Below are 72089 nucleotides of genomic sequence, written 5' to 3' on the forward strand. Positions count from 1 at the left end.
CGATGCCATAGCTTTTGCACTAATCTTCAAGCAATTTTCCTGTGAACTACCGTCCGTTGTCGGAAATCAGTCGGCGAGGGATGCCGAACCGACAGATGATGTGCTGTCATATGAACTTTTTGACCATTTGTTCAGTGATCCTAGCTAGCGACTCGGCCTCCACCCACTTGGAAAAATAATCGACCGCCACTAGTAGAAATTTCCGCTGTCCGGTCGCCATAGGAAATAGACCAACTATATCCATTCCCCACTGGTCGAACGGACATGAGACTGTTGATGCCTTCATTTCCTCTGCCGGTCGGTGATAGAAGTTGTGGTATTTCTGGCACGAAAGACACGTCGACACGGTCCGAGCGGCGTCTGCTTGTAAGGTTGGCCAGAAGTACCCGGCCAACAGGATCTTCTCCTTGATGTACTTCTTGGAGGATGTAAGCCGAGTCCTCCAAGCTCACACACTTCAACAGCGGTCGTGAGAAAGCCTTCTTGTAAAGCTGATCGCCGATGAGTGGGAACCGACCGGCTCTCCTCCTTAGCAGCTGAGCTTCATTCTGATCGGACGGTGTGGCGCCCGAGCGCAGAAACTCCGTGATGGGTGTCCTCCAGTCGCTCGGAAACATAAGGCCTTCCATACGGTCGACGTGCGCTACCAACAATACTTGTTCAATCGGCTGCTGAATGGCGACCGGCTTTATTGAGCTTGCAAGTTTGGCCAACTCATCGGCCGCTTGGTTCTCCGATCAGGGTATCTTCCGAACAATGACTTCTCTAAAATTGGCTTTGAGCTTCTCAAAGGCTTCAGCGTAAACCTTGAGCCGAGTGCTGTTGATTTCAAAGGTGCTAGAGAGCTGCTGAGCAGCCAACTGGGAATCCGAATGAAGCGTTACCCGACCGGCACCCACATGCCGTGCTGCCTGCAAGCCGGCTATGAGGGCCTCATACTCTGCTTCGTTGTTTGTAGCTTTATAATCCAGCCGGACGGATAAGTGCATCTTTTCTTCTTGTGGGGAGAGCAACAATATTCCAATCCCGCTTCCGAGCCGAGTGGATGATCCGTCCACAAATATTTTCCACATAGCTTCTGGCTCTGAATTCTGCACCTCAGTCACAAAATCTGCCAAGGACTGCGCTTTGATTGCCTAGCGGGGCTGGTACTGGATGTCAAATTCGCTTAACTCCGTCGTCCATTTGATGAGCCGCCCGGACGCTTCTGGATTCAATAATACACGACCGAGCGAGCTATTGGTTTTGACAATGATGGTATGCGCCAGGAAGTAGGGGCGGAGGCGCCGAGCGGCGAGGACCAGAGCGAAAGCCAACTTCTCGAGCTCAGTGTAGCGAGATTCAGCATCTTTTAAAATATGACTAAGAAAATACACAGGTTCCTCTCCGCTCGCCCTCACCAGTGCCGAGCCGATTGCTTGCTCGGTTGAAGACAAGTAAATATAAAGTGGCTCACCTGCAGTCGGCTTGGCTAATACCGGGAGAGAGCTCAGATATGCCTTCAAATCTTCGAACGCCCGATCGCATTCTTAGTCCCAATGAAACTTATTGGCCTTGCGCAAGATTTTGAAAAAAGGAAGGCTCCGGTCGGCGGTTTTGGAGATGAATATGGACAGAGCAGTTATCCGACCGGTCAAACGCTGCACTTCCCTTGTATTTCTTGGAGGCGGCATGTCTTGTAGAGCTTTCACCTTGCTGGGATTTGCTTCGATGCCCCGCTCGGTCACTATGTACCCCAAGAAACGCCCTCCTTTCGCTCCGAACAGGCAATTCTGGGGATTTAGCTTGACTCCATATTTGCATAGCGTTCGGAAGGTTTCCTCCATGTCTTTGAAGAGATCGGCCGCTCGGACGGACTTGATGAGAATGTCGTCCACATAAACTTCCAGATTCCGCCCGATCTGCTCTTTGAACACTTTGTTCATCAAGCGTTGATAAGTGGCTCCCGCGTTCTTCAATCCGAACAGCATCACATTATAGCAGTAGGTGCCGTCGACCGTCACGAAGCTGACTTTTTCTTGATCTTCACGGGCGAGCGACACTTGATGATAGCCTTGGTAAGTGTCGAGCATACATATTAATTCGCAGCCGGCCGTAGAGTCCACTAGCTGATCTATCCGGGGTAGAGGATAAAAATCTTTCGGGCAAGCTTTGTTGAGATTCCGAAAATCTATGCATACTCTCCACTTGTTGCCCGGCTTGGAGACTAATACTACATTCGCCAGCCAGCTCGGGAACTGCACCTCGCGGATATGGCCGGCCTCCAAGAGTTTTTCCACCTCCGCTCGGATGATGGAATTCTGCTCGGCGCTGAAGTCCCTTTTTCGTTGCTTTACTGGCCGTGCGTCCGGTCGGACGTGTAGCTCATGCTGCGCTATACTTGGTGAAATTCCGGGCAGGTCATGTGTCGACCAGACGAAGACATCATGGTTTCTCCGGAGGCATTGGATCACCTCCTCCTTCTGATTCACCTCTAGGTCGGATGCGATGAATGTCGTGGCCTCCGATCGGGTCGGGTGTATCTGTACTTCCTCTTTTTCTTCATAAACTAGAGAGGGAGGTTTTTCAGTTATAGCATTCACCTCGATCCGTGGCGACTTCCGAGCGGAATTTGCTTCGGCTCGGACCATTTCGACATAGCATCGCCGAGCTGCCAGTTGATCTCCCTGTACTTCTCCCACTTTATCTTCGACGGGGAACTTGATCTTCTGGTGGAAGGTAGAGACGGCCGCTCGGAACTCACTGAGCGTCGGTCGTCCCAGAATGACGTTGTATGATAAGGGAGAGTCGACCACCACGAAGTTTGTTGTACGCGTCCTTCTGAGCGGCTCTTCTCCCAATGAGATAACCAGTCGGATCTGTCCGACCGGCAGGACTTCATTGCCCGTAAACCCGTAGAGGGGGTTGTCATGGGCAGCAGCTCGGCTCGGTCAATTTGTAGTTGATCAAACGCTTTTTTGAACATGATGTTGACCGAGCTTCCTGTGTCAATAAAGACGCGGTGAATAGTGTAATTGGCTATTACCGCTTTGATGAGCAGAGCGTCGTCATGGGGTACTTCAACTCCTTCCAAGTCCCCAGGCCCAAAACTGATTTCGGGTCCACTCGCCCGCTCTCGGCTACAGCCGATTGCATGGATCTGGAGCTGCCGGACGCTCGCTTGTTGGAGTCTCCTCCGGTCGGCCCGCCAGCGATAATGTTGATCTCGCCTCGGGAAGTATTACTTCTATTTTCTTCCTCCCGAGCGGATGGTCGAGACCGTTCTCTTGATGTTCGGCGATTCTCCTGCCTTGGAGAGCGAGGCCGATCGGGAGTCTGTTGCTGGCGCCTATCAGCTCGCGTCCGGTCGGCTTCATGAGTTCTTTGTCGCCTGTCGACTGAGGGAGACCGTCGGCCGCCATTCTGGGGAACAGGATGAGCCACGAAGGGAAGACTTCGACAATCCCTTGTGTTGTGCGTATCCGTCCGGTGGAAGGACAAGAACATCGGGGTCCATTTCTTCTTTGGCTTGGGCCGGGCGGCAGCTACCTCTTGCACGTGAGATCTGGCATGGGGGGAGCGGATTACGTGGCTGATGAGCGGCGTGCTGTTTCCGCTCGGCAGGAGGAGCCCGCTCGGTTGGAGTTTCATTTTTCCTGGCCGCTTGCGCTTCCTCCTCGTTGATGTATTCGTTGGCCCAGTGTAGCATGTGATCATAGTCTCGGGGTGGCTTCCGAATGAGCGATCGGAAGAAATCCCCATCCACGAGGCCTTGTGTGAAGGCATTCATCATGGTCTCCGAGGTGGCCATTGGAATATCCATGGCCACTTTGTTGAACCGCTGGATGTAAGCTCGGAGCGATTCACGGGCTTCTTGTTTGATGGCGAACAGACTAACGCTGGTTTTTTGATAGCGCCGACTGCTTGCAAAATGATGGAGGAAGGTCATTCGGAAGTCCTTGAAGCTTGTGATGGATCCGTCCGGCAGCCTCCGAAACCATCGTTGAGCCGATCCGGAAAGGGTGGTGAGGAAAACTCGGCACTTCACCCCATCTGTGTATTGATGCAGAGTTGCAGTGTTATCTAATTTACCTAAATGATCATCCGGGTCGCTGGTTCCATTGTATTCGCCGATCGTCGGAGGCACGTAGTGCTTGGGCAGAGGGTCTCGTAGAATAGCCTCTGAAAATTGGCGATTAATCCGCTCGGGCGATGAGTCCGCTCGAGGGGCTTTTCCTTTTCTGTCATCTCGTCTCGACATTTCATCCGAAGAAGATCCCCGATCTCTATGAGTGGGTGCGGCTTCGGGGGTGCGGAATAGGGCCCGGTGGAATGCAACGGTGGCTTGAGGTGCTTCCGCTCGGCCACCAGAGGCTGAGGTTGCTTGCTGCTCTGGCCGCTCGGCTGTTGCCTTCTGTTTTTGCTCCACAAGCTTGGCGGCCCTCAACTCGATCAGAGCATCGAGTTCCTCAGTGGAGAGCGTTACCGTGTGTTGTCGTCCAGTCTCGTCCATTGTTTCCGTTCGGATACAGGAGCGTTCCTACAGACGGCGCCAATTTGATCCTGTCCGAATGCTGAACCAACGGACGCTGGGCAGGTGGCGCTCCCCGGCTGCTGGTGTGGATCTTCGACTGGCTGCACGAAGCTCCAGCGAACCTACACAGAAGTCGGGCCGGGAAGGGGTTCCCGGCGGCGAGCCTCCGACGCTCAAGTCAGGCAAGCAAGCAGTGAAATGTGGCTCTCGAAATATTAGAACGCGTACCTCCGGCGAAGGATGAGGGCCTTTATATAGGGCAGCGGAGAAGCGAGTGCACACATATCGAGGTGTACACGTGTCCGTGGCCCATACCCCAGTAAGGGCTTGTCAGTGAGCTTACTTGACCCATATTGCTACAGTCCAAGCATATCCTCGATGGGACAGCGGAACCCCACGTCGCGTGATTTGGAGTATGCCCATATCACGAAGCATGCCAGCTGTCAGAAGATGTCCCTTGCCAGCTGTCAGAAGATGTCCCTTGTCTTTTTCCCCGAACTCCTGCCGTGCGTCCGACCGGCCCACGTCCGCCTTCGGTCCGACCGGTTATGTATGATGGTCCACTTGGGAAATTATCGGTAATGTGTTTTGTGGCGACTGTTAGCAGTATGCTTTATGTCTTCGGCCGAGCGTGCTGTCCGCTCGGCCTTACGATCTTGCCCAATGAGCGCCGGAACCCCGACTTCCATAGGGGTGCCTTTTGCCCTCGGCTAAACACCGGGCGGCCGCCCGGTCGGTCAGCCCCCTTTCTCCGGTCGGCCTAGCTGGTCCGACCTTCTTCGATGGACCGCCCGGCTCTTTGACTTCCACGTGGCGTTGACCCCTTACAACGAGGGTCCCCTGTTCTTATCGCCGGATCAATGTGCTTGTTATTATATTAGGATTAAGAGCACACACTTCCATAATAACTGAGGTATTTGTTCCTTTATAAAGTCAGTATAAAAGAAATGACCTCTAATGGTCCTACTCAATACACTCCAAGTGTACTAGTGTAATTATATAGTTAAGATAAATTAATTCCTAATTACACTACGACCTTCCAATGGTTTATTTCTTTCCATTTTGGTCGTGAGCTACTGTTTATAATTTATAAGGTACTGATAATATCATCTTCTGCATGTGACACCACATACTATGTTATCTACAATATAAATTAATTGAACAAATGTAGACAATTTGACCAAATGTGATTCTTTATTCAAAATAAATGTTTACAAAAGCTTAGGCTTTCAGTATACACTCTAACACCTAATTCATCCAAGTTCAATCCAAACAAAAAGATACATCCAAGTTCAATCCAAACAAAAAGATACATTCAAGTTCAATCCAATGTATATCAAAACATAAGTACCAAGAACCTAATTCAAATATTTAATTCATTTTGGATGGATCTCATTGAGCTGTTTTATCACATAATTTATCCTAAATGTCTTTGGCAATGCAAAGAAATTGTCAATCTTGTGTTCATCCTTGAGAATATGCTCTTCGACATCCATAATTTCTTGCTTAGAGAATTCAAAAAGTTCTATTAGCTCATCATATATCTTCATTTTCCTATCACCACTCTCGGTTTGTTTCTTGAAGTATGTGGAAATTCTCTTCATCTCCTCATTAGCCTCAGTAACAACAATAACATACTTGTGAATCTCTCCCACCAAGTCATCTAAAGCATCATCAGCCTTTCCTTTTCTCTTTTTAGTGGTTGGCTTCTTGTTTGATGGATAAATTGATGAATCCAGAGTCTCAGATTTCCTTATTGCTTGGTTGGCATCATTAGATTCTTCACCTTTGTAACATTCAACAAATATTTCTGCATTAGACGTGTCGACCTCTTCATCGCATAAATTTATCTCTTCTACTACATTAGCAAGGGTTTCTGCATTAGCTCCTGTGGCATGATCTTTCCCTCACACAAACATCAAGTCATCAAGGTGGGGGAACTCTTTGTTCCTTAACCCAATAGCAGCTGGATGACTCTAAATTAAAAACATATCATTAGCAAAAAAAAACTCACAGTTATCAAAGAAATGGAAATACACAAAGTAGAAAAAGTTACCTTAACCCAATCATCAAAGACATCTTTTGTTGTAATAATACACTTCTCAACATCGTTCCATCCAAATCCACTACTATGATTCAACATCTCAGTTATAGCATGAAACTGTCTCTTTAGTAGCTTGTATCTTGACTCAATATGAGGAGTAGCCTTCAAACTACTTGATGACAATTTAGCAGCCATGAGTTTCTCCAAATGCACAAAGTACCCAGTTCGAAAAGCATTCTCGCTCTTCCAAGCTGAATCTTTACTCAACTCAACAAAGCAATCAACCAATGCAACATCCTCTTGTTTTGTCCATAAGCGTTTGGTACTTTGAGTTTTTCTTTTGATCTTCGGTGGCATTGAACTTTCTACGTTTTCAACTATATTTGGCATCTTTTGGCTCTTTCCTTCCATTGAAAACTGGAATTAAACCATTCAAATAACAAATTGTTCTTGCACAAATTATAATCAAATTGTTCAAATGAATAATACACAAAATGCATAAACAATCATATTGTTCAAATGATTCAAATGGATAATAAACCCAAATACAACATAATTAAAAAGTTCAGTACATGGAAATGAAACCTAAATTTCAAGAAAGAACATTAAATTTAATTAATTGATGACTACCAGCTCGTGAACATATCATCTGCAAGCTTGTCTCTCCATTCAGTCCAAGCAGAACTGGTCTCACAATGCCTAATCAGATTATCATCATCATCATCATCATCATCATCAGCACCACCACCACCACCACTTTCATTTGAATCAAGGACATCAAGCTCAGTCTCTATCGGATCAATTGTCATTTCATACCTTATGAAATTATGGAGAATACAACAAGCAGAAATAATCATACATTGAGACTTAACAGAATAAAATGACTTATCTCTCAATATAGCCCATCTAGCTTTCAAAATGCCAAAACACCTCTCAATGCAATTTCTTACTTGGGAATGCTTCATGTTAAAGTATTTTTTGGCTGTCGTTGGTTGGTAACCTTGCCTCCATTCAGTCAAGTGGTACCTTTGACCTCTATATGGTGACAAAAAACCTTCCCCATTTGTGTATCCAGCATCACACAAATAATAACAACCTATATATATATTACGAGTGAACAAGTATTAATATATATATATATGTATATATAAACCAAATATTTGTTAAATATATTACAAGTGACTATGATTTTACAATAATTATAACTTAATTACCTTGAGGAATCTTCAAGCCATTCCTCCTACTAATAGCATCCCTTAAGACTCTATCATCTGCCACAGATCCTTCCCAACCCGGTAGGACATAGCTAAATTGCATGTTCGGTATGCATACACCCAAAACATTGGTTGCAATTTCACCTTTTCTGGTTCGATACCTAGGTTTATCATTTGCTGGCACATTGACATTAATATAAGTCCCATCTAATGCTCCCAAACAACCCTACACTCAAAGAAGTATTATAAAATCAATTTATTTTATTATGTACATTAAATTGATTAATAAAAAAATGTATAGAAATCATATACTTGTACTTTGAACCATTTCCACCTGTCATCCGTGTAATTTTCTGAGATTGGTTCTGGCTTCTTAAGTAAAATGTTGTGTAACCACAGAATAGAGTTCAAAACTAAATGAAATTGCCTACTAATTGTCTCGCCGAATCTAGCTGTTTGCCGTTTTAGGACCCTATTCTTCACATTATGTGCAATAATGTGAAGAAAAGATATTACAAGTTCATTAATTGACATATTTCTTTTTTCCTTTCAATTTCCCACGCATTGTTAGCAAATAACAAAGTTTGCTTAAAGACCTTTTATCCATCCTACAGTTATCAACACATTGTCGATCACTATGAAAAGCCATCTCATTTATGTTTATAGACCTAATATTATATCTAGACAATGCATGATAAGCATATGATATGCTCCTCCTCAATCTAGCACTCCTCCTCTTAATAGCTACGACCATTGCCAACGATAAGAGCATAAATAACTTGCTTTCCATCATCTTCATGCGCATAATAAGTACAACAATCATTTTCATCTCCTGTCGTACTGCTAACTGAGTTATATCAACCTATCATGTAATTAGGGCAATAAACCAAATAATAAATTAGCATGGTAGAAAATTTCAAATTGTAAACAACAAGTTACAACAAAAACTAAATAGTTGAAAGAGAGTTTATAGGTTCAACTTACAAGTTGCAAGAACCAAACAAAAACTAAACAAGAACTAAACAACACAAAACAAGTACTAAATAACAACTAAACAAGAAATTTTAGTTGTTGTTTAAAAATCAGAGAAGTCTCAAGATAGTCTGCAGCTAACAAGTGGGGGTTACATATAACTAGAATAGACTTCAAACAACATCCGTAGGATAATTGATGCTAACTGGAATGAACATATGAAAACTTATGTTGAAGTAGGGTGCAAACAATGAACTTGATTGCCTAAAGGAAGATGCAATTGCTGTCACAGAAGCAACAACCAAGAGTGCTACGGCTTTGGATGACTCTTTTTGTGAAGAAATGTGCTTACTACAATACCTAACCAAGACCTAACCGACAAGACCTAACTGACAAGATCTAAACAAGAGCTAAATAAAAACTAAACAACAACTAAATATCAAGAACAAACCCAAAACTAAACATAACCTAAAACAAAAGGGCAACCCATAGATGACAAACTATGGGACGACAAATTGACTAAATCAAAGTTGATCAGTTCTAGTAATGTATAAGATCGGTTCAAATTGACCAAATCATGATGCAACAATCGCTAACAGTGTGTAAGATCATACATTTTCCAAGAAGATGAGTCGGGATCGTCACATAGAAACGCCGCTAGAAGGCCTGAGCTTCGTGTGCGCGAGGGGGAGGATCGTCGCGAAGAACCGGCGCTAGGTCGCCGTGAGAGGGAAAAGCTCGTGCGTGTTCGCGAGAGGAGGAGCGGCGAAAGGCTAGGGTTTTGGTGCTGTTCGCGAGAGGAGGAGCGACGAAAGGCTAGGGTTTCTGTGCGTGTTCGTGAGAGGGAGGAGCGGCGGGTTTCTGTGCGTGTTCGCGAGAGGAGAATTGGGAGGGTTTGATTATACTCGAGGGTAGATTGAAATTTGATAAATCTATAAGGTTATTTTTGTCACAAAGGGTAAATAGTGAAGGGTAATATTGTCTTAAATTTTTGGTTAACCAGAGAATCAAGGAAAACCCTAGGTTTATGGGGTTTTCTGATTCCGGGCTATATGCCCAAATTGCTGATGTGTCAGGCATCTATCATAACTTAGGAATCATCAATTACCAAAACCAAACAAGGTTTTGGTTGATAACCTTGGATGGATAACCAAGGTTATCAAAGATAACCCCGAACCAAACACACCAAAACTTTAATAAAGGTCACCAAAAGTAAGACGATAATAACCATAATAATTTTTTTCACTATTATTACATAATAAATAAACATTTTTAGTATCATTTAGTTGATAATTTATAAACATAAACAAAATAAAATGAGAAATTAAATGCTTAAATAGGTAAACAAAATACTTAAATTTCAATAGATTTTATTTTGGAGGGGCATGGCTTCTCACTTCCACCTCTTCAAGTAAATCAATTATATAATCTTGATTAGGTGGATACCTAACACTTCCTTCTTTACCTAATTCTAGTAATAATGACAATTATAGAGTAATTAAGTCCATCATTATTGACATAGATTATGTCACTAGCCGTGTCATTTAGTGGAATATGCCTGTTTTGGGCTTAAGGATGTATGGAAGACAACAAATCTAATGAGTTTTAGGGTTTACAAGTGGATGTGGAAACCAAAACCACCTTGTCCTTCACCTAATTTGTTACAATCTGAAAAGTAAATAAAATAAAATAAATATTTTTTAAAAAATAAATTAAACATAAAGCCCAACTATTTAGGACTATTATCATCGAAAAGTTTTACTTTTTAAAATAATATCAAATAGATATTGATGAGGTTATAATTTTTTTTAAAACTATTTAAACTATTTATTTAGTTATTGTTATATATATATATATATATATATATATATATATATATATATATATATATATATATATATATATATATATATATATATAAAATTTTAAATTAAGTTTATTCGATTGAGTCTAAAAGACGACGTATTTGCATTTGATGATTTTTTAATATATTCTTTGAAATTCCGTTGTCAAAAAGAGCTTAATAATTATGGGCTACTAATTAACTAATTAACATTATTAAAAGCGAGATTAGTGTGTTAATGAGGCAATAATTAAACAAGTGACAACTTGATCCCGTCCAAGTTTGCATTTAAGAATGCTTTCTTCCAATTCCCCTCCTCTTCTTCGGCATCTCGCTTCAAGCCGAAGCACCATCCCTAGCTACTGGTTTCAGTGTACTTCTTCTTCCTCATCCTCCCATCGATCGCTTGCTTCGGGAGAGCGAGCGAGATCAGCACAGATAGTGATTGGCGCAGGCGGCCGTGGTGGAGGAAAGATGGCGGGGGGAGACGATCACTCCTGCTGTGGTGCGAAGTTCTGGGTGTACCTGATAGCTTCCGCGGGATTGGTCATGTTCGCAGGCCTCATGTCCGGCCTCACCCTCGGTCTAATGTCCCTCAGCCTCGTCGACCTCGAGGTCCTCGTCAAGGCAGGACAGCCCAAGGATCGCCGAAACGCCGGTCGGTTCCCGATCCCCCTTTTCCTCCTCCTGATCCTCTCTAGATTCCGCTTCTCTTGCTGCGTTTCAATTTTCGATAATTATTCTCCCCAGCTAAGATACTTCCCGTAGTCAAGAACCAGCACCTCCTGCTCTGCACGTTGCTCATCGGCAACTCCCTCGCTATGGAGGTCCCTGATAGTGATTTCCCTCTTCCGCTGTCTTATTATGCATTAAAAATTGTTTTTTTTTGTTTTCCAAAATCTTTCGTTTTAAAGAAAGTCTCGCTGAATGCTTGCTGTTCAATTCTTATCCAGGCGCTGCCCATATTTCTTGATGCACTCGTTCCGGCATGGGGGGCCATCCTGATCTCGGTTACACTTATCCTGGCTTTTGGCGAGGTAATTGGTCGGGGTTCTTCAATCCAACAATCCCGCTCTGTCTTTTTTGTGCAGTCAATGCCAAAGTTTGCAGTTTTAGATTGATTTTGTAAGTAGATTATTGGAGAGAAAGAGTTCATGCTGGCTTGTGCATGGTGGTTTTTGCTCAGATAATTCCTCAAGCTGTGTGCTCGCGTTATGGCTTGAGCGTGGGAGCTAAAACTGCGGGACTTGTCCGCGTGCTTCTTTTGATATTCTTTCCTGTGGCTTATCCCATCAGCAAGGTAATCATTTGTTGCATTTTCATAATTCTGATTAAATCAAACTCTTAAACATTAGTAAAAGCCTTTTTTTTTTTCGCTTTCCTTAGTATTTCTCCTTTAATATCATATTGTGTGCGTGTAAACCCTGCATTATGTTAATGGAAGGAGATTATTTAATATTTCCCCACTGTTTCCTTTGGATTCATTTCCAACTTTATAGCTTATATTTCATAGTAAAATGTATGATAGCTTTAAAATATTGAATAATAATTGATCCTGTTCGAGATAAGGATGAGGGAACCACTAGTGAGAGGGCTGGTGACGGGTTGGAGGTCTTCGAGGAGAATCTACGCAACAGTCAAGGAGAGTTAGAATGGAGGCCAAGTCGAACCTTGGCGCAGCCATTATGACGCTCAAGTCAGCTCCGGTGATTGGAGAAGGAAGGAAGTGTAGGAAGATGTCCTTCAGAGAGGCTTTGGAAGATACCCGAAGCTGAGATCCGAAGCCGAGATGCTGAACTCGAGGCAATCTAAGGCGTGTAATCACTTTCCTTAAAGAGTTTATTGCTCCCACTATCTTGCTAGACTAGATTATAATGGGCAATTTCTTCTAAGATACAATAGATTCTCAAACAATAAAATAGCAAGTTCTTTGGTTGTTTGCATAAGAATAGAGAATGATTATAATGTTTAATTTGGCCAAGAGCACTTATTTATAGAGTTCTTTCAATTAGCCACAAAAAGGACACGACCATTCATTAGCCATGTTGGTTCACAAAAGGACACAACCATTCACAATGAAATTGTTGGTCACAAAGGGATGTAATTGTTCACATTTTAAATATTATTTACAATGAAAATCATTGATCACAAAAGGGATGCAACTTTTCAAAATGCAAACACTGTTCACAATGCAAACTAAACCTCAACATTCCCCCACTTAGTTTGCAATGTAACTCTAAACTAACACTTATTGATATCATACATAAAAGAAAGTGATTTTCATTTTAAACTCTCTTATAGGATAAATAAGTCACAAGTCCATGGCAAATGATTGGTGGCTCATTGCTTAAACCAATATTCAACCTACCTTAAACTTATAACACATATGAACCATCAAACACATTCTCTTATTCACACACTTTTAAGCACATTTACGGGCCATGTGCTTATCCTAGTTTCATAATCATTTAAAAAACTTTACCCCAAAAGTTGTTAGACACGACATCACTTCTTATGATTATATAGGTGGATATTATCTCAAGTCTTATTAATTAACCTAATAAAACATTTATGAGATAATTCCATTAAGAACCTAGAAGAGTAACAAAGTATGCACCTTGAACTTGGAATGGTATACACGAACTAGGTGCTCACAATCATTTATGTTCAAAGTAAAACCTAGAATCTCATCTTCGTTAAACCCCCATGAGTTAGGCCTTTATATAGGAAACGAAATAGGACCAAAAGACTCAAATACCCTTTTACTTATTCTAACACTCCCCCTCAAGCTTGAGAATATAGATCATATATACCAAGCTTGTTACATATGTAGTCAATCCGGGGACCTCTAAGTGATTTAGTAAATATATCTGCTAGCTGATCATTTGAGTTGACAAAACTAGTAGATATTTCTCCGGATATGACTTTCTCTCTGACAAAGTGACAGTCAACTTCAATATGCTTTGTTCTCTCATGGAAGACTGGATTTGAGGCAATATGCATAGCAGCTTGGTTGTCACATATGAGTGACATTTGTGTAACCTCTCCAAACCTTAGTTCCTGAAGCAACTGTTTTAACCATATAAGCTCTTGACTAGCAATAGCCATAGCTCGATATTCTGCCTCTGCACTGGATCTTGCCACAACATTTTGTTTCTTGCTTTTCCAAGAAATAAGATTACCTCCGACAAATATACAAAATCCAGAAGTGGACCTTCTATCAGAGGGAGATCTTGCCCAATCTGCATCAGAATATTCTACGACTTTAGTATGTCCTTTGTCTTCATATAAAAGACCCTTTCCTGGTGCTCCCTTGATATATCGAACAATGCGAGTCACTGCATCCCAATGTTCTTTGCATGGAGAGCTAAGAAACTGACTTACTACACTCACTGCAAATGAGATATCCGGACGAGTAACAGTAAGGTAGCTTAGTTTCCCTACCAATCGCTTGTACCGTTCAAGATCTGAAAGAGGCTCCCCCTGATTTGGTAGGAGCTTGACATTAGGATCCATGGGATTGTCGACTGTCTTTGAGTTTAACATTCCTGTTTCTTCCAGAATATCCATTGCATACTTCCTTTGGGATATAATAATCCCATTTTTAGACTGTGCCACTTCTATCCCTAGAAAGTATTTGAGTTTGCCAAGATCTTTTGTCTGGAAATGTTTAAAAAGATGTTGTTTTACTTGTGAAATTCCAAGATGATCATTACCTGTGATGACAATATCATCAACATAAACCACTACATAAATGCAACCAGTAGATGAATGACGATAAAAAACAGAATGATCAGCCTCGCTTCGAGTCATGTCAAACTGTTGAATTATGGTACTAAATCTACTGAACCATGCCCTGGGTGACTGCTTGAGACCATATAAAGATTTCCGTAAGCGACATACAAGACCAGAAGACTCCCCCTGAGCAACAAAATACGGAGGTTGCTCCATGTAGACTTCCTCGAGCAGGTCACCATGTAAGAATGCATTTTTGATGTCCAACTGATGAAGGGGCCAATGGCGAATTGCAGCAATAGACAGAAAAAGACGCACAGAAGACATCTTAGCAACAGGAGAAAAGGTGTCGCCATAATCCAATCCAAATACCTGAGTATAGCCTTTAGCGACAAGACGAGCCTTAAGCCGATCAACCGTGCCGTCTACACCAACTTTCACCGTAAACACCCATCGACAACCAACCACTGACTTCCCAGGAGGTAGAGGAACGAGGTCCCAAGTCCCACTGCTCTGTAGGGCACTCATTTCATCAAGCATAGCCTGTTTCCATCCTGGATGGGCAAAGGCATCACCTGCAGTCTTTGGAACAGAAACAGACGACAGGGAAGACAGACAATAATAATAGGATGGGGAAAGACGATGATAGCTTAAAGAAATATAGTGAGGAGAAGGATTACGAGTGGAACGCATACCCTTTCGAAGTGCAATAGGAACATCAGAGTCAGGAGACGAGACCGGAGTAAACGACGAAGGACTAGGCTCTACAGATGTGCCCACAGCAGTGTCAGTGTTGGTCGGCGGCAAAGCAAAACGAGGACGGCGCTGATAAACCTGCAAAGGAGGGGACGAGGCAGGAGGTGATAGAGGCGCCTCCGGAGGATAAAAGATAGTCATTGGTGCAGGTGGAGAGGGAGAAACCTCGGTCTGTGAAGCAGAAGGACCAAAAAAAAAAAGGAACCGACTCAAAGAATGTGACGTCAGCAGAGATGAAGTACCGACGAAGAGTAGGGGAAACGAAGCCGATAGAGGGGAGCACCAGGATGCCTCTGTGCCCTAGCCGCCCGAGCAGAGGAAACGCGAACAGAAGGGCGTACCAGGATGCCTCTGTGCCCTAGCCGCCCGAGCAGAGGAAACGCGAACAGAAGGGCGTCAAGCGTCGGGCGTCGGGCGTCGGGCGTCGGGTGTCTGGTGTCCACGAAACAGCAGGCCGGCGTCGGGCGTCCACGAGGCGGAGCTCAGCGTCCACGAACCAGCAGGCGTCGGGCGTCCACCGATTGGAGAAGCTCGATGCTGGAGAAGAACTCGCGCGTCGCTGGAGAAGAACACGCGCGCGCGTCGCTGGAGAGGAAGGCTCGGCAGAAAGAGACGGCGCGGATAGAGAAAAGAAATTAGGGTTTTAACTTTGCTCTGATACCATGTTCAAAGTAAAACCTAGAATCTCATCTTCGTTAAACCCCCATGAGTTAGGCCTTTATATAGGAAACGAAATAGGACCAAAAGACTCAAATACCCTTTTACTTATTCTAACAATTTAAGAACTTGTTTTTACCCTTTAAACCTCTCAATCTAGGAGGTACTAGAAGGAGGTTGGGTTCCCATCATTAAATAACTTTAGATTAAGGGTTTCAATCCCATTCCGGATGTTGTCAAAGTCACCAAATCTCTTTCTAGAGGTTTGGTGAATAGATCCGCTAAATTCTTATGTGTTCTAACAAACATGATAGAGACAACATCATTATTAAGCATTTCTCTAATAAATGCACGCCTTAGACTAATATGTCTAGATTTTCCATTGTACATTTTGTTCAATGCTCTAGATAGCTTCGCTGTCACAATACATGGTTATAGGCGGCATTGTCTTAGGCCAAAAATCTATATCAAGTAATAGATCTCTCAACCACTCGGCTTCCTCACAAGCCAAGGCTAATGCCACAAACTCAGATTCCATTGTGAAATGAGTTATTAGTGTTTGTTTCTTTGAGACCCAAGAAACAGCTCCATCACCAAGTAAAAAGAGAAAACCATTGGTAGGTTTTTGATCACTTATGCTAGTGATCCAACTAGCATCCAAAAATCCCTCTAGAACACAAGGAAAATTATTGTAGAAAAGGTTTAAATCTCTTGCCTGTTTGAGATAACCAAACACTCTAGTTATTGCTTTCCAATGTTCTTTTCTTGGATTCTTTGTATATCTAGCTAGTCTACACACCGCATAAGAGATATCAGGTCTTGTACAACCCATAGCATATATGAGACTTCCAATGACACTAGCATGCTCAAGTTGTACTACTGGATTACTATCATTATCACAAACTTTGAGGTTTGGATTAAAAGGTGTACTTGCTTCTTTCACATTCAAATGTTGATATTTCTTTAAAATCTTATCAACATAGTGAGTTTGAGAAAGAGCAAAACCCCACTATGTCTCTTAACTTTTCTTCCTTAGAGAGTTTCAACTTCACCAAGATCTTTCATTTAAAACTTAGAAGATACATACTCCTTAGTTTCAACTATGCCCTTTGTAGTGTCACTTACAATTAGCATATCATCAACATAGAGACAAATTACAACTTTACTTTTACTAGTGAATTTAGAGTAAATGCACTTATCCACATTATTATATCTAAAACCATTGGAAAGTAAAATACCCTCAAACTTTTCATGCCATTATTTTGGGGTTTGTTTTAGACCATATAGAGACTTTACTAGTTTACACACTGTAGTCTCTTTTCCGGGAAGCACAAAGCCTTCCGGTTGATCCATATACACCTCTTCATCTAAATCACCATTTAGAAATATTGTTTTCACATTCATTTGGCGAACATGAAGTTTCAAGATGGAAACTAAAGCTAAAATTGCTCTTATTGAGGTTATTCTAGCTACAGGTGCATATGTATTAAAGTAATCAATTCCTTCCTTTTGTCTAAATCCTTTAGCTATTAACTTAGCTTTGTATGTGAGATTGATTCCATTGGTAGCTAGTTTCTTTCGAAACACCCACTTGACCAATAGGCTTGGAGCCTTGTGGTAGATTAACTAGAAACCATGTGCCATTAGATAGTATTGAGTCCATTTCATCATTTATAGCCTCTTTCCAAAAAAACCAACATCCTAGAGTCTATGGCTTCTTTATAGGTCTTAGGATCTTCCTCTACACTAAACAAAAATGGAATTTTGTTTAGTAGAGAATCCCTAGTACCTTCCACAAGAAACATACTATTTTTGTGACTATATTAAATCTGAAGAAAGATGTCATTCTTTCTTTGTCTTTGACTTCTTCTAGGTTCACTAGAGGTGTCAATTTCATTGGTTCTTGACTCTCTAGAAGTTTTTTCATGGAAAGAACTTGATACACTAGCCGGGGTCATTCCCACTTTTAAGTCCTTAAGGAATTGACTTTTTGAAAATTGCACATCTCTTGATTTCACTATGATATTGTTCTCAATGTCAAGTAATCTATGTGCCTTAATTTTCAGCATAGCCTACTAGCACACTTTTAAGTACTCTAGGTCCAATTTTGTTCTTTTGTTGTCCAGAACTCTATAGTAAGCCACACATCCCCAAACCCTTAAGTATGATAGGTTTGGTTTTCTTCCTTTCCATGACTCATAAGGACACATTTTAGTCCTTAAGGAAGGAACTCTATTTTGGACATGACAAGCAGCCAACAAGGTCTCACCCCACAAATTAGTTGGCAATCTTGAACTTAATAACATGGTATTAACCATATCAGTTAAAGTTCTATTCTTTCTTTTAGCCAAGCCATTTTATTGTGGTGTGTATGACACACTAGTTTGGTGCACTATGTCACTTTTTTCACAAAATTTTGAGAATTCATTTGAGAGATATTCACCTCCTCTATCACTTCTCAAAATTTTAATCTTTTGGTTTATTTGGTTTTCTACCATAGCTTTATAGGTCTTAGAAAGGTTAAATGTTTCATCCTTTGATTTCATCAAGTACACATACGTAAATCTTGAAAATTTGTCTATGAATGTAATGAAGTATTTATTACCCCCTCTTGTTAGTAAACCATTAAGTTCACACACATTTGAATGAATTAACTCCGGAACTTGATTTGTTTTTTCAACTTTAGGAAAAGACAATCTAGTTATTTTTGCTTGTATATATGTTTTACGCTTATTTGGTGTTCTATGATCACTAGTTAATTAGTCCATTTTTAGACATAAATTTTAACACTTTATGACTAACATGTCCTAATCTACCATGCCATAAACAATAAGAAGAATCAAGCATATAAATAGAAAGATTGTTTATTTCATTAATACTCAACTTAAACATACCATTACAAGCATATGCCTTTCCTTAAAAATTGTCATTCTTTGACAAGATTGCATTGTTAGACTCTATTACAACCTTCAATCCTTTCTTGTTAAGGATATCTACATAGAAAAGATTCTTGATTACACTAGGGACATGAAGCACATTGGTAAGGACCAATTTCTTGTCGGATGTGAATTGAAGATGCACATCACCCTTGCCAAGCACCTTGGCTCTTGCACCATTTGCCATAATCACTTCATGTCTTTCAAGCACTTCATATGTCTTGAATTGATCTTTGTCACTGCACACATGTATGGCTGCACTCGAGTCATACCACCAATCCTTTGATAAGGAAGGTGTTACCATGTGGAGTTCGATTGACACACCAAGTGTAAACATTGCTATAATTATTTCTGCACTTTCAATAGCATTAGCACTAGGAGCATTACTAATTTTTTGTTTCATTTTGGTCCTACATTCATTCCTTGTAATGCCCCTTTTTGCCACACTTGTAACAAACTCTGCTCTTCTTCTTCTTGTCACTAGAAAAGACATTTTCAAGTTTCTTTCTTTTATTAAATCTATTCTCCTCAACCAAATTCACTCTAGGACCACTTTCCTTTTCTTTCTTATGCAAGATCCTAGCACCTTCTTCAATTCTAAGATGTTTCAACACACTAGATATGGTCAAAATTTCAGAAGTATGAAGAAATTTCTTTTGATAATCATTCCATGAAGATGGCAACTTAGCAATTATAGCACCTACTTCCATAGATTCTGAAATTTCTACTCCATAGTCTTTAAGTTTTGAAATTTTGAAACTATCACTTGCAGGTTATGAATTTGATCCATTAGGGGAGAATTATCATCTAGCTTAAACTCAAAATATTTTTTAACAAGAAACTTATCTGATTCTTGTTTTTGAGTGGCATATTTATGCTCCAAAGTTGTCCAGATCTCTCTTGGATTCTTCACCGCCGTGAACAGATCATAGAGCGTGTTCGAAAGTGTGTTGAGGATGTGACCACTGCACAACACTTCGTTCTCCTCCCACTTGGCCTATTGCTTCCTTAATTCTTCTGAATCATCATTAGTGGGTGGTGGAATTGCACGAAGATCAAGGTTGAACACGTAAGAGACCTTCAATCAGTGAGAAAGAATGTCAACTTGTTTTTCCACCGGTTGAAGTTTGTTCCCGTCCCATCAAACCTATCAAACCTATCTAGTTTGACAAAGTCTTGATTCATAACCTTGATAGCAAATTCTTGAGTGGACTCCATGGTTATGAAGAAATAAACTCTTTAAGATTGTAGGAAGATGTCCTTCAGAGAGGCTTTGGAATAGACCCGAGGCTGAGACCTGAAGTCGAGATGCTGAGCCTGAGGCAATCTAAGGCGTGTAATCACTTTCCTTAAAGAGTTTATTACCCCACTATCTTGCTAGACTGGATTATAATGGGCAATCTCTTCTAGGATACAATAGATTCTCAAACAACAAAGTAGCAAGTTCTTTGGTTATTTGCATAAGAATAGAGAATGATTATAATGTTTAATTTGGCCAAGAGCACTTATTTATAGAGTTCTTTCAATTAGCCATAAAAGGATACAACCATCCATTAGCCATGTTGGACCGACTAACGTGGAAGATAAAGTTTAGCGGGGTATCCTAGTTCGTCGAGCGGACCGTGCAGTGCTGAGTGGACCAGGTATTGCCGAATGGGCCTATTACGGTCGAGCGGATGGTGATAGCTACATGGATAAGTAAGCCGGGCTCTGCCCCTGGCCGGGTTAAATGACCCTCCAATAACGAAGAGAAATAAGCAGCAGCTGGTCTCACTGACCGGGCTTGGTGTCTGGCCTGAGCGGGATAACCGTGGACAGTCAGGAAACAAGGAAAGTGACAAAGTCGGCAGGTCTTGAGAACACCATTGTGCGGAGGCAGCCTAGTCGAGTGGACCTCAAACGGCTGTGCATGACCCATCAAGTATCTTGTCATATTCTTTTGGGAGTTTGTACCGCTGACAGTTGAGCATGTCCAGCAGGCAATTGTACGTTAGAAGCTTCCAGGCTGTCACGTCAGAAGATTGCATGACTGCTTAAGGTATGGCGGTAGAGACACTTTTTGACCTATCTATTCCTAGGACATGTGCCTACGCCTTGAGATGCTTGCACGAGCACCATGTTAACACTATAAAAGAGGGTTCCTTGCTACAGGGAAAAGTATGCGCAACTTCGTCTTCTACATCTACTTGTTACAGTTCCCATTTCTTGAGATCACCGGACACTAACTTGAGTGTCGGAGGGCCAATGCCGGAACCTCTTCCCGGCCTGACACTGATGTTTGTTGTCTTGCAGAGCTACGTGGAGTCTTCGCCGCATCAACCGTATAGCTACATCCCCAGCTGACCATCTTAGTTGGTTTTGGACAGGATTATATTTGGCGTCGTCGGTGGGAAGCTCACCTGAATTTGAAGTGTTGAGATGGAGGATGTTGGACGACTCGCCACGGTGATGTTGACGCAAGAGGAGCTCGACATGCTAGTGCAAGCGCGAGTAGTGAAAATGTTGGAGCAGCAGCAGACATTAGTCGGTCGCCAAGTAAATGAACCCGCAGCATCGATAATAGGCCAATAGGCCGATTATAGAGACCGAGTGGGAAACGCCGCCCCTCGTCTACCGGATCAAAACCGTTGGTCACAAAGGGATCCAATTGTTCACATTTTAAACATTGTTTACAATGAAAACCATTGATCACAAAAGGGATACAACTTTTCAAAATGCAAACACCGTTCACAATGCAAACTAAACCTCAATAGGAAGAGAAAGTATGATGAAAGTACAAAACAAGTGATTGGAATTATGTGTGCATACCTGTGCCCGCGGGAGCAGGCTCTCTTTTATACCTTTTTCCTTGCGGAGAAGGAGGAAGCCACATCCTATAGTTCCCCCATGTTCAGGTCAAGGGAAACCACCTTATGGTCGTGGTGATACCATGTCTCTCCATGTTCGCCACTTGCTTGAGTAACCACCTCCTCCATATGTAGGCTATGGGTGATCAGGAGCTCTGAGTCGGGCGTCGAGTAGCCTTGGTCTTGGGGCCAGGAGTGGGGGGCCGAGTAGCTAGCCTTGGTCCCGGAGTCGGGAGTCGTGCGCCGAGTAGCCTTGATCTTGGAGTCAGGTCAAGTCTAACCCGGCGTGGGTGCGATTCGAAGGGTCTGAACTCGGGTCTTGCTTTGATTAGACTAGGCTTTGTATGACCTCTGACTTACCGCGCAGCTTGACCTTTGACTTCCCTGTGCCCCGTGGGGCCAAACTATCTCTCCCATATCAATAATTATTCCCTGATTCTCTAATTTTACACAATAATTTGACTTCTTTCTCAATGGTTGGTTATCCCATTTGTTATTTTGAATTGTACAATTTAGCAACTAATCATTGGTATGGACAGTTGTGGTTTATATCAAGAAGACAACACCTGCGTTTTCTGATAAATTCACCCTGTAATTTCTTTTCAGGGTTAAAATTTGTTCTGTTTCAGAGGTAAAACAGGTCTGTTCCAGAGTTAAAATAGGTCCAACCTATCTGTGAATAAACAAAATGATTGCATTGATATTCTGAAAGTCTTAGCTGCAAATGGTATTGCATTAATAAATAGTGAATAGAAGCTGAAAACAAAAGAAAAGTAATAAAAAATGAATAGATATTTTTCCATAGTGTCCTTAGTATTAGGCAGCGAACTGTATGATCAATAAATTTGGAATGTTGTACATGTACAAAGGATGCTACTGTAGGCTAGAATTTAGAAACTGGTGAAAAGACCACATTACTTATTGCAGTTCAGCAGTTGTGAAATCGTTTATTTATTGCAATTCTTACATTCTATATTGTGAAGGGGAGCCTTGGCGCAATAGTAAAGTTGTTGCCGTGTGACATTCTTGTCACGGGTTCGAATTGCAGAAACAACCTCTTGTAATACAAGGTAAGGCTGCATACAATAGATTTAATGTGGTCTGACCTTTTCTTGGGATTTCGCATTGACAGGAGTTTCGTGCATCGGACTACCCTTACATTCTATACTGTATATTCCCTATATTAGCAATTCTATACATTCTATACAATTAATCACCTATATTGGTACAAAACTGATTCTTTTCCATTGGGATACTCATGCTTTGCTATGACTTTCTTATTTCAACCCAGTTGTTAGATTGTGGGCTGGAATAATCTACAAGAATAACCAATCTTTACCAGACATGCAGACATTGTAAAATTATATTATATTAGTAAACTAGTATAATGCAATTCAAGCTAAAATATATTGCATGTCTTAATCTTTTTGATATTTTCTTGGCCTTGTCTTCTATCTGGTTGATTTGTTTTGTTTTTACTGTGTTTTATGTAGTTATTAGATTGGATATTGGGTAAGGGGCATTTTGCACTTATGAGAAGGGCTGAACTGAAGACACTAGTTGATATGCATGGAAATGAGGTAAGCTTTGAGTTATTGGTTATCACTGTTTAGATGGTTGTTTGTTAAAAATATGAAGATCTTTGCTCACATTCTGAACCACATATGATTTCTACAATCACATATGGCTCGGGTTGGCTGTCCTACTGTATAATATAACTGTGTCAAATCTTTGAATTCTCAAAGAGTTGTCTCATACACAGCATTACCATTTAAATTGGTGAGCACATCCTGGCATTCTGCATATGCGCGCGCGCACACACACAAAGAAAAGAAAAAAAGAGAGTAATGAAACTAAGAAGATGTTGAAAACAAGTAGGTATTATGTCATTGTTAATTGCAGTAGTCCTCCAAGTATAAAAAAGATCCATTCATGAGAGTTACATTTACTATCTCAGTGTCGTGAAAAAAGAATTTGCTTCCATTTTGAAGTATTTAGGCTTCTTGACTTTGGTTTACTTGCTTTTGTAGTTTAGCAGATGGATATGTCATTTTAATGGGTCTAAATTCTGGACTAATGATTGCACAAAAGTTGTAGAAAGACTTATTATTTTCTTCTTGGTTCTTAGGCAGGTAAGGGTGGTGAATTAACTCATGATGAAACAACTATTATCACTGGTGCTTTGGAGTTGACTCAAAAGACTGCTAAAGATGCCATGACACCAATATCAGATACCTTTTCACTTGACATAAATTATAAACTCGACATGTATGTTGCATTAGTTATTGAAGTCCCTTGACATTCCCCAGTGTTAATCTTTATCTATTTTCAGGCACACTCTAGGTTTAATCATGACCAAAGGGCATAGTCGTGTACCAATTTACTCTGGTAGCCCAACAAACATTATTGGCCTCATCTTGGTAATTTTATTAGACATCTTTTATGTTCTTGTGTTTTTTTTGGTTTGGGATATATCCATCATCGCTTCTGAATTTTAATGGCAAATAGCAAAGCATAATAAATAATCATTCATCTGAAGAAACTTTATTTATTAACCAATATATCACACAGTTGTGTTCTAATAAAAAACATTGTTTGTACAAGGAAAGGCAAATATTATAATTTGTTTATTTTTCTGTCTTCAGAATTTTGTCCATATTAAAAGAGTTTAATTGTTATATTTCTCCAAAAACTAGTTGAATCTGCAATGGGGCACATACTCACTACTAAAATTTTATGTACAATAAAGCAGAAGTTCCTATAAAGGGAACTAATTAAACTTTAAAGATTAGGAGTTTCATAATTCTTACTTTCTTATGCACGCTGAACTTAAAAGGGCAAAACAGTCATTATTCCTGGGCTCTTGGGAATATTATATACTTAGGTGTTACATGAATATTTCCTGCATTTGTATAAAAACCATGTATCTGTTTAAACAAATGGAAAGTGGGTTTGGAGGGAACAGAAGATGGCTTAGTTTGGCCCAGGAAGTAGACAAATGAGAAACAAGACAATATAATGAAAATCATAAAATGAACCACAAAGTTTTCCTCTCTTTTGCAAGTTTGAGCTATTATCCAAATCAGAATTGTGGGTCTCTTTTCTCTGTTAATCTGCTCAAGATCCTCCAATTTACATATATCTAGTTGTTCTCAGGTTAAAAATTTGATTACTTGCCGACCTGAAGATGAAGTTCCTATAAGAAATGTTACTATACGATGGATTCCCAGGTATGATCTGACCTTTGTATGCAGATGTATTATGAAGATAAAGATATCTTCTGATCCAATATATGCTTGAATACTCAAAGTCATTAAAGTACTAAAGCATAGATTCATCAATGGTTTGCTTTCTTACACTCATCTACACAAAAAACAATGCAAAGAGTTGGGCTAACAATACAGATGAACATAATAAAGATAAAAAAATGCAAGCTAACAGAGACTAAAAGGTTGATTCTCTTAATCATGTGTCCAAACAGAGAAATTATGAGCTGTGAACTACAAAGAACCATGTTATGTATGAGATAAGGAGATGTTGCATATCAATCGGGAGCAATTATTTGGTCTCTTGTTATTTTGACTTTTGAGATACACATGGATCATTTTTTTTAATCTGGTTCCTTTTTTAATGACTCATGGTGCTTTCTGATCTGTGTGTGTTACAACAACCAAGTCTTATCCTACTCTTTGTATATGCTAAAAGTTTTTTTTAGTAAATTTTGTAGTCATGTAAGATCAAAGTGCTATAATTTACTATAGTAGGCTCACATAAAACGGTTGGCGTTCATCATATTAGAACGTATTCTCACATAAAAATAATATTTGATATTTCATGTTATTTACCTGTAGTGTCTGTACATGGAGCAGTCCTGCTACTGAAAGCAAAGCAAGCAGTGAGCACAAATGTTTAATATAGTGTAAAGTGAGAAGCAAGAAATCTCAAACAAAAAAAGGAAAAGAAATCAAAACACATTAAATTTCATTCTAATCTACATTTTACATGTACTTGATGTTATCCTCTACTCTACAGTCCCAGACTGCTGAAGATGGCTGCATCTTCTGCTAGGAGATGTGCAATATGAATTGAGCCTTCAGCTTTAGATATGCTTAGAGATGGTGAAGGGTGAAGAATGAAGAGGAAAGTGGCGAAGAGAGGGAAAATATACTTTTAACTAGATTAGAACTAGAGTAGGTTTAGAGGGGAAGAGATGTTTGTTGGGACCAATTATGTAGCTAGAAGGGGGTGAATAGATCGGCGCGATCTCGTGCTCGTCGTTGCTTGCTTCTTGTGATGAAATGCAGCGGAAAATACAAAGAAACAAACACACAACGCTAACTCTAAGATTTACTTGGTATCCACCTCAACAAGAGGTGACTAATCCAAAGATCCACACACTCACGCACCCTCCACTATGAAAACACTCCTTTACGGTAACTACCGAAGGCGGAGAAGCCTTACAACACTCTCAATACAAGAAGTAAGGAAAGGAAAAACAAAATACAAGCAAAAGCTTACAAGATATGCACTGAAAACCCTAACCCTAACTTCTTGTTGTAGCCCGCCTCTTGATCTTGGATCACCAGCAAACCTTGCTCCAAGAACCCCTCAAGAACTGGCGGTAGAGTGGAGAAGAAACTGTGGAGAGCTGTTGTGTCGCTGGAGAAGAATTGAGGAAGCAGAAAGCAGAAAAACGCTTGCCAACGGCTTTATCCGCGCCAACGGTCGAATCCCAATCGATTGGATTGCTCCCAATCGATTGGGGAGACTTTGGATCGATCGGTTGATCGATCCAGAGCGCCTCTGTGCTCTCGGGAATTGCCTGGATCGATCAGCCGATCGATCTAGAGCTTATTGCGCGAAATCGCACCTCCCAATCGATCGCTCGATCGATCGGCTGATCGATTGGGAGGCTTTCTGTTCGCGCGACACTTCTCCCCAATCGATCCACTGATCGATTGGGAGGAGGCTTGTCGCGGGGACTCTCCCAATCGATCGACCGATCAATTGGGCATGAGCCAATCGATCGGCTGATCGATCCAGCCTTTGTTTTTGCCCAAAAACAAGTCCAAAGTCCCCTAAATCAACATCCGGTCAACCGTGACCTGTTGGTACATCATGCCTAGCATCCGGTCACCCTCGACCTGCTAGGACTCCCTCACCAAGTGTCCGGTCAATCCCTTTGACCCACTCGGCCTTATCTCCACCAGGTGTCCGATCAACCTTGATCCACCTGGATTTCCCGTGCCAAGTATCCGGTTAATCCCTTTGACCTACTTGGACTTCCCAATACCAGATGTCTGATCAAACTTGATCCATCTGGATTTCCTGTGCCTGACTTCACTCACCAGGACTTTCACCTAACTTCACTCACTAGGATTTTCCTTCTGCCTAGCTTCACTCACTAGGACTTCTTGTTGCACGGCCGCTCACGGGACTTTCCATCTTGCCTTAACCACTCAGTCTTTCGCTGGCCGCTCGGGACTTTCACCAGCTTCACTCACTAGGATTTTCCTTACTGCCTAGCTTCACTCACCTTCCGACTTCACTCACCGGGATTTTCACTAGCTTCACTCACTAGGATTTTCACTCATTCACCAGATTTTCATACGCTAGCTTTTAGGATTTCACAGCCGCTCACCAGGATTTTCACCTAGCTTCACTCACTAGGATTTTCCTTCTGCCTAGCTTCACTCACTAGGACTTTCACCTGGCTTCACTCACTAGGATTTTCACCTAGCTTCACTCACTAGGATTTTCACCTAGCTTCACTCACTAGGATTTTCCTTCTGCCTAACCTCCCAGTTAGGACTTTCACCTGGCTTCACTCACTAGGATTTTCCAATCAAGTATCCAGTCAACTTTGACCTACTTGACTCTCCTTCACAATCTCACCACATGAACAATTTCACCTGCAATCTCCATGTCTTGTCTCCATGTATTGTCAAACATCGAAACCCAAACATCAAGACTCGAGATTGAACTAATTCAAGCTTAGTCAACCAGGTCAACCTTGACCTAGGGAATATTGCACCAACAATGTTAACAGGGAAAAATATTGTACTGGCCTTGTAAGTTTTAGAATGACATATTATAGAGTACATATATCTAAAAGAACTGGTTGGACTGGTCAAATGGGAGAATAGCAAGATTGTCGGTGCAATATTTCCTAGGTCAAGGTTGACCTGGTTGACTAAGCTTGAGATGACTCAAACTTGAGTCTTGATGTTTGAGTTTCGATGTTTGATAATACATGGAGATTGTAGGTGCAATCGTTCATTTGGGAAGATTGTTGGTACAATTCTCCTCTGGTCAAAGTTGGCTAGTTAGATGTGAAGAAGAGTCAAGTAGATCAAGACTGACTGGATAATTGACTGAGAAGTCCTGGTGAGTGAAGCCAGACAGTTGGAAAATCCTGGTGAGTGAAGCCAGGTGAAAGACCTAGTAAATGAAGCTAGGCAGAGGAGAAGTCCTGATGAGTGAAGCCAGGTAGTTGGAAAATCCTTATGAGTGAAGCCAGGTGAAAGACCTAGTGGGTGAAGCTAGGTGAAAGTTCTGGTGAGTGAAGCCAGGCAGATGTGAAAGACCTAGTGAGTGAAGCTAGGCAGTATGAAAATCCTAGTGAGTAAAGCTAGGTGAAAGTCCTGATGAGTGAAGCCAGACAAATGGGAAACCCTAGTGAGTGAAGCTAGGTGAAAGTCCTAGTGAGTGAAGCCAGGCAGATGGGAAACCTTAGTGAGTGAAGCCAGACACGTGGAAATCCAGGTGGGTGAAGGTTGACCAGACACCTGGTATTGAGAAGTCCAAGTAGGTCAAAGGGTTGACCGGATATTTGGCATGAGGAGAAAAGTCCAAGTGGGTCAAAGGGATTGATCGGACACTTGGTGAGGAAGTCCTAGCAGGTCGAGGGTGATCGGATGCTAGGCATGATGTCCCAACATGTCATGGTTGATCGAATGTTGGTTTTAGGGATTTTGGACGTGATTTGGCAAGTCACATGTGAGTCCAATCGATCAACCAATCGATTGACTCATGCTCAATCGATCGGTTGATCAATTGGGTGAGTCCCGCGACAAAGGCTTCTCTCAATCGATTGGTTGATCGATTGGGGAAGAATCGACGTTGCACAGAATGCCTCCCAATCGATTGGGCGATCGATTGGAGCGCTGGAAATCGCACGATAGCCTTGAATCAATCGGTTGATCGATTCAGGCGATTTCCAGAGAGCACAGAGGTGCTCTGGATCGATCGACTGATCGATCCAAAGCCTCCCCAATCGATTGTGAGCAATCCAATCGATTGGGATCCGACCGTTGGTGCTGAATAAAGCCGTTGCGAGCTCTTTTCATACCTTCACCCGATTCATCTCCGACCTTCACAGTACCTTCTCCACCACTCACTACCAGATCTTGAAGCTTCTTGGAGCAAGGTATTTTTGCACTTCCAAGGTCAAGAGGTGTTCCAAACAAAAAGGAGAAGCTAGCTAGGGTTTTATGCTGTAAAATCTTGTAAGATTTACTTGTATTTGCTTCTTCTTTTCTTCTTGTTGTTGAGTGAGTTTGTACGAGGTTTCTCCACCTCCGGCTGCGACCGAGAAGGAGTGTTTTATAGTGGAGAGTGCGTGTCGTGTGTGGATCCTTGGATTAGTCACCTCTTCTTGAGGTGGATACCAAGTAAATCTTTGTGTTAGCGTTATATTTGTGTTTCTTGTACTTTTCGCTGCATATCATCACCAAGAAATAAGCAACGACAAGCGCGACGAACTATTCACCCCCCCTCTAGCACATTTCGACCCTAACAAGTGGTATCAGAGCGAGGTCGCTCTTCACCGGAATTATCGCCGGAAGGGCAACAAAGCTAGAGTTCAAAGAAGTTGAAGCAAATTCAAAGTCGAAGACTTCATCAAAAGGCTTAACTTCAAGATGGAATTCCGAGATGGACTCGGATTTGACACGAGGGCGCCTCCACCATTTACTATGACGAGCTTCGATTTTTGAAAATCAAGAATAAAAAATTTCTTAATGATAGAGATAGAGCAATGGTTTGCTCTAATGGAAGGCTTCGAAACTCTAAGAAATTCAAAAGGCAAGATCCTCAAGAAAAGCAAATGGAGCCAAGAGCAAATTCAAAGGAGCGAGACAAATGACAAAGTGATCAAGCTATTGGTCAATTTATTTCCAAGCAATATTTTGGCTCAAATTGGAGAATTCGAGGATGCCAAGGAACTTTGGAGCAAATTGCCAAAGATTCATGAGATCCCCTCCACTGTACCAAATCAAGAAGAATCCAAAGAGGGCGGCTCAGTGGATCAAGGTCAAGAACAAGAGGACTCCGAAGTTGAGAGATGCTCAACTTCCGAAGAGGAAGTCAAAGAAGCCTCATCTTCAAAAGAATGCAATGAAAAGAGCAAGGAAGGAGCATATTCATTGTTCCATGTACAAGATGAAGATGAAGAAGCCTCCACCTCTAGGATTGAGGGGGAGAGACCTTTATTGATACCGGATCAAGAAGGAGAAATTTCTACATCCGGGTCAAGTGGAGGATCAAGTGTCATCCCTACATGTGAAGGTAAAAATGTTTCAATTAAAAATAAAAATCATATTATATGTTTTGAGTGTAAGGAACATGGGCACTACAAAAGTAAGTGCCCTAAATTGGCCAAGAAGAAGGGTCAAGTGGCACATAAGGGCAATGAGAAGCCCAAGGAGATCGTCCCCACAACAAAGAAGAGCAAGGAGCACATTGTGTACTTCTTGTGTCAACAAAAAGGACATTATCGGAGTCAATGTCCAAAGGGGAAGAAGGCGGTCAAAGTCAAGGGAGGAAGCACAAGTCAAGGAGGAACTTCCAAGGTAAAACCCAAGGTATCATTTATTGAGCCTATCCTCTTGAATTATGGTAAAAAGCATGTTAATTCTAGTTTATATCATTTTAATGCTATTTATCATAAAAATAGGAAGCATGATAGAATTAAGGAGAATTATATAGCCTATTATGCTAAAACCACTCAACCTAAGGTTAGAAGGGTAGAAAATAACTTAGGCAATAACTCTAAGAATTCTAGTTATTTGCCTAAGAAAAAGAAAAATCAAGGTGTTAGTGAAAAATCAAAGGTTGAGGTGTTACGGAAAGAAAATCAAGTCTTGAGGTCAATACTTGATAAATTGGAGAGGACCCTTAGAAAAATTACAAATGAAATACAAGGGTCCAAGAATCAAAACCTAGGTCTAGGAGTACAAAAGTCATTCAAGGGTTATAGAGGTTTGGGATACAAACCTAAAATCAAAAAGGATGTGCCTTCTTACCATAGGGTTCTATATAGCTATGAAACCAAGTTTAGGTCTAGTGGTCAAGTCAAAAATACTAGGGCAGTTATCTCTAAGAGTATTTTTGCGACAAATGTGACTAAGACTTCAAAAAAGTCTAAGAAAGTCACTAACAAGGTCACAAGGGAAGAAATCTCTAGAGTTGACCTAGAAAAGGTGACCAAGACTTCTAAGAAGCCTAACAAGGTCATTAGGAAGGTATCTAGGGAAGTTATCCCTAGTGAGTATCTAGAGCATCCAAGGAGCACCAATAGGTTTTGGGTTCCTAGGAGCATTTTCTCTACCCCTTAGATGAGTTAGAGAGTGTCAACTCTAATTGGAAGGGTAGTTAATCCAACCTTGATGAAGTTGACACTCGAAGAGCATTTTCAAGGTAATTATTAACCTTTGAAAATGAAGTGGATTGTCATTTACTCTTTAAAAGAGTAAAATGTGCCATAATTTAAAAATTTTGATTTTCTTTTAAATTGACACAAATTGGGAAAGCATAAGAAATACCAAGTTGGGATTTTGATATTTTATTAGGGATTTAAAGGCAAATCTAAGCTTAAATTTAAAATCATTACTCTTTGAAAGAGTAAAGTGTGCCAAACATGGAGGAATATACTTAATTTTAATTGACACAATTTAATCATGGGTTAAAGAAATGCCAATTTGGATTTTGGCATTTTCATGAGTAGATAAGGGGCAATCTAGGTTAATCTTAGGTTTAGCTAAGGATTTAAGGACACTTAGATAGATAATCTAGGTATTCTGTTTAAGCTAAACTATCATGCTTTGCTTGTCCATCATATGTCATGACATTATTTTTACATTCATGCTTTATTATGAAAAACACAAAAATATCATATCATGTCATACATACATCATGTAGTTATAGCAAATTTTTTTTTTTTGAAAATTATTCATTTTGATATATGCCATAACTCATCATGCATCACTTTTAATTCCTTGCAATTATGGACAAATGACATTTATTAACAAGTAACATCCTTGGTGGATGTTCAAAATTCTTAAAATGCCTATGATCCGGTGGTAAGGACGGGGGGATCAGTCGTTGGCGGGAGGTCAATGACACGTGGAGGTCAAAGGTCAAGAGGGTCAACACCAAGGTCGCGCCGAGCGGACTGGCGGACCATCCCCGGACATTCGGCTGCCCGGGCACCCGACCCGGATCTCCCAGGCGATCGGACAAAAGACAACCCGACCATGGGGCGGGTTACCAATGCTCAAGGTAAAAGAGTCTTTAAGCCGAGCGGCCAGGACACTCGGCCGAGCTGCAGGACAGTAATCCACAATCCCAACCGAGCACGTGAATAAGGCTTCTTGGAGGACATGAGCGCCGAGCGGCCGTTCCGCTCGGCTCAGGAACAGATAGGAGAGCTAGGAGACAAAAACGACAGCTGGTAGCTTCATCCTCGAAACACCTGTCGCCGACAAACAGCACGGTCGGCGGCCGAAGCGGACAGAATATCGTACGGTAGAATCTTCCACCGTCACATCTGGGATATGCTCGGACGATTGCGGATTGGCGTCAGACGCATTTTTCTAACACAACCTTACTGAGGTATGTTTGGGGAAGCGTGCACGCATCGAGAAGCGTGCCCGCGCCTCCCCAGGGTTCTATATAAGGACCCCCAGACTTCGACGGAGGTATGCACTCTTGATCACTGTAGCCACAGTAACGTTACTCTGCTTCTTCGCTGCCTGACTTGAGCGTCGGAGGGTCGTCGCCGGGAAACCCCTCCCGGCTCGGCTTCTTTGCAGGTTCGCCGGAGATCTACACCACCAGTCGGAGACAGCGGAGAGTGCCACGTCCCCAGCGTCCGTCGACTCAGCGCTCAGACAGGATCAAATTGGCACCGTTTGTGGGAACGCACCTGAATCCGAGTAGAGACGAGGGAAGAAGCTGGACGCCAATTCATGGTGACGCTCTCCCCCGAAGAATTAGACGCGCTCATCCAAGCGCGGGCGGCCAAGATAGTCGAGCAGCAGCAAAAGGCTCAAGCCGATCGGCTAGAGCAACAGGCAACGTTGGCATCAGGCGGTCGGGCAGCACCAGACGACCGGCCAGAGCAGCTCTCAATATGGGCCAGAACAAAGGTCCGACCGGCACTCAGGTGGAAGCTCCGCCCGCCCCGATACCGTTCCATCGGGCTGTATTCCAAACGCCGTCAGAGGTCGCGCAAGCCAACCTCGACCGAGGATATTCGTCAAACGAAGCCCCCGAGCGGGACAATAGAAAAGGCAAGGAGCCAAAGACAGACTCGTCCCCCGAGCGGATCAATAGGCAGTTCTCCGAGGCCATCCTACGTGATCCGCTGCCAAGGCATTACGCGCCCTCGGCGATCGGGGAATACAATGGAACCACCGACCCGGACGACTATCTGGGTAAGTTCGACAATATAGCCACTTTGCATCAATATACAGAAGACGGACGACCCGGAATGTTCCACCCTACTCATGACTTTGATGGATTTCGACGAGTATATTGTATCCTCCTCACTCCACGGGTATTCGGGAGTCGAGAAATTGAGTCAGATTTTATGCTGGTCGGCAAGTCAGTTTTTTATTTTTATTCTTTTTCAGTCATAGAATTTATCATAGTTTTTCGAGCAAGGACTCCTGTGCCGATCGGCCTCGTTTCCATCATATCCGAGCCACACGCTCGATTCGATCCGAGCCACGGGCTCGATGTCGAAGACCCCGTGCCATTCGTCCGGGCGTATATTATCCGAGCCATCGGCTCGATGTCGAAGACCCCGAGCCAATCGGCCGGGCGTATATTATCCGAGCCACGGGGTCGATGTCGAAGACCCCGAGCCAATCGGCCGGGCGTATATTATCCGAGCCATCGGCTCGATGTCGAAGACCCTGTGCCGTTCGGCCGGGCGTATATTATCCGAGCCATCAACTCGATGTCGAAGACCCCGAGCCAATCGGCCGGGCATATATTATCCGAGCCATCGGCTCGATGTCGAAGACCCCGTGCCGTTCGGCCGGGTGTATATTATCCGAGTCACAGGCTCGATGTCGAAGACCCCGAGGCAATCGGCCGGGCGTATATTATCCGAGCCATCGGCTTGATGTCGAACACCCTGAGCCAATCGACCGGGCGTATTGTTGGTTGCTACTCGGAAAACCTAATGGTTCCACTGTACAAAAATTTTGTACAAAGGTCTGAACCTTTTCCTAGCTACCATGTGTTCTTTTAAATTAAACTCGGATCGCCTGCGGAACTTAACACGTTTGATCCTAAGTTTAATTTATTTGTTCTTTTAGGTTTAGACTTGGATCTCTTGCGGAACTTAACACGTTCAATCCAAATCACCTAGGTTATTAATTCCATTAAATATTAATTTCCAAAATTGGCTTCCAGGACTGCATGGCGAGGCACATGACCTTTTTGGATATGGGAACAACCACCACCGCCTAGACAAAACCTTTTAAGGAAAGCTAATATTCAATTTCCTTAAATAACTTTAGGTCAACCAAAAGGAACAATCAAATCACAAGGAAAAGAAAAATAAAAGAACACAACATCGAAAACTAATTCGAAATACTAGAATCGTATGCCTCTTGTATTTGGTATTTTACATGAAGATAAAACTAACATGATGCGGAAAACTATATTAGTTATACCTTTTCTTTTGCAAACAAAAAACCTCTAGGTCTTCTACCGTATTCCTCTTCTAATCCCGGACGTTGTGTGGGCAACGATCTTCCGAGACGAGAACCACCAAGGCACCTTCTTCTTCTTTGCAAGGTTCGGCCACCACATGACTCCAAGAAAGGATGAGGTTCGGCCACCACCACCAAGCTCCAAGGGATGCAAGAACAAAGCCTCCTTTCTCTCTTTTTCTCCAAGCTAGATCCGGCCACCACAAGGACTCCAAGAGAACAAGATGGTTCAGCCACAGGAAGGAGAAGAGAGAAGAGGAAGAGGCCGGCCACCAAGGAAGAGAGGGAGGAAAAGAATTATAGAGTCATTCACCCATGAAGGCACCTCTACCCCCTCTTTTATAATCCTTGATCTTGGCAAATAAGGAAACTTCCTTAATTCTTTTGCCATGAAAAGGAAAAATTTATTTAATTAAAAATAAATTTTCTTTTCATTATAACATGGCCGGCCACTTATTTCCCCAAATCAAGGAGAGTTTTAATTAAACAAGAATTAAAACTTCCTAATTTGTTTCCGGAAATTTATAAAAATTTCTTCAATAATTTTTATCCCTTCATGATTGGTTTATAAAAAGGAAATTTAATAAATTAAAAATTTTCTTTTAAACATGTGGATAAAAAGAAAGTTATCTCTAAAAATTAAAATCTCTTTTAATTTACAAATGAGGAAAGATATCAAATCTTTTCTTAATCTCTTGTAGAAACTTATAAAAGAGAATATTTAATTTTTAAACTCTCTTTTAAATCATGAACATGGTTAAAAAGGAAAGTTTTCTTAAAATTTAAAATTCACATTTTAATCAACAAATAAGGAAAGATTTCAAATTTTAAACTCTCTTTTAAACATGTAGATGATTTACAAATAAGGAAAGTTTTTACCAAAAAATTAAAACCATCATTTTAATCTACAAATAAGGAAAGAGATTAATCTTTTCTCTTAATCTTTTGTAGAAAGATATAAAAGGAAATTTTTAATTTTTAAATTCTCTTTTAAAACCATGATATCCACATAAGAAATAATTTTAATAAAAATCCTTTTTAATATTCTAGTGGCCGGCCACCTAAGCTTGGGACCCAAGCTTTGGCCGGCCACTTATAATTGGCTCCACCAATAGCTTGGGTTCCAAGCTAGCTTGGCCGACCTCATTGGATGGGTAAGAAGGTGGGTATGTGGTGGGTATAAATCTCTATACACAAGAGGCTACGATAGGACCGAGAGGAGGAATTGGTTTGGTCTCCTGATAAGCATCCCGTGTTCGCCCGAACACACAACTTAATTTCATCAATAATAATTCATTCTACTAAAGAACTATTATTGAACTACCGCACCAATCCCAAATTACATTTTGGGCTCCTTCTTATTATGAATGTGTTAGTCTCCCTGTGTTTAAGATGTCGAATGTCCACTAATTAAGTGAGTTACTAACAACTCATTTAATTAATATCTTAGTCCAAGAGTAGTACCACTCAACTTTATCGTCACGTCGTAAGTCCACCTGCAGGGTTTAACATGACAATCCTTATGAGCTCCTCTTGGGGACATTATCAACCTAGATCACTAGGACACAGTTTCCTTCTATAATCAACAACACACACTATAAGTGATATCATTTCCCAACTTATCGGGCTTATTGATTTATCGAACTAAATCTCACCCATTGATAAATTAAAGAAATAAATATCAAATATATGTGCTTGTTATTATATTAGGATTAAGAGCACACACTTCCATAATAACTGAGATCTTTGTTCCTTCATAAGGTCAGTATAAAAGGAACGACCTCTAATGGTCCTACTCAATACACTCTAAGTGTACTAGTGTAATTATATAGTTAAGATAAAATAATACCTAATTACACTACGACCTTCCAATGGTTTGTTCCTTTCCATCTTGGTCGTGAGCTACTGTTTATAATTTATAAGGTACTGATAACATGATCCTCTGTGTGTGACACCACACATCATGTTATCTACAATATAAATTAATTGAATAACTACATGTAGACATTTGACCAATGTGATTCTTATTTCTAGAAAAATGTTTATACTAAAAGCTAGGCTTTTAGTATATATCCTAACACGTATATTATCCGAGCCACGGGCTCGATGTCGAAGACCCCGAGCCAATCGGCCGGGCGTATATTATCCGAGCCATCGGCTCGATGTCGAAGACCCCGTGCCGTTCGGCCGGGTGTATATTATCCGAGCCATCGGCTCGATTTCGAAGACCCCGAGCCAATCGGCCGAGCGTATATTATCCGAGTCATCGGCTCGATGTCGAAGACCCCGTGCCGTTCGTCCGGGTTTATATTATCCGAGTTACAGGCTCGGTGTCGAAGACCCGTGCCGTTCGGTCGGGTGTATATTATCCGAGTCATAGGCTCGATGTCGAAGACCCCGTGCCGTTCGGCAGGGTGTATATTATCCGAGTTGTAAGCTCATTGTTGAAGATCGTCGAGCGGCGACGTTAAACTCTAGAGTCGGACCGGCGACTATAAACCCCCCGGCTTAAAGACCGTCGAGCGGCGACGTTAAACTCTAGAGTCGGATCGGCGACTATAAACCCTCCGGCTTGAAGACCGTCGAGCGGCGACGTTAAACTCTAAAGTCGGACCGGCGATTATAAACCCCCCGGCTTGAAGACCGTCGAGCGACGACGTTAAACTCTAGAGTCGGACCGGCGACTATAAACCCCCCGACTTGAAGACCGTCGAGCGGCGACGTTAAACTCTAGAGTCGGACCAGCGACTATATACCCCCCGGTCCGAAGACCGTCGAGCGGCGACGTTAAACTCTAGAGTCGGGTCGGCGACTATAAACCGCTCGAACGTGATAGCATCGCGCCGATCAACGAAAATCTAACGGAAGGTCGAGAGACCGGTCGACATAGTTATGAGGAGCACTTGAAACGAAAGACTAACAGAGCAAAAGTTGACATTCTAAAATTACATTTAAAATCTCGCCGACCAAGGGCAAAGTTACAGATGCCATTCATTAAATTAAGGTCGTTTAAGCCGACCGGGAGAATTACAGAAAATACTTTTCACTCAAGAACGTCAAAAATAGGCTCGGGAATGTGCTCCAGCAGCCTAGCCAGATCCTTGGGGGGGATAGAAGCCGCCTCCGGAAGCAGACCCTTAGCCTTCAAGTACGTAGTGGTGGCTTGGATGGCCTCTTCAAAGGCAAGGACCAGCCGATCGCTGAACTTGTTACCAAAGTCATACAATCGGAAGTAGTTGTGCCTCATCGCCGCGAAGCGCCCTGGTTCGCCATCTTGGTATTCTTTGAAAGCGGCTCGGGCGGCTTCTAAGGCGTTTTGGAGATCTTTATTGTCTCCTTGAAGTTTAGCCTCAGTAATCGATCGACCCTTTTGCTCAGCAGAAAGCAGATCGGCTAACTCCTGGACATGCTGCTTCAGCGCTCGGGCCTGCAGATTCTTGGCCTCTAAATCGGAGATGGTTGTATTTTTCCTGTTGGTCGCCAGTTTCATCTCCCGGTCGTGAGACTTGACTTGGGCCTCAAGGCCATCTACCCTGGTCTCCAAGCCAGAGGACTTGTGCCGTTCGACCTCCAATAATTTCTCCGATTTGCTCAGTTCGGCTCGAAGCGTGGCGTATGATGGCCCCTGAGCTGGCGCTCCTCCGGAAATTTGAAGTTTTTTTAATTCTTCCTCCAGGGCGGCCAGGCGATTACTGACCGCAATGTTCTCCACCCAGTACTGTTCAGACGGAATAATGTCAAGAACCAAGGTTAAGCATACAGTAGGTTAAAGAGCATACCCCGGTTGCTTGTTGTAGATGGCTGTCGCCGAGCTGCCCGGGGGTTATGATGGCAACGCGAGCCCTCGCATCTTCCCATACTTTGGCGAGCGGTCCTCGGATGGTGATCTGATGCTCCGGAGTAGTTGGCCGATCAACGGCCAAAAGGAACTCTTCAGTGGGAAGATGGAGGACGGCCTTGATCGTTCGACGGCCGCTCGGATCTGATTGTGAAGAGATGGATCGACCGGATGACTCGCCGAGCGGAGCAGAAACTATTCCTGAGCGCCTGAGCCGAAGACGAACCCGGGGCACAGAACTAACGGGTCGTGCTTCGAGGGAGGCCGCTGGTTGGTCGAGCTGGGAAGGAGTTCGGTCCGAAGAGATGACCTCGGTTAAAGCAGGGACTTGGTTGACCATTTCAGAGGGGGCGTCAACTGGCTCGGTCACCGGTTCTACAAATGTGAGATCCGTTCGGCGCCGTTTACGTGTTATCAAGGGGGAGTCGTCGGCCGACTGCCCCACGTCTTCAGAGGTAGGCTGACCGGCTGACAAGATAGCATCACCGATCGCTCCGGTTGCAGGGATCCGACCGGTAGACTCTCTGGCCTTTGTTGGAGCTTCTTCGCTCTCGCCCTCATGTGAGCCGATCGGTGCGATCCCCAGATCGGCCATCTCCTTAGCCGCTGTTGCTTCTATTTCGGCGACCTTCAATTTCATCCGCTCGGTGGCCTTGGCGCGCCACATGATGTTAGCTACATAAAAGAAGAATAAATCAGTTAGACCAAAAGGAGCGGGGACAGGGAGAGCGCTTACCCATGGTGCTCGGAAGCTTCGTTCGGATCGGGCTCAATCCGAATATGTACAACACACCCTCGTGAAGTAGCTTATTGATATTGAACCTCTGACCGGCTAATAGATTGGCTGCATGAAGATAATCCGGTTGGCTCTTGTATTTACCGAGGTCCGGCGGGCTTGGCACAGTGGTCTGCCATTTGGTGCGAAAGGATGGCCGTTCGGGAAAGCGAAGGTAAAAATAATTTTCCTTTCAATGCTTGTTCGAGGTCGGCATCTTGTCGAAAAAGACAAGACCGATCCGCGATTGGAAGAGAAAAGGACCCCACTCAGACTGTTTGGGATAGTAAAAATAATGGAATACTCTGGGGACTAAGGGAATGTCGTGCAGCTTGAAAATGATCACTACACCGCACAGCAACCTAAAAGAGTTCGGGACAAGTTGGCCGAGCGGGAGGCGGAAATAATTACAAACCTCAAGGATAAAAGGATGTATAGGGAAGCGTAGGCCGGCCACAAATTGGTCGCGAAAGAAACAAACAGTGCCGGTCGGCGGATTGTGGGTCCGATCGGAAGAGGTGGCCAAAACTAATCTATGGTCAGGAGGAAGTTCGAATTCGCGAAGGAAGCGTCCCACGTCATCCTCGTCAAACCGACTTACCATGGTCATATACCATAGGCCAGGGGAAGGGTCAGAAGGTTGCGAGGTGCTAGCCATCGCCGGGACAATACCGAGGAAGAAAGGACTGAGGGAAGAACAAAAGGGTTGACGGAGGAGGTTGGAACTGTATTGAACGGGTGCAAAGGCCACCGGAATGGAGAACACAGAAAAAGGTAAAGATAGGAGAAGGCTTACTAGGAGGCGAAGCGTGAAGAAGAGGGAGGTCGAAAGTTCGTCGGGTCGCCGAGGCAAGCGAACGTCGAGAAACTGGACACGAGAGGAATCACCAAAAGCACGAAGGCAAGAATGATAGAAGGAAGATCAGCGTCGGCATTTCATAAACCCGGGGCTTAGTCCACAGCAACCGTTCGATCCAGGTCATCGAAAGGAACGTCGGCATCGGACCGTCGGATTTGAACCGACGTCTGTCCCATCAAAGATGACGCCCTCGCCGTATGATGACGGCGGACTTGCCAAGTGGCGATCAGTGATGGGGCAACATTTAATGAACATCATTACTCGCGCGTGGGCAACTTAAAGAGGATTGACACGAATTCCGAGGAGACCCGACGACTCCGACCGTCCTTAGAAGCGGTAGCGCGACAAGCGGCAAATAGAAATCAAAACTACCAAGGCATAGCCATCAACTCGCCGGTCGGCCGAATGGACCTCCCTAGAGCCGAGTGGAGGTACACTTTCAGGAGCGGCAGAGTGGATGTCGCTCGATCAAACTTATAATCCAGTTAGTCGGACTTAATGCCTCCTTCGACTAGACTTGAGGGGGAGGCATGTGATCCGGTGGTAAAGGCGGGGGGATCACTCGTTGGCGGGAGGTTAATGACACGTGGAGGTCAAAGGTCGAGAGGGTCAACACCAAGGTCGCGTCGAGCGGACTGGCGGACCATCCTCGGACATTCTGCTGCCCGGGCACCTGATTCGGGTCTCCCAGGCGACCGGACAAAAGACAACCCGACCATGGGGCGGGTTTCCGATGCTCAAGGTAAAAGAGTCTTTAAGCCGAGCGGCCAGGACGCTCGGCCGAGCTGCAGGACAGTAATCCACAATCCTAGCCGAGCACGTGAATAAGGCTTCTTGGAGGACATGAGCGCCGAGCGGCCGTTCCGCTCGGCCCGGGAACAGATAGGAGAGCTAGGAGACAAAAACGACAGCTGGTAGCTTCATCCTCGAGACACCTGCCGCCGACAAACAGCACGGTCGGCGGCCGGAGCGGACAGAATATCGTACGGTAGAAGCTTCCACCGTCACATCCGGGATATGCTCGGACGATTGCAGAATGGCGTCAGACGCACTTTTCTGACACAACCTTACTGAGGTATGTTTGGGGAAGCATGCATGCATCGAGAAAGCGTGCCTGCGCCTCCCCGGGGTCCTATATAAGGACCCCCAGACTTCGATGGAGGTATGCACTCTTGATCACTGTAGCCATAGTAACGTTACTCTGCTTCTTCGCTGCCTGACTTGAGCGTCGGAGGGTCGTCGCCGGGAAACCCCTCCCGGCTCGGCTTCTTTGCAGGTTCGCCGGAGATCTACACCACCAGTCGGAGACAGCGGAGAGTGCCACGTCTCCAGTGTCCGTCGACTCAGCGCTCGGACATGATCAGCCTAGATAGAAATGCATGATCCCTAGTTTAGGGCAAAATCCAAACTTTACATCTCACAAAGACTTATAAGATGACTTGTATGTGTTTTAGTGCACATTAGATACAAGTGAGATGTTAGGACGATGAACGAAACTCAAGATGTTGATTTAGTGCATCTAGTTGAGTTTTAGGTTCATCAAAACACATAGTTATGTGTTTTCCACTCATTGGGAAAGCTAATGTATAAGTCATGTGCATTGAGCCCAAAGAACATGGTTGGATATTGGTTTTGAAAATCATTTTAAAATGCTTTTGGAAAACCTTGGTGAAGACTATCTTTTGATAGTAATCATCATTGAAAAGTTAGGCACAAACTTGAAGAAAACACTAAAGTTTTTAAGTTTTTGTCAATTTTTGAAAATAGGAAGTATTTTCATAGAAAACTATTTTTCCTTGATAGTATATACCCTAAGTAATGTCTATACAAATTTTCATGATTTTTAGAATTTTGTAGAATTTTTGAAAAGTTTCTAAAGTTCATTGAAATTAACCTTCAGAAAATCAGGGCTTCAATCGATCACCCGATCGATTGGAATGCCTCAATCGATCGGGTGATCGATTGAGAAGGCAGGTATCACAAACAGAAACTCAGTGGATCAATCCACCGATCGATCCACTCTGCTTTAATCGATCCATTGATCGATTGAAGTGCTGAATTTGGCTGGGAAAGTCTGTTTTCAGTATTTTAGACCATGTTGAGTCTAGGTAATCATTCCTAATCCCTCAAAACACATTTGTTTAGATTTAGGGGGAGTTTTTATGATGAAAACAAGATTGGATTGGTTAAGGAAGACTAAATAGAAGTTTAGGTTGAGGTTTAGTTTCATTATTGGATTTTTAAACCTCAAAGCTTCTAAATTTGAGTTTCCTAAAGATTTAGGGATTCCAAGTCATTGTTGTTGCAATGACAGAAGTTACATGCATGTCTTTAGGGGGAGTTACTCTTTAAGGACATGAAAATTTATTTTCCGACACCATTGAAGGTGGTTAAACCTTTATTTTGAAAAACAATGCTCAAGGTTAAGCGTTGAAAAACAATGGAGAGTGGATATTTTCATTATGGGGTTATGGATGCTCTAGGATGAGCATCATAACGTGGAATAATGCTCCAGGGTGAGCAGTTAATACAGTGAAGGGTATGAGACCTTCATTGTTGGATAGGTTAACGCTCAAGGGTGAGCGTTGAAGATAATGAAGGGTATGAGACTTTCATTATGGTGTTGTGACCAACGAGTGAAGTTGTGAACAACGGTGAGTAACTCTTCAGGGGGAGAGTTCTTTTTGATGTGTGCCAATAGGGGGAGAATATAGAGTTTAAAGACCTTCATTACCTAAAGAGGGAGTTTGCCCTCCAGGAAAGGGGGAGAATGAAAGAAACTCTCATTCATGCCTTGGCATGAAGGAAGTTGAGCCTATGAGATTAACCTAACTTAAAGGTATTGTCAAACATAAAAAAGGGGGAGATCGTTGATGCAATATTCCCAAGATAAAGGTTGACCAGGTTGACTAAGCTTGACATGACTCAAGCTTAAGTATTGATGTTTGAGTTTCGATGTTTGACAATACATGGAGACTCATAATACATGGAGATTGCATGTGCAATCATTCATTTGGGGAGATTGTTGGTACAATTCTCCTCTGGTCAAGGTTGACCAGTTAGATGTGAAGAAGAGTCAAGTAGGTCAAGATTGACTGGATACTCGACTGAGAAGTCCTGGTGAGTGAAGCCAAGCAGTTGGAAAATCTTGGTGAGTGAAGCCAGGTGAAAGACCTAGTGAGTGAAGCTAGGCAGAGGAGAAGTTCTGGTGAGTGAAGTCAGGCAGTTGGAAAATCCTGGTGAGTGAAGCTAGGTGAAAGACCTAGTGAGTGAAGTTAGGTGAAAGTCCTGGTGAGTGAAGCCAGGCAGATGTGAAAGACCTAGTGAGTGAAGCTAGGTAGTATGAAAATCCTAGTGAGTGAAGCTAGGTGAAAGTCCTGGTGAGTGAAGCCAGGTAGATGGGAAACCCTAGTGAGTGAAGCTAGGTGAAAGTCCTGGTGAGTGAAGCCAGGCAGATGGGAAACCCTAGTGAGTGAAGCCAGACACGTGGAAATCCAGGTGGGTCAAGGTTGACCGGACACCTGGTATTAAGAAGTCCAAGTAGGTCAAAGGGATTGACCGGACACTTGGTGAGGAAGTCCTAGGAGGTCAAGGGTGACCGGATGCTAGACATGATGTCCCAACAGGTCATGGTTGATCGGATGTTGGTTTTAGGGATTTTGGACGTGATTTGGCAAGTCACATGTGAGTCCAATCGATCAACCGATCGATTAACTCATGCTCAATCGATCGGTTGATCAATTGGGTGAGTCCCGCGACAAAGGCTTCTCTCAATCGATTGGTTGATCGATTGGGGAAGAATCGGCGTCGCACAGAATGCCTCCCAATCGATCACCCGATCGATCGGGAGCCTCCAATCGATCGGGCGATCGATTGGAGCGTTGGAAATCACATGATAGCCTTGAATCGATTGGTTGATCGATTCAAGCGATTTCCAGAGCACAGAGGCGCTCTGGATCGATCGACCGATCGATCCAAAGCATCCCCAATCGATTAGGATCCGATCGTTGGCGCTGGATAAAGCCGTTGCGAGCTCTTTTCAGACCTTCACCCGATTCATCTCTGACCTTCACAGTGCCTTCTCCACCACTCACTACCAGATCTTGAAGTTTCTTGGAGCAAGGTGTTTTTGCACTTCCAAGGTCAAGAGACGTTTCAAACAAGAAGGAGAAGCTAGCTAGGGTTTTATGCTGTAAAATCTTGTAAGATCACCATTTTTTGACTTGTTTGGGCTTTTTAAAACCTTGTCAGGTGACACTGCATCTCGAGCTTTGATCAAGGTATGTGCCTTGCCGCCTTCTTCTATTATGCACCTAGGTGAACTCTTGTCCCTCAAATTTTAATGGCACACAAGGGGTGGAGCCTACTGCCCTAGCACCTAGGTGCCTCTTTTCAAAACACTGTTTTATGAGGTCATCAGATTGCATTTTCATAGACAAAATTTGATATTAATTTTTAGAAACAGCTATGGTTGACCTAGCAAGGTTTTAAAGATTAGTTAGACAACTGTGAGAACCTTACTGTGTTGGCTTTAAGAGTATAGCAGGTTAGGGGGCTTATTTTTGGTTACATTAGATGCAAAATAGCAATTAGATCTAGAAATATAACTATATTACGTGTAGTAACAAAACCTTTGTACAATAACTAACTAAATTTTCTTTGCATTTCCTGTCAAATGCATTACATGATATAGGATCACATGTTTCAAACTGGCGTTCACAGTAATTCGTGTAGATAATTCTTATGTGCATTGCTGCCACTCTTTCTTTTTCTGTTCCTGGATTCTTTCTTCTACTGTGATGCTTCAGAATTTGTAAAACTAAATTGGCTTTGCCAGGGTGTTCGAGGATGATCCTCTCTATGACATACTGAATCAATTCCAGCAAGGACATAGTCACATGGCTGTGGTTGTTAAGCGTATAAAAGATAATGGTATGCCAACAGAGAAGAACAAAACAACTATGCAAGAGAACATAATGGATCAGAACAGGAATCACAATGATGTCCATGGTATCCCCACAAACTATAGCGCTGTCTTATTTTTTGTTAATGCGATGAATTTACACCAGAAAATTGTCCATCAAATTACTTGAATGTAATGGGAACTTGTAATTTGTATACTTTGAGGTAGCGATTTCTCATTTTACAGGCAACGAATCCCAATCAGTTATTTCTGATCCTTTGAATAGCACTGTCAATGCATCCCCTGTGAATAATAATATTCAGCAATCTCATAGTCCTGTTAAGAGAAGCAACATGGAGAAACGTGGGGATGCACGCTTACAGGGCAAGAAATCTGAACGAGGACGGCATGCCAATATTCTTGATGTCAATGCAGACACTCTTCCAAGCTATTCATTAGATGAAGAAGTAGTTGGAATTATAACAATGGAAGATGTTATGGAGGAATTGCTACAGGTGGATAATCTTATGGTCGAAATACTTGTCCAACAATTTTCTGAGTTAACCCCTTTTCTTATTCACTAAATATATTTTCCATTTTCTAAACTGCATAGTTCTTGTACTTATTTGTCTGCAAGATTTCCTGAAAACTGAGTGTTTTTATTTTCCTTGGAGTCGTGAATAATTTGTCCTCGTCTTGAATCAGTATGTCAAATTCTCAATGGTTCTCTGGAATGCTTGCTCCAGTATTTGCAGTTAGTTTTATATTTTTTCTGTTAATGTCTCTAATGAATGATTGATTACTTTGACAGTAATGCTTAACTTACCATTTTATAATGTTGAAGTACACATTACTTTGCTCTAAAACTGATTATCATGCCAATCTCTTCCAGGGTATGTAGAGATCCATCCATGTCATACTCACCACATCATTTGTGTTATATAATTGTACTTCATACACATAAATTTGAAGTCTTTAATGTATAGATATAAAGCCTTAAGAAAGTATTATTTACCGTGTTTATGAAAATATCAGAAAAGTTACTTGTACCTGATCAGCTATCCTTCATTATTCAGATCTGTTCATTGCCATAATTTACTTCCTCTTTGATGATACAAGTACTTTAATCATTGTGTTTATAGTTTCTGATGAGTAGATCATTAAATGCCAGATAAGTAAGGTATCACTCTTTGATCAAGCCGACAATCCAGCATTAGCTAATCATTGACATATCAACGAATGTAGTTTGTTATGAACAATTTATTGCTTTTCTTTTGTTCTTTGAGAAAAATAAGTTTGATTTTCAAGATGCTGCATCCTGAAGCACTTGATGCCTGTAGTGAATGTCAAAAGTGACAATTGAAAGCAAGTTTTATGGCTCAATGAGCGAGTTCTACACTACTTGCTATTACTTGACAAATAATACATAACTTTTAACTAAAAAAAGTAGAAAAAATCTCCTTTGTTCGACAATATTTCATTTATATTTTTTTCTGCCTTTATTGCTTACCAATTTCTATGCTATTGATTTGCAATATGATCGTGCAGACCTGTTTTTATGCCATACTTATTTGATATCAACAAAATCCACCAGTAACAATTGGCATCCAGTCTTATTTTGATTTTGCAAAATTCTTTATACTTGGATAATTTTGGCATATCCTTCAAATCATACGTCACATCTGACATCTGCCTTTGTTTTCTAGGAAGAAATATTGGATGAGACCGATGAGTATGTTGATGTTCACAACAAGTACGCCCATGAGTCCATGCATTCTGTATGTTATTGTTTTTCAGGTAGCCATAAGTAGATTTATTTAATCAAATATCTTGCAGGATTAAGATAAATATGCTGCCAACAAGAAGGTCTTCACCAAGATCATCTGGAATCGTATCCATTTCTCAGTTCCCCCGTCGAACTCCAACAGCATCTCCTCTATCTCCATGTCATGAATCTTCTGTGCTACGTTCATCTGTTCCTCAGCATGCTCAAGCATCCATTCCATCACCAACCACACTGACTTCGGGAAAATCGTTACCAAGTTCACCTTTTCATCATACAAGTCCTGGCCAGAGCTCACCTGCTGCATATCGAGTAAGTAAATAAAAAGATTTCCCTTCTGAACCAAAGACCATTTATCATGTATCAAACTATCTTTGGATAGCATTCTCAATGGTATGCACTCTTCATAGTTCTTGTGTTCAGTTGAGGTCTCTTGGCGCAGTGATAAAGTTAACCCATATTATGGTATTAGTATCTCTTCTATTTTAGCGATGGTTTAGTTGGATCTAATTATTAGCCTTTTCTGGAATCTGCTTTCTCCTTGCCATTGATGCTTTATTGGCAAGTATCTGTAGAAAAATCTACTAACTGTTTGTGTTTTGCATTTAGCAAAGTTTATACAACTCTATGCCTTCATTTCATATATTGGAATCATATTATGCCTAAATGAAATAATTAGACTGCCAGCTTGTGTAGCAACCTGTACCTCCTAACTCGGATGATTCTAATGTGTATCGAAATTCACATTAGAATTTCGAGATATGGAATTACGAAGTAGAGCTTATCCTTTCATTTTCTGAGAAAATCTCACAGTTGAGCCTGATTCATTATTGTTTCTTTTCTGAAATATACGATAGGTATCACAATCCCTCACATTGTATAACTATCTCAAACTTTCTTTTACTGGCCTTCGACGGAGACACCTTTGCCTTCAAAATCGTTTCCTCAACTTTATCATTTACCAACGATGTTTTTTACACTATTAGTTCTGCTCATTGCCTAACCGTTATCTTGTCAGGTATCAAGAAAGTCTTACGAGAAGCTTGACAAAAATGGAGAGAGCAATGTGTGATAGTCCATTTGGGCAAACCACAAGGTAAATCAGCATACTACTCTGCTGAAACTACTATCTCGTACCACAAAATTCTAAATTTTTGTTCATGAACCCAACTGTTTAATCACTTGTATCTTGTATATTAGTTGGAAAAGTTACTATTTTTCATAGGTATTCTGCGGTATGTGTTTTAAAGCTGCATCAATAAGTCGTATTTCTAAAGAGATTTGTCTTACTACAACTGACAGTTGATTCTCTCTCTTTTATTGTACAAATTTCCTTGAAATCTATAGTGCCTTATTTTGTTGTGAGCAGTACCTTGGCTTTTGTCCATGAATGTCGATTTAACGACAATCTAAATGTGAAGTATGGTAGGATTTATCAAAGTGTTCTTTCGGGTACTTATTTCTATGGTAGGATTTAGGATGGCACACCTCTAACTGTGAAGTATGATCGCATCGATGGAGACTTGTATCTTTAATTTCACTCTATTGGCATGCGATAGATAGTCAAGTTTGGCTAAATTGTTAGTGAGTATGTATTTGACTCGTATGACAATCCATTGTATTCGCTCTACTCCAACTATGAGACTATTTTTTCTAAAGGCTCTGAGTTGGAGTTAAGAGGTTTGAAAGATCAAGCTATGTTGTGTTAGTGCAAGGAAAGTGTCTTCTTTTTTTTTAAAAAAAACTCTTATCTTTTAACCACTTACTGTCGGTTATAAGTTGATTTTATGATTTATTTTTCTTCATATAATATAATATAAGGACAGACTGTGAGGGACATCTGAAATGAGTATAATCACTTTTTCACTATAACAGAGAAATATCTTCTTAGTTTCTCAAACATCTAATGATCAAGTCCTAATTTTTGTAAATTAATAGATGAATTTGTTTATAAGCGAGTGTTTCTTATTTTATCTTGGTGGTAAGTAGAAAATTTTTATGGGTTAGGTCGGTAATATTCATGATTAGTATGTATAAATTGAATATCAAGTGTCAATTAAAAAAACAAAGACAATTTAAACTATCAATAAATATAAAAATTTAGGAAAGTTATAAATTTTAAAATATTAATATAAAAAATATATATTTTTAAAAAATATAGAGATTAATGTGATATAAAATCTATATATCTAAGAGTAAATTATTTTTTAAAAGTAAAATACTAAAAAAAATGAAAATTTTGGTTAAAATGACAATGTAGCATGTTGGATGGTATTCTTTTCTAGGAAGTCATTAAAATTTAATATATTTTGAAATGAGTAAATAATTTAAAATAATTACTACGAGCTATTTTTGATTTAAATTTTGAATTCAAATACATTAATGCACTCTACAAGTCATAAGACTCCACTTGTATATTTAATAGTTTTAGTCAAATGACTCAAAAACAATTATTTGAAAACGATTATAATTATTTTGATTTTGAATATATATATATATATATATAAAACTATTTAAATACTACAAATCATTGAAACATAACAAGTGCTAAAACTATTAAAGCTCACAATTTAACGCAAATTCTTTTTCTGAATAATTACAATGACAGGATATTTTCCTCTATTTTCTCAATTGATTATTGTTTTAAAAGGGCAAAAAAATAAAATAAAATAAAAATAAAAATAAAAATAAGAGGAATAGGCGCAACATGGAGCCACAAAAGGGGAGTCGTTTTGCGTTGCAAGAGAGAGCTCAACGGCTCAACCCCGCCCACTCCCGCTTCCTCTCCTCGCCAGCAGAGCCATCCCCTTCGCCGTCCGCCGCCGGACCTCCTCCATCCTCCTCCGGAAGCTCCGGTTCACCTCCCTCTTCTCATCAGGTTTGCCTCCCTCTCCTCATCTCCGTAGCCTCGCGACAGTGGCGCTGCGCTCGCTTTCGCTGTCCGATAATCAGGCATTTAGTCGCCCTCTCGTCGACCCCTAGCCCCCTTAGCTTTTCGACCGGGTGATTGGCTTGGCTGCCGATGGTTGCCTGAGCGATCGACGGTTTCGGCTTCTGGGGACGGTCGGGGACGAGTGGTGATTTTGATGTGGAAAGGGGCGTGTTTGGTCGAGCGTTGATGGAAGGTGAGAATACGTGTGATGATGTTTCTCCCGGTGGTCGTGGTTTGGTAGAGTCGGGCCACTCGGAATCGAGGTCCGCGAGTTCCAGGATGGAGAGGAAGGGGCGGAAGAGGAAGTCCTTGCCCTCGGGTGAGGTAGAGGTTGGTGGGTTCGATGAGGATGAGCGGCCGATTGGTTCCCTGTTCAATTTAAAAAAGAGTAGGGTTGCAAAAAAGGGTAAGCCCCCTTCAGGTGGAGCTAGGGTCGAAAACCCTAGGTGTGATGAACAGGTACATTTGGGTGAGATGGATGATACATTGGCTAGCTTTAGGAAGAGGATGAAGGTTCCAAAGAAGGGTAAAGTTGCTGGTGGCCTTGTATCTGAAGGTGTCAAGGATTCCCTTCCACTGGATGGGGCGAATTTGGACAAGATGGAGGATACAGCCAGTTGCCATGGGCAGACAAGAACTTCAGGAAATCCTGGACGTAGAAAATCAAGACATGCTTTAACTGATAAAGATGAGACAAAAAAGGTACCCCCGAAGCATGACAACAATTATTCAGATGTGGGATTGGGAGATTCACTGTCTTCCTTTGTCAAGAGTGTTCAACCAGCCAAGAGGGTGAAGGGAACAACAACAACCTCATGCACTGATGATGGGATGAAGTTCAAAACCAACATGGTTTCTGCTGATGTTCTTCTGAGTTCTCCTTCTGTGAAACATGGTTTATCCTTAACTTCAGATGGTACCCAAGAAAAAGTTATTAAGAGGGGTCATTTATCCTTAATTTCAGATGGATCCCAAGAAAAAGCTAGTAAGAGAAGGGGTCGTTTATCCTTAATTTCAGATGGATCCCAAGAAAAAGCTAGTAAGAGAAGGAGTCGTTTATCCTTAACTTCAGATGGATCCCAAGAAAAAGTTATAAAGAGAAAGAGCTGTCGAAAGTCTGAATGTAGAACTCTTCCAGACTTGAAGATCAAAAACTTGTCCGAGGAGCTTTTGTGTGGGAACTCTGATTCTGGAATGTTGGTTAAAGAACAGTCTTTTTCCTCGAGGAAAAGTATGTCTGGCTCATCTTTGCTTGATGAAGATATGGTGCCTACTCCACTGGCATCTAATGTGCCAGACTCAGGTAGAGCTTTCAAACAATCACTTTGCTGCTTGACTCGGGAAGCATCTTTTGTTTCAGTCCCGGCAATTGAGGGAGGTGCACATATTGATAATCATGGTGGTTCTGATGGACAGGAACTATCTTTAGATGACTCAGCACCTTCTCTAAGTCAGGCCCAAACTCCTCACCAATCCTCCAATGAGAAGCTACCTGACCCGGAAAATGACAAGATAACCTCACAGGAGGGTAATGCTACCTCCCCCGTGTGCCTATCAAATTCTATCAATGTTTTATCTGAGATTTGCAATGGGGCGAGGATTGTACAATGCCAGACCACAATTGAGTTTCCTTCAAACAATAACTTGTCTGAAAAAGTCGAAGAACCCAGCATTTTCCCTGGCGAATCTATTCCTGTAGGTCCCGAAGAAATTTGTTCTCTTGGAAAGCCAAAGAAGGATCTTGTGAAGCCCTTACAGAGTGATATGTATTTCCACCGTTGCACTGGTAAATTATCCAGGGATGAAACACCGACACCAAATTCTGGCAATGGAAGATCCTTCTTTCATGGTTATAAAACATCTTCTGTGGCAAACTCTGGAGCTAATGTTGAACTTTTGTCTCCTCAAATTTCACTGAGAAGTCAACATCAAGAGCCCCAATTAAGGTTGCAAGAAGCTCCGATCTTACATGATGCCTCCAAAGAACCATCTTCCATCATTAATAAAGTTCCCCTAACCATTGAGGATCCTGAAGCAGTGAATTTTGATGCTAAACTCAATCAGAGAGAAACCCATCAAAATGAACTACCAGTAATATCCAACAGAAGAACTCTAGACAACCAATCTACAATTTCCCATACAAAAATGCATAGGCATGGTGACATGGCATGTGAGGGTGATGTTGATTGGGACATCGTAATGCATGAACAAGGCTTTTTCACAAATATTCCCGCAGCTGATGAAAATCAACCTTTTAGACCAAAAGCTAAGTCATCTTTTTCAGTGGATGATGCTACTAATTTTGATTTGGTAGTGGTAGCTGCTGGCCTAAAGCCTCACGCTGTTAATCATATTGAGAAGATTAAATTCAGGGATGTCCTTAAGCGTAGAGGTGGTCTTCAAGAATATTTGGATTGCAGGTAAACTACCTTTTCTCTGAACCTGTAGAATGTAATTTTATATACTTGTTGACAAGGAGCTATCTACTTTTGCACTTTTAGCTTTTCTGCATATCCAATGTTCTTCTTTCTTCAATTTTCCAGAATCCCTAAAATCATTTATTTTAATGAAGGCATTTTTGCATTTTCCAATTTGAAATAGATAGTGTGTTTTACTATGTTTTGCTTTTACTGCACTATTAAAATTTTCACTTATATTTGGTACTACGAAAATATAAAAGATGATTCATGATCTTTACAAGGTGTGCTTAACTTTTCTGTTGATTACTTTGTTAACTGAACAAGTACTTTTTACTTTGAATGGCAGGAATTTCATTTTAGGATGTTGGAGTAAAGATGTCAAGCACATACTCCCTCTTACGAGCTGTGGCATAAGTTATATTCCTTCAAAGGATGAACTGCCACGTCAAACCCTCATTCGTGAAATCTACATGTTTCTTGACCGTAATGTAAGTTACTTCATAGAAAGCATGTTGTTTTTTCCCTCATGGAAGCCATATGGGTCTTTTAAATCTTAGTTTTGATAGCTATCTTTCTGGTATTTTGCATCACCATTCAATACCTGCAATGAGATCTTATTTATTTTCTGTCAATTTGCATAGCAAAGTCTAAGTGCATATCTGTGTATGTAAGGCTTTATGTTCCTGAACTTTTCACTTTCCTGGAGAGTAATTTTACTCCCTTATTTTGGACATCTTTTAAAATTACATGCACTTCTGGTGTTCTTTAGCTTCCTCGATATTCAACTTGTGAAGATCTGTTTTGATACTCTTCGATGTGTTTTTCTTGTCTTGATTGAAACCATGCCTCTAGCACCATGAGTTTAGAAATCCAGCTGCTAATAACCTTTTTGCAGGGTTACATTAATGCAGGAATTGCTTCAGAGCAAGGCGAAGTGAAGCTTGGTAGTCTATCTTATCATGGAGTTACACAGGGGCTGCAAGAAGAGGGAGATTATACGGTGACAGATGGCTTGGACAAAGTTGCTAACAACTCGTATCAGGTTAAACTTCCAGAGAATACTACGGCGATGCCAAATAACAATCTCACTGAAGTTCAGAAAAACATGACCTTGGTCACAGGAAATAATGAAGGTAAGAGTTTCCTGCCACCTTGTGGCAGATTGGAACATTCTCTAAATGTTCAAGTGAACAGGCAGACTAAGATAGAGCAAGATGCAGTGCCAGCGGTTACTGCATGTGATACAGAATGCTTCACGACTTCTATGGGAGGGAACATAGGGTGCTCAGAGTCAGAATGCAACTTAAGGAAAGTGATTGACAAATATACTTCACATGATGAAGGGACTAGGCATGGTGATGCTCGTAAAGAACACAATGCAGAAACTTGTAATGCTCCAATAGCTTGTCAACAAATTGACACCATTGATTGTGGATCAATAATTGATGTTTCCTCAAAGCACGAACTGGCTTTCTCTGATATAGATAGCATAGAAAAAATTAAGAATGGACATACTAATATTCATTTGACATCTATACATTCTTCAGATGCAGATGCTCGTGCTAAATCCCATCTAAATATTGGGAATAGGATAATTATTGTTGGAGCAGGGCCTTCTGGCATAACTGCAGCACGCCATTTGCATCGGCAGGGCTTTTGTGTGACAGTGCTTGAGGCTCGAGATAGAATTGGCGGTCGTGTATACACAGATTGCTCGTCACTTTCAGTTCCTGTTGATCTTGGTGCCAGCATCATCACTGGTGTAGAGGCTGATATTGCTACTGAAAGAAGGCCAGATCCATCATCTTTAATTTGTAGTCAGTTGGGTCTTGAGTTGACTGTTTTAAACAGTGATTGCCCACTCTATGATATAGTCACGGGGGATAAAGTCCCAAGTGATTTAGATGAAGCATTGGAAACTGAATATAATAGTCTTCTTGATGACATGGAACTTCTTGTGGCACAACATCATGAGAGTGCAATGAACATGTCTCTTGAAGATGGACTGGAATATGCCATTATGTACCGGCGCATATCCAAGACAATATCTGATGTAGTCACAGAGTTTGATAAACCAAGTTTAGTTAGTAATTCTACAAAGGTAGCTGCCCTTGTGAATTCTTCATCTTCTAGATCAACAGATTGTGTTGACAATGAACTTAAAATGAATATTTTGAGCCCCTTGGAGCGCAGAGTGATGAATTGGCACTTTGCACATTTGGAATATGGTTGTGCTGCACCACTCACGGATGTATCTCTGCCTCACTGGAATCAAGATGATGTGTACGGAGGATTTGGTGGCCCTCACTGTATGATTAAAGGAGGATACAACACAGTTGTAGAAAGTCTATGCATGGGACTTGATATTCAACTGAACCAAAATGTTTCAGAGATAATCTATGACACTAATGAAACAGATAGGGGCCTTCAAGATGAAAAAAAGGTTAAAGTAATTACCTCAAGTGGAAAGGAATTTGTAGGGGATGCAGCCTTGATCACTGTGCCACTTGGTTGCCTAAAGGCAGAGACTATAAAATTTTCTCCTGCCTTACCAGATTGGAAGCAAGCTTCTATACAGAGGCTTGGCTTTGGTGTGCTGAATAAAGTCATCTTGGAGTTCTCTACAGTTTTTTGGGATGATAATGTTGATTACTTTGGGGCCACTGCTGAAGAAACTAATCAAAGGGGGCAATGTTTTATGTTTTGGAATGTAAAGAAGACAGTTGGTGCACCTGTTCTTATAGCACTTGTTGTTGGAAAGTCAGCTAAGGATGGACAAACTTTTGGCAGCTCTGATCATGTTAACCATGCTTTGCTTGTTCTTCGTAAGCTTTTTGGTGAAGCAGCTGTACCAGATCCAGTTGCATCTGTTGTGACAAATTGGGGTATGGATCCATACAGTAGGGGTGCTTACTCTTATGTTGCTGTTGGAGCTTCCGGTGAGGACTATGATATTTTGGGAAGACCAGTTGCAAACTGTTTATTTTTTGCAGGTGAAGCAACCTGTAAAGAGCACCCTGATACTGTTGGTGGTGCTATGATGAGTGGTCTCCGAGAAGCAGTACGTATTATGGACATCTTAACCACTGGCAAAGATTACCTAGCAGAGGTAGAATTGATGGAAGCTATTCAAAGACAGTCTGACAGTGAATGGAATGAAGTAAAAGACTTATCAATGCAACTTGATGCATGCAAACTAGGTGCAATATGCAAAAGCTCTTCAGACGGCAAGCATACAATGTCCACAAAGGATTCTGTATTACAGGACTTATTCTTTAGTGCAAAGACTACATCTGGACGGCTTCATCTGGCTAAAGAACTATTGCGTCTTCCTGTTGCATGTCTAAAATCTTTCACTGGGACTAAAGAAGGACTTGACACACTGAACACTTGGATCCTTGTAATTTTTTTTTTTTGGATAAATTTTTATGAGCAACCTTCATGATTAATAAGTAAATGAACTCATTGCCCTCCTCTTCATGAAAACAGGATTCTTTGGGAAAAAATTCAGCTCAACTCTTGCGACACTGTGTTCGCTTGCTTGTACTTGTATCAACTGATTTAGTTGCTGTTCGTTTATCAGGTATTCTATTTTTCAAATGATATTTTGTTTCAGAACTGTGTCCTCCATGTTATTATTCATCCTCTTTCTTTTAGATTGAACTATCACTTATATTACATTCGGTTCCAACTTCTGAAGCTTTATTTGTTACATTAGTTTTGTATCTTTCTAGAGCACATTTTATTCTTAGCTATTGCAGATTCAGATATATAATTTTTGTATGACATATTTCATATGACAATTCAGTGGGGTGTCAATAGGTCACGCCATGGCCAGGCAAGGCCTGGTGGGAACCATGCTAAGCTCTAATGCTACCCACAATATCGCCCCAGGTCCACCATGGACTCAGGATGTGTGCTTGTGCTAGCTCATGGGCCATGAATTTAGTAGTAAATATCATAAGATAAATATTTTTAAAAATAATGTTTCTAAATCTGAAATGTTAAACTTATAATGTTTCTATTAGATATATATATTTAAAAGATATGACTAATTTGATAGATTTTAAATTTTTAAAAAATATTTTAGGGATAAAAATTGGTAACTTATAAATTCTTATTGGCCATGATAGGCTTGTGTCCAGGCTTATGAGAGCTGCTCCTTACATAACCCACACTCAGCCTGGCTTAGCTAGTTTGACACCTGTAGCATTGTATAATGATGATATATATGGCCAATTTATGCAAGTCTGTATTTTCCTTCTTTTTCCTCTGTTTTTTAATACTTGAAGGCAATATTCTCTGTTGGCATAACATTATGTGAGATTTACAAATCAGTGACATGAGCTAAGTTTGACGGAGACAAAATCTTTGTAAGATTTTTAGGTATCTTGGATCATTATTGAACAAGAAGGGGATATCGATGTTGATGTATTTTAATACCCTTTTATCATGAATTTATTTTGATATTTAACTGCAGTTATGTTCAATGAGCACTTATCTCTAATTAAGCATTGTTTAGCTAAAATGTTCTTTCTTTTATAGGAATAGGAAGAACCATTAAGGAGAAGGTTTGTGTGCATACTAGTCGTGATATTCGTTCTGTTGCAAGCCAACTTGTCAGGATGTGGATAGAAGTTTTCCGCAAGGAAAAGGCTATTAATGGCCTGAAGTTACTAAGGCAAGCAGCAGGATCGGAACTCTCCAAAGTAAGATCTAAGGATGGAAAGCCTCATCTGCGTGCAACTACTGAGACATCAGAAAGTAGATGCAATATGCAAGTTCGTTCATCTTCTGAAAGTCATTCACCATCTAAAGCAAACAATAGAAAGGCTGACATTGCTGCTACAAAGTTAGAACCATCATTGTGCATAAAATCTGATGTCAAATTATTGCATTCTGAGAGAATGGTGCCTGCAAAGAATAGTTTAGCTGTTTCTGAAGAAATTGCAACTTTTTCTGCCATAGAATCTGCACGAGCTGCTGCTCTGAAAGCTGCAAAGGTTTTCTGCTAAATTTTCAAGTCCAATAATTAAATTTTTATTTATGCGAGTTAATACTTCTTTGTGATGGAATGTGCTAAATTCAAAATTTGGTGTTTATTGTAGGCATATGCCTCTTCAGAAGCAGAGGTCACCACACTGCGTGAGCTGCCAAAGATACCATCTTTCCATAAATTTGCAAGGCGTGAACACTCTGTGCAAATTGATGAATTGGATGTTAGAAGGAGGCAGTCTGATGGCAATTTTATAAGGCAAGATTGTGTGTCAGAAATAGATTCAAGAAACTGCAGAGTTAGGGATTGGTCTGTTGATTTTAATGGTGCATGTGGTAATATGGATAGCTCAAAATTGTCTGGTGATAACTACACTCATTCTAGCTATTCAAATGAATTAGCATATGCATCAAATGCAAGGGAACATTCTGGAGAAAGTGTAGCAATAGATAGCAGAATGACTAGAGCATGGGTTGATACGGATACGGCTGGTAGTGGAGGCGTCAAGGATTCTGTTGCCATAGAGAGATGGCAGTCACAGGCAATGGATGCAGATGTGGATTTTTACAACAGTATGCATATAAGAGATGAGGAAGAGTTCGACAAGGTAGTGTTACCAGATGTAAGAAACCAGTGTCACAGTGGGGATGGTGCTGCCCTAGAATATGAAGAAAACAAATCATTGTTTGAAAAAAAAGTAAGAGGAGCCCACTATATTAAACAGGGGGTTGTGGACTTTGTGGCTTCCTTATTGATGCCTTTATACAGAACTAGGAAGATTGACAGAGAAGGATACAAAGTCATAATGAAGAAAGCTGCAACCAAGGCAAATCCTTATTCTTTCTTTTAAGTTGCAAACACAGTACAATTCACTTGTTTTTGGCTTCCTGCATGTTTATCTGGAGATAAATGAAGAGTTTTTTTTTTTTTATCTTCTCAATTATTTTGATTTGTCTGTGTTCCAGAACATCTCTCTCTCTTGCTTATTTTCCATGATCCAAATATTGGATCCAGGGTATATTTGATATGATAAGATACCAATCTCATTTTAATTTCATCTTGATAGTTTGATATATGAATTAGCTTTTATAAATTTATAGTTTATAAAAATTAATTCTTATATTCCTTTGCTTTGACTTTGCCAGGTAATGGAACAATGTACAGAGAGAGAAAAAACTATGGCTATGTATGATTTTCTTGATTTTAGACGGAAGAACAAGGTTGGTTCCATTTCTCATATAATAACTATATCCACCTACTCATGCAAAAAATCTTTGTAAAATGCTAAAAATTTGACATATATTTAGCAACTTTGGGAGTTTGATCGATTGCTTTACCTAGTCATGCTCTTATCTTTTTGATTTGTTATCTTTAGTGTACTCTCGTGTTTTGCATCATATATGTATCTGCCAATGTGTCAGTAACATTTCATCTCCAGATGGAGTACTTTTATTTTTTTAGGATTTACCATTTTTGTGTTTTCACTATCTACTGTTTTTGTTGTTGTTGCAGATTAGATCTTTTGTGGACAAATTGATTGAAAGACACTTGACTATGAATCATAGTGGAAAGTTGTGATGTGGCCAGGGAATGCCTCAGAATTTGGACATACTCAAAGTGCCGTTGTGTAATTGATGCAAGTCATACATGATTTATGGATTTGACTGCAGTGTGGATATAATCAGAAATGAAGACAACATCAGTTTGGGTCAGCTATGTTGAATGCTTGTGATGTTCAATATCAAGCTAAATGAAGATATCTAGACTGGTTTTATGGGCCACCTGCTGCCATATGAATGCACCTTCAAGACTTGTCCTTGAGGACTCTAATGCAATTTCTTCCTTCAAGTTTGGCTTCTCAGAATGAAATGCGAAGGTGATAGATAGGTCATAGTGTTTGAGAGCATGGATAATCATGGTATTTTGTGCAGTATGTTAGGAAACTGAGTTCTGACAAATATTTTGTAGTATTATGTCTACATGATGTAGTTTTTACTGCTATCGTCCCATTCAACAAATTACAGTCTCAAGTCACAGAGTTTCCTTATTCTTTTGATCAAGGATTCATAGATGAGTGCAGACTTTTACTGTTTTTTCTTGCTGTACAGTTATGAATTCATATTGCTGATACCCTTTGTAACCTTTCACCAAGAAAATTAACACTTTATTTTGATGACAGTATTTCTCAATTTTTGTTGGTGTTTCCTTAAACAGCATGTTTACTTGTAGAACCTTGTCTTCTGTTTGTTAGGTGGTTGTGATAATATTGTCAGTTGCATGTAGTGAGGATTCCACCCCGAACGCTCATGGTCCACATGCACTATAATTAATGGTCTCTGAATGAGTCACCTTATCATTGATTTGGCATGTCACCATAACATCCTACACTGCATAAACTTAATCAACAATACTCTATAGTTGCGCCAACGTGCTATCACATCTGTCTTGTGATCATAGTTGGAAGATATTATTGATTATTATTTAGTTTTTGCATAATTGCTAATTGATGCAGTTGGATAGTTGATCGTAGAGCTTTGATTAGTCATCTAAACTTATATTCAACAGCCTATTAATCAATAAATCCTCAAGGCCCGGGTAAATCATAGTCAAGTACCATGATTAGGTTCAATTTCATTTTCTCCCATGTCACTTATAAAAGAAAAATGCAGTCTTCCAGTCTATTGTGATTGTATCCATTTTTCTTTCTCATGTGTTGATCCTGCAAGGCTGCAACACATATCAATGAAACCATATCAGTTAGCTCGTGTATAGCTGATTTGAATTGTCATGAGTACCACAATTAGGTCCAATTTCATTTTCTTGTCATTCATAAAAGAAAAACACAATCCTTGCAATATATTGCCTTTGTATCCATTCTTCTGTACCATGCATTGATCCTACAACACATATCTTGAAAAACCGTATCAGTGAGCTCATACATTGCTGATTTGAAATTTCATGACTTAAGATTGTGATGATCTGTTGCTGTATATTGCATGAGAATCGAAGCAGATTTGGTGCAATTGAAGCACTCTGTTGGTTAACGAGACTAACATGTCTTATGTGACATTGATTTTTATGTGCCACGCATCAATATTCATGGAGCACTAGCAATGATCTATACAACATTTGATGTGTTTTTTAGTTTCTGAGAAAATCTTCGTGATATGCTATAAAACATGAAAAACAAGAGAATTCCTGTCATATTTCTTCTATTTGGACAATCTTTGTGAATCATTTTCCGTTGTACTTATAAAGGTTTGATTTTGTGGCGTTGACAGTTTCTCATTTACCTTCTTAATTTGGTATCAATTCCTCTTTTAAAAGTTCTTGATAATAGAAACATACATCCCCTCGGGGCGGTGCGGTGGTTGAGGCATGGGGTGTTGCCACATGAGGTTTTGGGGTCAAAACTTGACGCATCTGAGCATGCCTTCCCTCATGCCTTGGCCACTTGTATTAATAACTAGTAGCTACTCGTGATTTACCTCCTCCGTGTTGGCCTAAGGATGGGTTGGCGGGGGCGCTGGGGGCAAGCGAATCGCCTTTTGCCACTTGATAATTGAAACATACATCTTCCAAGATCATGCTTTTGAGAGCAACTTCTCAGTCTATACTATATTTGTTTCAGTTTCATTGCTTCAGTTGTCCAAAGTTAGCGATTCTTCAACATATTTGTAATAGACGTATTTGACATGTGTGTTGATGTGAGGTTAATTTCATTATAATTTTCCTGTCATCTAAACCTTTGTAAATGATTTTTCATTTGACTAAATTATTGGTTTTAAGTGCATCATCATCATATTTTTACTTCTGTTTTATTATATTTTATCATTGCTCTAGGATAATATATGGTTACAAGAAAGTTTTTTGATTTGTCTAATAGAATAAGTTGTATTAGTTGATACTGACTTAAACTTCTTGAAGTTGTTTTGTCATAAGCATTTTGTAATTCGACTTCTTTACACAGTTTAACTAATACTGTCACATGCACATGTATCAGTGTTAGGCTGCCATTGTGTGCTTGTGTGAATGTTGAAAGAACTCAAAACTTCACAGTTACATCTATCTGTTGGTTTTTGTAGGCACTAAAGTAAGCATTTTTATAAGCTACGAATGTGAATCACACTTTTGATTGTTTGTTACTAGAAAAATCCAGGTTTTGTAAATTATATTTTTCATCTGGGTTGCATGTGACATGTTAATATATATCATCTTTTTTTTATAAGATGTCTATGTTACACCATGTAATTTCACTTTTTTTTTAAAAAAAATTGCTTCATAGTGTATAATATTGTGAACTATGAGTCTCCAATATCTTCCTTCTAGAAACTCCCTTTGTACATATTTTGCTATTTTTTATGGCTGAGAGCCTGCCATTGTGTTTTAGTTCATATTACTGGACATTTATTCCATATGGCCTTCGTCTGCTCAGTAACTGGTGAAATAGTATATTTTTTGAAACAATGAGGCAACTAAACCTGTGTACCACAGATATGGACTCCATAGAGCAATTGTTAGTACGACAAGAAGTGAGTATACAAAGCATTGGGCTGCGATTAATGATATATACTGTATCATAACTGTTTTGGTATGACAATGGAGTGTCTCAGTCACTCAGGATACTTGGTGCTTATATATCAGAGTAAACTACAGAGGCTGCTCCCTGATTGGAGTACAGGAATCAGTAAGTCTTCCTCTCCTTGCCTGTTGTGATTACTTCTGAATCCTCATTTTGATGCTTATTTATACCATTACTTTCTCCACTATGGATGGTTGTTGCATTGCTCAAATTAGAGGTCTGGTATTTGGGTGATCACAACTTTGAAATCCTTAAAGTTGGAAATCAATCAGCACTTTATGGGAGTTTGCCTTAAATATATACCTGACTTAGGATTTTATCTGCATCATCTCATTTCCAACAAATGCCTCGGGCATTGTCATCATGGACATTGTAAGGTTTGATATACTTTAGAGAATACTTCATATACACTAATGGTGCTGTGAGTTATGTGCATTTTTTTTTTCTTTGACACCTTTGATATAGATGTGAGAGGCTCTGGATGATGTATTTGCTTGGCTTTTTTTGGTTCTAGACAGAAGCTTAACTTTATTTCTAAGGCTATTAACTAATCATGTTGTTCATCCATGATGTATTGAGTCAAAATTTAACCTATCTCTCTAGGCTATTAAATATATAGGTCAGAGCAATGCATTACAGAGTATATTTTAGCTGAAGCATTTGGGATATTGGATATGTTAGTTTCTCTAGTGGAAGAAATCAATGGAAGATACATTTGTTTCTTTGAGTAGAAAACTTGGTTGGAGGGAAGGCAAAGTTTTGGTTCCAGGTTTGTTTCACTAAATGCTAGTACAGGAAGTCTTAACTAGTTACATTCTGACTATGGGAAGCTCAGGAGCCTTTTTTTCTTCCTATGTTCTCAATGAACATAGTATATTTGTCCATGTACTTCGACGTATTTATAACAAAAGCACCGATATCTTTTAGAATCCAACATGCTGGGAAAAGGTGTACTTTCTTGGTCTGGTTCACACAAACTTAATATCGCACCTTGCTTGGACCTTATTAATCACATAACCTTTGTTGTGATTATAAAACTTGAAGAAATAGTTGATACCTTGTGACACTTATGGTCTACCATTTGCAGCGCTGTGTACGCTCCATGTTCTTGTTTTCTACCTGTTATTAGGTTAAGGTAATTGAACTAATCTTGGCAAAAGCTTAAATCTATCAAATGTGGAGATCAGCTGCTATAAATTCTCTATGCCTCTCATATGCAACACTAGAGACAAATGACCAAAGCTTGGGTAATTTAATTTCCGAACAATGTCTTGGTCTTTGTTGTTTGCGTTGAGTTGCTGTTCAATCATTATATAAAGCAAGTAATCTTTTGTTTTTGACATCAAATATCAGCTTCAAGTAGCAATATGCCTGTGGAATGACATGATAAGTGGACATATGGATAGAATAGACAGGAAGTGAACATTTTATGTATCTTGATTTTATGGTTAATCTTTATTACATGCCTAGTAATTAGTGAAATCCATTATTTAAATCAAGATGCAGTTCTAAAGAAAAAAAATCAAAATTTCAATGTGCCCTATATGACAAGAAAAATTATGTTAATCTTTTTTTTCATTTCTTTACTATTTAACTATCAGTGCAGGCGGTATGGTACAGTACAACAAAGAATATGTATTGGTTCGTCAAATCCTGCTAGTTTGATCTCTGATATGACTTTCTATTACTTTCTTATTGAAGTGAACAGCAAATTAAGTTTCAGTCTGTTTAATTAATTTTTAATTTTTATTCATATATAGCAATGGTTTACAATTTGAAGTTACAAATATTGATTTTGGTTTAAATAGAACTGAAGGGCCTTGGTTTGTAAAGAATGTAAAATATGTTTTGTTTTATTTTGTTTGGTTCAGTTTTTGTTTTTTTGCTTGGTGGATATTCATTCTTGTTATAATGATTTGAAGTTAGCAAAGCAAGCAACACGATCAGAACTATTCAAAGTCAGATCTAAGGATGGAAAGCCCTATCTTCATTCCACTACAGAAAAAAAAAGTCAGCCCGCTGCACGAAACTCCCGTCATACGGGGTCCCGGGAAAGGATCCATTGTACGCAGTCTTATCTTTTTTTTGCAAGAGGCTGTTTCCAGGATTCGAACTCATGATCTTTTGGTCATTCCACTATAAAGACATCAGAAAATAGATACAAAATACAAGTTTATTTGGAAGTCATTTGCCATCTAAATCAAACAGAATGGCTGACATTGCAACCGCAAAATTAGAACCGACAGTGGGTCAAGTTCTGATGTCCATTCATTGCATTCCTATAGAATAGTGCCTGCAAAAAATACTTAACTTAAGCTGCATCTGACGAATGAGCTCCGATTTTGCTGATCTGTAGTAGCTGCACGAGTTGCTACTCTGAAAGTTGCAAAGATTTCCAGCTAAATTTTCTTTACTCCACTAATTCAAATTTTGAGTATGCTTGTTAATACTTCTTTGCTCGATGCAATGTGCTAAATTCAGGTTTTGATGGTTTGCTGTAGGCAAAGCAACTAGGCCACCTCTTTTTGGGAGCTTCCAAAGATCCATCTTTTCATAAATTTTGAAGTTGAGAATACTGCAATTCTATGAATTGGATGCAAAAGAAGGCAGGCAAGAATGTGTATCAGAAATAGATCCAAGAAACTGCATGGTAAGAGATAGGTCTATCGATACTAGCATTTCTTGTGAAGATTTATATGATTCAAAAGTGCTCAGTGCAGAAATACAAATGAAGTAGCATAGGGTTCAAGTGCAAGTGGCAGTCACTGGCCATGGATACTAATATGCTAATTTCTACAGAAGTATTCATATAGAGATGAGGAAGAGTGTCACACTGGTTTGAAGATTAAATTATGTTTTTGAAAGATCAAGGAGGGTCAAATATACAATAATGCCCGTTTTGAAGGTAGGGCTCCGACGTGCATGATGATGCGGAGCAAAAGTAGTGGTGGTGCTCGTGTGTATGCCATCGTGTAGGCTCATGAGTGTTGTGTGAACTATGATTTTAATCACAATTTTTTAGTTAATCATAATCTCTTCTTATACTTAGTTGTCATGCCAATTAATTATGTTAAGGTCACTTATTTTTTTCTTATTTAATAATAATAATAATAATAATAATAATAATAATAATAATAATAAGTTATTGTGTATTCATAGTCAATTTTGTTTATTTAGTGGGAGAATTACTTCTCTCAATCCTTCATCTTCTCCATTCAATTGATTTGGAATTGTCAATGTCATTATGCATGGCCAATGAGAAAGTTTATATGTATTGAGAAAAAATTTTAAGAGACATGTTTAAGATGGTATGGATATGTACTTAGACATCAATAAATGTTTCAGTTAGGCGATGTGAAATTATGTTAAATATATATATCAAACGAGAAATAAGAAGATAAGAAAAAATTTAGTTAATAATAATAAAATAAGATAAAATTTATTTAAGTATCGATGATATAATAAACTCCGTCCATGATGACCGGTCATAGTCGGTCTTAAGCCCGGATAAAGGAGGAGGGTTGCGTTAGGTTGTCAGCCAGTCTTAAACTATGACAAATATTCAATGAATGAATCTATTAAACTATTGTGCTAATGTTAGGTTGTTCCCCGGAAGGAACGTGTTACAGGGTCCGACTGTAACGTCTCGGCAAGGACCGCTACATCTCCATAACTCGAGTGTAGTGATAAATATGCAAGAGTTCGCGTTACATGGTCCGACTGTAACGTCTCAGCAAGGACCGCTGCATCTCCATGAGAACTTGAGTGTAGTGTTAAATAGACAAAAGTTCTCACACCATAGGTTAGATAAGAACAAATATGATAGAAAAACTAATAATCTAAGATTTGGAACATAGAATATAGGAACTCTCACTGGTAAATCAATGGAGGTAGTAGATATGATGATTAGGAGAAAAATTAGTATTTTGTGTGTACAAGAGACAAAATAGATAGGCGAGAAGGCAAAGATGATAGAGAACTCGGGTTTAAGTTATGGTACACTGGAAAGAGGAAAGCAAGAAATGGAGTGGGTATCATTGTAGATAATTTGTTAAAAGATGAAGTTGTAGGAGTAGTTAGAAAAGGGGATAGAATTATAGCCCTTAAGATAATAGTGGCGAAAGAAACTATGAACATAATTAGCGTATATTCACCACAAGTAGGATTAGATGAAGCTACCAAATCAAGGTTTTGGGAGGACTTAGATGAAATATTACAAAATATTCCACCAAATGAAATGATTTTAATAGGAGGTGATCTAAATGGACATGTCGGAGTGAAAAATGAGAAATATGAGAGAGTACATGGGAGTTTTGGGTTTAGAACGAGGAATGAGGAAGGGAAAACTATATTAGATTTTGCGATAGCATATGACCTTATATTAGCTAATACATTTTTTAAGAAAAGAGAAGAACACTTAGTCACATTCAAAAGTGGGAAAATAAATCCCAAATTGACTTTCTTATGGTTAGGAAGAAAGATAGAAAGATTTGTAAAGATTGCAAAGTAATCCCAGGAGAAAGCTTAACTACCCAACATAGGGTAGTAGTGTTGGATATACGCCTCAAACATAGTATCAATAGAAAGAAAATATATACAATTCCTAGAATTAAGTGGTGGAAGTTAAAGGATGAGAAATAAAATATATTTAAGGAGAAGGTAGAAGTACAAGCATTAGGTGAAATATACGATGACTCTAATACTGTAGGATCGAAAAGAATTTAGATATCTCCACAATAGCATGATATTGTCCACTTTGGGCCTAAGCCCTCATGGTTTTGCTCTTGGGCTCTCCCCAAAAGGCCTCATACCAATGGAAATATCTTTTCTCTTATAAACCCATGATCTTTCCCATGTGTTTCCAATATGGGACTATGTTTGCAACCTTGCAACCCCAACAATCCCCCCCTCAAACAAAGGACCATAGGCTTCCCACGTCCGATCATCGACCCACTAGGTCTTCCTGCCCCTCGGTCCACCTAACCTACTAGGACTTCCTTGCCTAGTCGCAACTAGGACTTCCTGCCTGGTGTCTGGTCCTCTTGATCCGAACATAGGAGCCCCCACTTTCTTTGTTCGAGGTCAATATTGTACCCACATGGCTCAATCAGACCATAGCTCTTGTGCACAATCGGCGGTTAAACCTTCTGGCAGTCCGGGCTCTGATACCAATTGTAGGATCGAAAAGAATTTAGATATCTCCACAATAGCATGATATTGTCCACTTTGGGCCTAAGCCCTCATGGTTTTGCTCTTGGGCTCTCCCCAAAAGGCCTCATACCAATGGAAATATCTTTTCTCTTATAAACCCATGATCTTTCCCATGTGTTTCCAATATGGGACTATGTTTGCAACCTTGCAACCCCAACAAATACAACATGGGTTAAGATGGTATCAAAGTTGAAAATAGTAGCTAAGAGTGTACTCGGTGAGTCAAAGGAACATGCACCACTAAGTAAAGAATCTTGGTGGTGGAATGAGAAAGTACAAGAGAAAGTGAAGGAAAAACGAATAGCTTATAAGGAATTATATATTTGTAAGAACGAGGAAAACTTAAAAAAATATATAATAGCCAAGAAAGAAGCTAAGAAAGTAGTGAGTGAAGCAAAAAATGAAACTTTTGAACGGTTATATCAAAAATTGGATACAAAAGAAGGAGAAAGAGATATTTATAGAATAGCTAAAGTGAGAGAAAGGAAAACAAGAGATCTTAGTCAAATAAAATGTATTAAAGATGAATGTAATAGGGTATTAGTAAATGATGGAGAAATAAAAGAGCGGTGGAAGAGGTATTTTCATCAACTTTTTAATGAAGGTTTAGGTGACCAACTTAACTTAGGTAATTTAATTAGGTCAAATGATCATAGAAATTTTAATTTTTATCGTAGAATTCAAACTTTTGAAGTAAAACAAACTTTAAATGAAATGCACAATGGAAAAGCCGTTGGACCATATGATATTCCGATAGAGGTATGGAAGTGCTTAGGGAAATAAGGTATTGAATGACTTACAAAATTATTTAACATCATATTGAAAACGAAAAGAATGTCTGATCAATGGAGGATAAGTACTCTAGTTCCCTTATATAAGAACAAGGGGGACATACAAAATTGTGCAAACTATAGGGGTATTAAACTAATGAGTCATACTATGAAATTTTGAGAAAAAGTAATAGAAAAAAGATTAAGGAGACCATAGTGACAGAAAATCAATTTGGGTTCATGCCTGGAAGGTCGACAATAGAAGCTATACATCTCCTTAGACAATTAATTGAAAAATATCGGGAGCAAAAACAAGATCTACACATGGTATTCATTGACTTAGAAAAAGCTTATGATAGAGTTCCAAGAGAAATTATATGGAGAATTTTAGAAAAGAGAGGTGTTAGCGTAACATGTATTGAACTAATTAAGGATATGTATGAGGATGTAACGACCAGAGTAAAGACTTCAAGCGGAGTAACTGAAGCATTTCCAATAAAAATAAGGTTACATCAGGGATCGGCCCTAAGTCCCTATCTTTTTACACTAATTATGGACGAACTCACTGCACACATTCAAGACACAGTACCATGGTGCATGTTGTTTGCAGATGATATTATTTTGGTAGATGAGACACGTGAAGGAGTAAATGCTAAGCTAGAATCTTGGAGGGAAACATTAGAAGGGAAATGTTTCAAGCTTAGTAGATTAAAGACAGAATATATGAAATTTAAATTTAGCAATATTAGAAGTAATGAAACAATTGTTAAGATAGGAGAGGACGAGTTGCCCGGAACCGAGAGATCTAAATATTTAGGATCATTTTTATAAAATGATGGAGGGATTGAGAGAGACGTCTTACATAGAATACAAGCAGGATGAGTGAAATGGAGGGGAGCGTCGGGTGTTTTATGTGACCATAAAGTACCTCTTAAACTTAAAAGTAAGTTCTATAAAACCGTTGTTAGACTTGCTATGTTATATGGAGCTGAATGTTGGGCTATGACTCGACACATGAGCATAAGATGAGAGTTGCAGAGATGAGGATGTTAAGGTGGATGTGTGGACATACGAAGATGGACAAAATAAGGAATGAGAGCATTAGAGAGAAAGTCGGAGTTGCATCTATTGAAGATGAACTCCGAGAGACACGTTTAAGATGGTACAGATATGTACTTAGATGACTAATAAATGCTCCAGTTAGGCGATGTGAAACTATGATAAACATGCATATCAAACGAGGAAGAGGAAGACCAAAAAAGATTTGGTTAGCAACAATAAAATAAGATAAAATTTATTTAAATATAGATGATGATATAATAGGAGATAGAGCTCAATGACGTAAAAAGATTTATACAGCTGACCCCACCTAGTGGGAAAAGGCTTGGTTGTTGTATCGATGATATAATAGGAGATAGAGCTCTGATCTTGTCTGAAAGTGCGAAGTTGGAAAGTTGGGAGGTGGCGACTTCACTGATTGGACGTGGACTTCGCTCCACTTTGCAAAATAGAAGATGTCATGAGTGTTGGGTCAGGGAAGAGGTCTCCGGCATTGACCCTTCGACACTCAAGTCAGTTACTGGAATGTGGAGAAAAGCGGAGCAACAGTAGTAACAGTAGAACTCAAGAATAATGTGTACCTCTGTCGGTGATAGACTTCCCTTTATATCGAGCCCTAGTGGGTAGTGCGCGTGCTTCTCGAGGTATGGGTACATTCTCCCATGTGTTCCATGAAAGAGTCTTGTCAGGAAATTACCTTTGACACTATACATTAACAGGACATGCATATCCTTGACGAGAAAGTAGAAGCTTTTGCCGCACGATCCGCTTGTCGACCATGCCTCGTGTCAGCGACACTATCTCCCAAAAGGATGTCGAAAGATACTACAATGGTCCCGTTGCTTGGCTTGACCGGGACTCCACTCCGTCTATGGCTAGGCCCGTTACTTGGCCGAGCGAGGTAGCCGCTCGACCGGGACTCCTCCGCTCTATCGGTCTCCGTGGTTCTTTTATACGGTGACTGTGTAGTAACATTTCCTCCCCTGTTCAGACCAGCTATGCGGTCTCCCCCGACGTCCTGCTACTCCGTATTGAGCGTCAGTTGTCTTGTGTATCATCCCGAGCCGGAATGGGGGTCGCGACTTGGACCCATCTCCTGCCGGTCGGGGCTCGACCGCCCAACCGGTCATTGCAATTCTCCTCCGTTTAGCCCTTTGACACTCAGGAGTTGACCACCTTGACTTTCACCTCCATCCTGACAGTTGACCTCGTGCCAGGTAGGCCTCCCTCCATTATCACATCACACAGGCCTCCCCCCTCAAGTCTAGTCGAAGGAGGTTGCAAGCCCGACTGACTGGACTAGTAGTCTTCGATGTCTTCCACGCCTTTGTCGTTCGGCTTCGCGTTGACAGACCGGGTATACAACCATCGCTTGACCCAAACTTTCGAAGCAAACTGCACCTCGGTCGTTCGACTATATGATAATCGCTTATCCGTGCCGCTCAGGGCAATGGGCGGCAACACTTGGTGAAACAATTCCTTTTCCTTTTCTCGCGCTCTTCGGTCAAGCATCCTGACGTCATCCAGATTTTTTGAAGACCGTACAAATCTGTGATCATTATGGTCGAGCACGCGACCACACCTTTTAATTAAGCCTCATTAATGCCACCCGATGATTGAGAGCCACGTGTCCTCCTTTCTGCCGTTGCATGTTTGACGTGACAGGTAGATATCCCTGGCGACGTGACAGACGCCTTTTCGAATTCGACGGCCAGATCTTCACCTAGTTTTTCGCAACCCTGGATCGGATGGTCCAGGACGGTCGACCGCGAGGTTTATAAACCTCGCATGCTTCGCCGTCTTCCTCACATCGTGTGCCTTCATCTTCGAGCTTCCCGACGACGTTTAGCTTCTCCTGCTTCTCTAGCGATCCTTCCTGTAAGACTCCTCATCTTTTCACTCAAATCTCCTCGTTGTTCTTCGTCGTCGTCCTTGTTTTCGATGGCAAGCTCCTCCCAGCCCCCCGCCTTCGTCCCTGGGTTCTGGTACACCTCCACCGAGTCCAGGTTCGACAAGGATGACGTTGAGAGTTTAAAATCTGCATATGAGTTTCCCCTCGGCTACTAAATTGCTCTTCCTTTGCCTTCTGACCAGCCACATGAACCACCCCCTCCCGAGTTTTTATGCTTCTTTAGGGACTAATTCACCGTCGGTCTGCGGTTCCCGATCCATGATAACTAGCATTTTTTGTGTATTATTTTGGTTCTTATTCTTGGAATTTTTACCTTCTCGCATTGCTTAATTTTGAATTTATATTATGTTTTGTGAGTATGATATGTTTTGAACTTAATTGTAAATTTTCTATAAATTGTGCTATTTAATCTCATGTTTTTATTGTGGATTTGTAGGAAATCAAAAGAGTCATCGATTATGGTCGAGTCGGATCAACTTTGACTTGATTTGGAGGTCAAATAATGGAGATCTAGCAGAATTAATATGAGTCGTTGATCTAGATCAAGAGAGATCTTCCTCCTTTATTCAGATCTAAGCCATCCAGTCCTCCATCCAAATTTGAAGCTATATGGACCATTGGATCCAAGCAAGAAAGCAACTAAATCCGCACCACTCATCTCTTCATCAGCTAGATCTGCATCCATCTTCCTTACAAGGATGGACGACTCAGATTTGAGGGAGAAAACTCTCTCCCTATACTCTTTACACGCACGACACAGTACCAGGGAGGGGATCCATTCATTTTTTTCTTCCTCGCGACAGAGCTTGGGCACGCCTTCGCCACTGCCTTTCTTCTCCACTAACGGTCGACGGTCCACCTCCACTCCACCGCCGTCGGCCGGTCATCTCCTATCCACTTATCTTCTCTTCTCTTCGTGATTCTCTGTTCGCAACACCTCTTCTTCGCGTTTCTTCCGCGCGGCTAGGGCACGCGACACGCACCGACGCCAACACCGCCACTTCTTCTTCCTCCTTCACCAACGGCCGACGACCACCTCTGCCCACACACCGCCGTCGACCGACCATTCCTAACCTCCATCTCCTCTCCCATCCACAACCTTTATTTCATTAGCATCACTCAACTCACGGACAAAGCCTCCTTCATCCCAATCTTCATTCGGCAGTTCTTCCGGTGCCATTTCAATCCGATCCTGCTTCTCCGCCATTTCCACCATCGAAAAGAAGTCAAGGGGGTTCCTGTCTTCGTTCCACTGATATTCCATCTTCATCCTCCTAGCTCTGGTTGTCTCTTTTGGAGCTTGGTGTTTCACATCGTTGGAAGATAGTTGGAGAGGATTCCACATCAGATTCGACCCACACCCATTTCACTTCATCTGGACAGTAGCTCCATCCTATCTTCATCTGCGGCGATCAATTGAAGAGAAGCTTGGTTGTGCCCTTTTATTATGTTGGGTTGTTTTCTTTCGTATATTGGTGTTAATTAATGACTGCTTGTATTTGATGGATTTCCCTATGTTTCAATTT

At 40.9% G+C, this 72089-nt stretch overlaps 2 protein-coding genes across 3 annotated transcripts; both read left to right on the forward strand.

Moving 5' to 3' along the window:
* Positions 1-10895: 10895 nt before the first annotated feature.
* Positions 10896-48049, forward strand: LOC122001622 (DUF21 domain-containing protein At2g14520-like). Of its 2 annotated transcripts, XM_042556473.1 has the most exons (14): positions 10896-11244; positions 11337-11413; positions 11540-11623; positions 11773-11886; positions 23010-23096; positions 23645-23784; positions 23849-23936; positions 24673-24746; positions 44833-45005; positions 45145-45413; positions 46605-46651; positions 46735-46993; positions 47700-47777; positions 47907-48049. In XM_042556473.1, the coding sequence occupies exons 1-13, from the start codon at positions 11061-11063 to the stop codon at positions 47751-47753; spliced, it is 1650 nt and encodes a 549-aa protein (XP_042412407.1). In that variant the 5' UTR covers positions 10896-11060; the 3' UTR covers positions 47754-47777; positions 47907-48049. The 2 variants fall into 2 exon arrangements, with proteins under 2 accessions (XP_042412407.1, XP_042412406.1); XM_042556472.1 differs by having other exon boundaries at positions 47700-48049.
* Positions 48050-49400: 1351 nt separating this feature from the next.
* LOC122001624 (lysine-specific histone demethylase 1 homolog 3-like) lies at positions 49401-59207 on the forward strand. The gene is made up of 8 exons (XM_042556474.1): positions 49401-52033; positions 52380-52521; positions 52929-55433; positions 55523-55616; positions 56579-57036; positions 57142-57855; positions 58175-58249; positions 58542-59207. Exons 1-8 carry the CDS (start codon positions 49800-49802, stop codon positions 58605-58607), a joined length of 6288 nt encoding a protein of 2095 aa, XP_042412408.1. The 5' UTR covers positions 49401-49799; the 3' UTR covers positions 58608-59207.
* Positions 59208-72089: the final 12882 nt, after the last annotated feature.

This window comes from Zingiber officinale, chromosome 7A, assembly GCF_018446385.1.
Source record: "Zingiber officinale cultivar Zhangliang chromosome 7A, Zo_v1.1, whole genome shotgun sequence".
Taxonomy (NCBI): Eukaryota; Viridiplantae; Streptophyta; class Magnoliopsida; order Zingiberales; family Zingiberaceae; genus Zingiber; species Zingiber officinale.

What these genes read in the sequence shown, in the direction of transcription:
- LOC122001622 (XM_042556472.1), top strand. Translation starts at nt 11,061, where the DNA reads ATGGCGGGGGGAGACGATCACTCCTGCTGTGGTGCGAAGTTCTGGGTG. An exon ending in TTATCCTGGCTTTTGGCGAG is followed by an intron (nt 11,624 to 11,772) that starts GTAATTGGTCGG and finishes GTTTTTGCTCAG; the next exon opens with ATAATTCCTCAAGCTGTGTG. An exon ending in ACATTATTGGCCTCATCTTG is followed by an intron (nt 23,937 to 24,672) that starts GTAATTTTATTA and finishes AGTTGTTCTCAG; the next exon opens with GTTAAAAATTTGATTACTTG.
- LOC122001624 (XM_042556474.1), top strand. Translation starts at nt 49,800, where the DNA reads ATGGAAGGTGAGAATACGTGTGATGATGTTTCTCCCGGTGGTCGTGGT. An exon ending in ACATGTTTCTTGACCGTAAT is followed by an intron (nt 52,522 to 52,928) that starts GTAAGTTACTTC and finishes ACCTTTTTGCAG; the next exon opens with GGTTACATTAATGCAGGAAT. An exon ending in CTGCTCTGAAAGCTGCAAAG is followed by an intron (nt 57,037 to 57,141) that starts GTTTTCTGCTAA and finishes TGTTTATTGTAG; the next exon opens with GCATATGCCTCTTCAGAAGC.